Source organism: Pinus tabuliformis, chromosome J (genome assembly GCF_031772625.1).
Source record: "Pinus tabuliformis cultivar Carrire ecotype Pingquan chromosome J, CPIR1, whole genome shotgun sequence".
NCBI classification, from domain to species: domain Eukaryota; kingdom Viridiplantae; phylum Streptophyta; class Pinopsida; order Pinales; family Pinaceae; genus Pinus; species Pinus tabuliformis.
In genome coordinates, this window is record NC_142295.1 from 707,821,841 (window position 1) to 707,893,929 (window position 72,089).

The window sequence follows — 72,089 nt, forward strand, 5'->3', positions numbered from 1 at the left end:
AACACAATAAATCCGCGATACTTTAGAAACCACTTATCTTTATTAAAATATTTTGTCAATACAACCAGATCTACCCTACGCACTCAGCTATAGGGGTCCATGCACATAGTTGCAGACTCTACCAGGCCTCTATGCACACAGCTGCAGAGCCTCTATCTATCCACCAACACCCTTGACCCAGACTTACAAACGCACATAATACTATCTTCACAAACCCATAACCCAAGATCCAAACCAAAGACTTCTCAAAAAATGACTTCTATCCATAGATCCATGCTCTATTTATACATTCCCATGGTCCACGTACCATGGATAGGCCAACTCACTTCCTATTATTTTACATTATTCTCGAGCAGACAACCCTTTGACTTGACTCATTATAATTTGTGCTCCGTGCACTTCATGGAGTCTTTACCATACGTTTTCCCTAAAAATGTGGATTTTGGGTCCCAAAACCGTTACGCGAGGCCTCCGCTACCCAACAGGCCCCCAACACAATCAACGTGACTCGTCCCAAGTCACTTGGCTAGTGCAGCAACCTTTGCGCGATGGTCATGCAAACACTTCTGCGCTTCGCTTGCACTTGCAACAAATTCTTTCGCCATCTTTTGTACTTGTTCTATGCGAGCCAGCGATGCATTAATATCTGCTTCAGTCGCCTATCCGGTTGCATATGCTGCCTACATGTGGGCCACCTTTCGCTCGATGGTGGTGGAAACCGCGAATGCCTCATCAAGCCAAGGTTAGATCCGTTCTTTAATCACTGTCGCTTTCTGTCGAGTGATGTCAACCTATATCTTAAGAGCCTGAGCCTCCCTCATTTTGGCCAAACGTTGCATAATAGAAACCATCTGCACAATCCCCCTAACATTATCATAGGCTTGCTATAGCTCCCTTGCCTCTGTTTCCAATCGTTGTAAGGTTGGATCCTCCTATAGGGATGTGATCACAATAAGTGATTGATCCAACACATCGGAGCACTCCTACATAGAACATGCTATTGTTTCCCATCTGGATTGAATGATGCCTCTCTGCTATTTGGTGACCTCCGGGGGTGTAGAAGGCTGTGCTTTGAGTTTCAGCTTTGCGATCTGCAAGCTGAGAGCCAACTGAATCCTCGCAGCCTCCTCCTTTGCTTCATGGAACCCACTAGCCAACTTGTGGATTCGTATGCCAACAGGCAACTCGGCCGCAATCTCCAACTCAGGGGCACATGAACATGCCTCCCCTACAATCTGTTCCAACTGTTGATTCTATGCGACCACTTCATCCTGTTGGAGGCTCAACTATTCTATATTAATTCTTTGCTCGCTGAGTACCTGTACCGCGCATCCTTCCCAGGCTTGGAGCTCCATTATTGTGTTGTCCTAGAGCTGGTACAAACTTTTGGGTAGGAGGTCAGCCAAATTTAATTCAAGCCCCGTAAGCTGTGAGGCCCATGCCCCAAGTTCCTGCATCTACATATTGAGTGCCCCCAACACAATCTGTTGCCGACATGGCTTCGTCGATTGCTTCCTAGGTGACTTCATGAACTGTGTCCCCTATGTCACCTAGGTCACCCTCGGTCAATGTGGTAAGTTCTACGTCCCATTTAGACGCGTTGGCCTTCTTCCGTGGTTTCGTCCATTCTGTCAGTCGTGGTCGTTTTAAGGGCGAATCCATGGTGGTTGGTGTCGTTCCTTCCATCCCTGTATCCATGGTCGTCTCTGTGGTCGCATTCGGACCGCTTTTGTCCTTTGTTGTCGCAGCCCCTTCTGTGGGTGCCTTACCTGTAGAAGACTACGCTGCCTCCCAAGCCGATCGTAATTCTGCATCGTGCTTTTCGTTCCTCTTTTGTTGTGTCACTAGCCTAGCTTCAGCCTCCTGTTTTTGGATAGTGGTCTCATCGCGCCCCACCACGTCAGGTCCACGCCACTCTGTTGGCCAGGTATCCAATATCGCAAAGACAACCTCATCAATGGCAATGAAGGGAAGCATGGACCACGTCTGGTCTGGGTCCTTGTGCACCTAGATGTATACATGGTGCATGTCTACCTTAAACTCAATGATGTTCTTCACACTATGATATGTCTCGTCGGACAGGCGGGGTTGCTGGTTGATCCATTGTTGGACGTTTGCTTCCATTAGTATCCATAAAATCTTGATGCCCTGGATTTTTGCAGTGTCCCTCATTGCCCAGAGAGACACGTATTTGGCAGCTTCTGGCCAATCCTGGTCCAAGGAAGGGAACTGGTTGTCTTCAGGTAGTTCACTTGTAACCAACATGATGGATAACAACAACCATGCATAGTGGAAGGTCTTACCCTCCTCTTGGACCTCCCTACAGTTGGTCAGGAATTTGTCGTAGAGGAACTGTGCCCAATTGAACCATTCCCCTTCTGCACACTGCTCCGCTAGCATGATGACTATTGCTGGGACCTCGTTGGCGTGGCATTTTTGCATCACTTTCCCTGCCAGCAACTGCGTAGCAATGTGAACCCCTTTGTTTGGAATATTGTCAATAGCATACCCTCGTTGCTTCTTCTCCAATTTGTATATCTTTTTCAAGGTTTCCGTCATCGTCACATTTCCACTCATAGCAACTATTTCCATGGGGTCCCTGCCTTCACAGGGAAGCTATGTGATCCTATGAATAAGTTCGGCCGTGATGGGAATGGGTTTGTCTATCTATAAGTATTTTTCGTGTACCAAACAGAGTAGTTGTCAAATGACCAATATTGTGATGGGGGGCTGTTGAAAATGTGGAATGGATAGGAGACAGAGTAAACTAGCTTCCTCCACCTTTCGCAGCCACTTCTTTGGCTGAAGTGTCATAAAAATTCCCTCCAAGCTTTGCTTCATTAGTTCACTGGTCACCAAATGGGGAAACTTACCAGTATCTGCAAGGTCCTAGTCTTCAAACTTCATAGTCAAGATGTGACCGGTCGCCATTCCTTCGAGCGGAACCTCTTTAGGGAGGGACAGGGTGATGAGTATATTGTCAACATCATCTAGATTTGTAGGGACCTTGGCCTTCCCTTTGCTTGGAGGAACATACTCGGGTTGTCTTACTGGATGGATATCTTCTTCGCCTTCTTCGTCGGGTTCTATTTCTTCAACATAGGTCAGAGGTTCCTCTTCCTCATCGTCACTTTAAATAGTAACATCTTTGCCCTTTTCTTCCATTGTGAGCTTGCTAAATTGTGGATTTTGCGGCGACATCATTACTGGTCCTGGTATCTGGGGGTCCTTCTTGGTCTACGACGTCCTAGGTGATTTAGGGATTTCGGCTAGCTGCGGTGTAGGATTCTGTGGAACCTCCTTGGTGGGGGTTATCGACCTGATTAATGACTCTCGCAGTTCCTTTGGAAATTCTTGAAACCATGGGCTTTCTTTCATCAGTTTTTCATTCATCTTGCTCCTCTCGGTTTGAACCCAAGGCGTCCTATTCTTCGAATGATCAAGCTTTGTTGTGTGCTCGTTTACTTGTTTGTTATATACGATTTCAAATTCAAATTCGGTCGTTTGCCCTATTCATGGCTCATTAATGCGATCATGGCGGTTACCCCTATGCATTAATTGCCCGCCACCTGCTCCTTGGTGTCTTAAATGGGACATCTTATCATGAACAGTAACTGCAATGGTCACCTTCTATCTGTCCTAAGTGACGATGCAGTCCCTCGTAAGCGGATGTGTTTTCTGCTTCCTACTGTCCCTGCGCGCCACGTCTGAATCGTGCAACTTGTCTACAGACTTCTTTAAATTCCTGCGCCCTCTTCCAACTGCATGGAGTGCTGAAACTGGGCCTCCTATGGATAGTCAGGTGGTCAGACGCCGCGTGGAATGCACTGGTTTATCAACCGAACCACACTTCTCGTAGAGAACCCAGTGAGCTCCTCCTCACTTTCTCGCGACCGTGAAATCAGGGGATTGTTTTCTAATCCTTCGATCCCTCAGTAGCCTCTTCCGCTCCGCATTACCCCAGACATCAATGGATTTGCATAACCCATTTCTCACATAACAACATTTTAATCCAAGTATTCAATGATTTGATGTACTTACCTCACTGCCCTTGGATAAAATGCCTTTCCGCTTCGTTGTAACTGACAATGGTTTCTATCGCAAACTTAGTGATGAACCCTCCTATTACCTGATCCAACCAATGATCTACTGCCCTCACGATCTTATCTTCAGATGCTTCTAGCCTGCGCACCAGCTCTAGAGTCCACACTATTGGGTGATCAAGTTTGCACCTTCCCACACTGTCAGCTAGCCTCACAATCCATTCATACAACTCTGTCGAGAAGGATGCAAAAAAGATCTCATGGATTTCCATGTATATGTAGCGATCCAGCCACGTTTCCTCTTATATTTGCGGGTTTTTATTTTCCTGTACCACGAACTCATATAGCTTCTAATCCAACCAATCTTTAAATTCTTTCTTTGTAGGGTTCCAGTGTTGGCTTATTGGGCCCTGACCCAGGTTCGGAAGAGTTATTAGCCAAACAAATCCGGTAGCTACCGACCCTTTCGACAACAGCCCACGGAGCACGAGATAAGGTCTCACCAGAGGTAGCAGGGGAGGGTATTGGAACGAGGTTTTCGCACCCTTGGGATGTATTGATGTGGTCTCGAGGGGTTGCGAACCGTTCGGTGGCCTCGCACCACTCTGGATTATTATCGGGCTTCTGCGAAGATCCGCGTGGGTGTACTTTCTTATAAATGAAATTATTATAGATATAATCTTCTTGTTACTGTCTTCAAGAAAAAATTTAACATAAAACCCAGTGCACGCAATTATAAAAAGATATAAATTCATATAACAGATGCATAAACCAAAACAAAATAGATCCGCGATACTTCAGAAACCACTTAACTTTATTAAAATCTTTCGTCAATACAACCAGATCTGCCCTGCCCACTCAGCTGTAGGGGTCTGCACATACAACTGCAGACTCTACCAAGCCTCTCCGCACACAGCTGTAGAGCCTCTATCTATCCACCAACACCCTTGACCCAGACTTACAGACGCAGATAATACTGTCTTCACAAACCTATAACACCAAGATCCAAACCAAAAACTTCTCAAAAACTGGCTTCTATCCATAGACCCTTGCTCTAATTATACATTCCCATGGTCCGTGGACCATGGACAGGTTGACTCACTTCCTATTATTTTACATTATTCTCGGGCGGACAACCCTTTGACTTGACTCATTATAATTCGCACTCTGTGCACTTCGCGGAGTCTTTACCATACTTTTTCCCAAAAATTGTGGACTTTGGGTCCCAAAACCGTTACGCGGGGCCTTCGCTACCCAAAAAATGGTATATAGTGCTACTTGGGAGGAGCATATTGCACATTTGACATAGGTGATGGAAACATTAAATAAGCACTAGCTGCTAGCAAATCTCAAGAAGTGCAAATTTGCACAACAGTCCTTGGTGTATTTGGGATATGTGATTGGTGGAGGAGAATTAAAGATAGATCCTTCCAAGATGGAGGCCATCATGAAATGGCTAGTGCCTACTAATGTTACTGAGGTTAGGAGTTTCATTGGAGCAACACAGTACCCGAGGAAATTCATAGCCTCGTTTTTAGTGGTAGAACCATTGTTCCATGCCATAAAAAAAAAGTGGAAACAGTATCTAGCGGGGAAAAGGGCAGTAGAAGGCTTTCGATGAGTTAAAGAAGAAGATCAGTGAAGCACCAGTTCTGGCATTACCAAACTTGCAACGTCCCTTTGAAGTGGAGACAGATGTGAGTGGGTATGCTATGGGAGTTGTCTTGATGTAAGGAGGAAGGCCCGTTTTCTACCATTCTGAAGTATTTCATGGAGTAGTTCTTAACTACCCTCCCTACGATAAGGAGCTATATGCCATGGTGCAAGATGTGAGGAAGTGGAAGCACTATCTGATGGGAAAGGAGACAATAATCCACACAGATCACCAGCCATTACAGTACCTATAGGCCCAAAAATATCTACAACAGACCAAGCACTACAAGTGGATGGGGCTTTTACATTAGTTTCATTTGGTGATCAAGTATAAGAAGGGAAGCACAAACAAGTTGGGTGATATGCGTTTAATACCACCCACATCAAATATTATAGCTTTGGGGACTCTCATGCACATGGAGCCATTCATGCATGATACATACAGAGGGCATATTTAGAAGATGAGGGCTTCAAGGGGGTGTATCAACAGTTGCAAATTCAGAGTCATGTGCATGATCAAGACAACACCATTGACTACCATCTACAGGATAGGTTACTCTACAGGCTAGATAAGCAATGTGTTCCTAAAGGTGAGTGTTTACAGCTGATTAGAGAGGCTCACACCTCCAAGGTTGTAGGGAACTTTGGTGTAGGAAAGACTGTGGCTAACTTGTAGAGGTATGTGTATTGGCCCAAGATGTAAGAGAAGGTAGCTAGGTTGATAAGAGGATACATGCTTTGTTGTACCAGAATGCTTAGAAATAGGAAACAAGGTTTGTATCATCCCTTACCTATACCTACTTGTCCTTGGGAAAGAATTTCCATGGAATTTGTGGGAGGTTTACCGACAACCAGGAAGGGACATGACTATCTGTTTGTGGTAGTTGAAAGGTTAACGAAGATGTGTGTTCTGATGCCTTGTAAAAATACCATCAATGGACAAGAGTCAACAAACTTGTTCTTTGGACAAGTTTGGGTGCAGTTTGGGATACCAAGTAACATCATTTCAGATAGGGATACAAGATTTCTTAGTGCATTCTAGACTACATTATGGGAGAAGATGGACACAAGGTTAAAGAGATCTACAACATTCCATCCATAGATAGATGGGCAAACATGTCGAAAATATGGTGATAGGTTAACCCGATAATACAATATAAATCAAAGCAGAATACTATAACCTACTTCTGCTATCAATTTGCGTAAGCTTAAAGATCGAGTTGAACAATATAACCGGGAGAAGAAGAATCAATGGCACAATACACATGAAAATACTTTGGGGAAAACCTTAGCTAGAAACCACACACTATTGTATTATCATACATGGAGGAAATACATAGGAATTATACAAAGCCTTAGCTTTCACAACTAGCTAGCTCTCAATACAATCCTCATAGATGCTCATAGGAAATCTTGGCTTCTCTCCAACTTTCCTCTCTTCCCTCCAAGCTCCTATTTCCTTGCACTGTTCCTTGTGGATGATTAGCCCATTACCAAGTGGGGAAACAAGCCTTCAAAACTGCACAATCCTCAAGGATGAATCCTTGGCTGCATGCATGAGTTTTCCCCATGAGAAAACACATGCAACTGATAGTACACTGTCCTTGAACATTAATCTCAATTGGTCTTTCTCAGAATAGAGATGCATGAATTTTTGATGAGGGAAACTTCAGTTAACTGGAGTAGCACTAGTTGAATGCACTTATGCATCAACTGATTGTTAACTCACTATTAGTTCCTCAAACAGTTTGGAACTAATTTAACTGGACTTAACTCAGTAAACTGAGTTAAATAATTACAATTCAAATATAACTCAATCTTATCTCCTTAATTTAAGGGATAACTCTTGCATGACTTCAGAAATACTTCTAACTTGAATTTCTCCAACTAATTAATTTAAAAAAAATTAATTAATTATTTCCAATTAGCTATTAATACTAAATTCAATTTTAATTCACAATTTCATTGAAGGACAAATTAAAGTGGAATATTCTTGTTTCCATATTTCAACACTCCCTTTCAATAGGAAAGGGATTATCTGCCACCCTGATCCTGTCTCTATGGAACTCGAATTTACACTTTGACAATGCCTTTTTCAAAATGGCAGCATCTTGCTCCTCTGTTGAAATATACTGCAGCAACATGATCCTCCTCACTACACAGTCTCTGAGATGATGATACCGGATGTCGATGTGCTTGGACCTATATGAAATACTAGATTCTCAGAGATTTTGATACAACTCTAATTATCACAATAGATCACAGTTGGATCCATCCTCTAATCAAACAAACCAACTAGGATTTTCCGCATCCAGATGGCTTCACATGCTGCCTGACTTGCAACCATGTATTCTGCCTTTGCCGAGCTGAGTGAAACCAACCTCTGTTTCCTGCTATACCAAGAAACTGCCGCTGACCCAAGGTTGAAAATCCCTCTTGATGTGCTCTTCCGATCTCATGGACTCCCTGCCCAATCTGCATCAGTGAAGCCCTATGGCTTCACTCCCTCTTTCCGTATATACCATAATCTATATTGACATGTGCCTCTGAGGTATCTCAATACATGGTTTGCCGCCTTCCAAAACATCCTGGTAGGCTGAACCATCGCTTGACTCAAGTGGTTCACCGCATAACACAAATCTGGTCATGTGTTCACTAAGTACATGAGTGAACCCACAAGATGCCTGTACACAGTAGCCTCTACCACTTCTCTTGAAGTATCAACCTCCTTCCTCCAATTACCTACTAGAGGAGTCTGCATGGGCTTGCACTTCTCCATGTGGAATCTCTTGAGTATCTCGTTGGCATACTTGCCCTGAGACACAAACAACTCCCCATCCTTCTACCACACTTCCATGCCAAGGAAGTAATGCATGATACCCATGTCTTTCATCACGACCAACTAATCATCACCAATTAATATGAGATCATCAACATAAAGTACGATGATCAACAACTTACCTTTCACCATGATGTGGTACATGTTCACATCCGCTTCACTCTTTTTTAAGCCCAACCCGGTAAATTAGTTGTCTATCCTGGTGTACCAAGCACGAGGTGCTTGATTCAACCCGTACAATGCTCTCTTGAATCAGCACACATGCGACTCACGATCGAAGGTCTCAAAACCTTCCGATTGGTTTATGTACACCTCTTCCTCAGTCTGGCCATTGAGGAATGCAGTCTTCACATCCATCTGATGGATCTTCCAACCCATCTATTCTGATAGTGCTAACATAGATCTAATAGATGAGTACCTTGCGACAGGAGCAAAAGTCTCGTCATAGTCAATCCCCTTGACCTGTGAAAAGACATGGGCAAAAAATCTTGCCTTATGCTTCTCCACACTACCATTAGCAAATTGCTTTACCTTGTAAAGCTAATGGGAACTGACAATTGACTTGTTCTCCGGTCTTAGAACCATGTCCCAAACACTATTACAAACTATGGAGTCATACTCCTCCACCATAACATCAACCCAAATCAGCTGTTGCACTACTTCCTCAAAGGACGATGGCTCGATATCAACACATTCCCCAGCCAGGGCCATGTATTCAGTGTACCTCTCAGGTGACCTCCTCTATTTGCGCTGAGAATATGGTGCTCCCACATTCTCTCTCGCATCCTCCAATAATTTTTCAGCTTCTCTTGTGCACTTCTGTCCATATTTGGAGGACTCTGCTTGAGTGGATGTCTCCACTCCTGGAACCTCTGCATGCAACTGCTCCACATTAGTCTGAGTCTCCTCCTCCTTTGGAACCAACAGTTCCTCCAGAACCTGTAGTTGGAGCTCCCTCTCAAGGGAAACTTCTATGGCCTTCTACTCATCAAACTTGAGATCTTTGTGAACCATTGTCCTCTGATTGGAAGGCAAGTACACCCGATAGTTGTGAGGTATATTAGTGTACCCCACAAATATCCCCAACTTTGCTATCGACTCAAGCTTCTTCCATTAATCGTTTGTCACATGGCAATATACTGATGAGCCAAATATCCTGAAGTGACCCACATCTGGTCTCTTACCAAAGAAAGCTTCCTCTGGTGTCTTCATCCCAAGTGTGCGATGTAGGCTTCTATTCTGAAAGTAGACCACTGTGTTGCATGCCTCACCCCACAAGTGAAGTGGTAGGCCTTGGTCATGCAACATTTCCTGTGTTGCCCCTACAATAGTTCTGTTCTTCCTCTCGGCCACCCCATTTTGCTGTGGGTTATGAGGTGCCGAAAACTCTCGTTTAATTCCTTCCGCTGCACAGAAGTCCTTAATATCTTGAGAGACATATTCTCCATTATTGTCGCTTCTCAAGGCCTTGATCTTCTTCCCTGACTCTTTCTCGACCAAAGATTTGAACTCACAAAACTTTGTGAAAGTTTGGTCCTTCTTCTGCATGAAATAAATCCAGAATTTATGAGAAGGAAAATCACATAATACCTTTGCTTCATTGTGGATGTTGTCAATAATGGTCCACACAAATTAGTATGAACTTGCCCTAAGATAGCCTCTGCTCGACTGTCTTGATCATGAAAGGATGACTTGGTGTACTTTCCCAAGGTACAACCTTTGCATGTGTCAACTTGCTCAAGTTTACCTTTGGGAAGTCCTGTAGATATCTACTATGTTATCTTCAAAGTCCCATGATGCAAATGGCCCAACCATCTGTGCCACAACTCACTAATGTCTTGGCTTTGTACCAATTCTGCTTTCGTACTCAATGCTGCATAATCATTTACCTCTAGTTTATGGAGATTCTTCACCCGAATCTCTATCCTCTTGGTCTAACCCGTGGCTATGTGTCTTAGGAATGCCTTTCCTTTACTGAAGACAACATCGTAGCCTTTGTCATCCAACATCGTGACTGATACCAAGTTATTCTTCAGTCCAATCACATACATCACATTTTTTAAGGTGAGAGGAGCTCCATGCTCCCTCTGAAAATCAACCATGCCCACTCCTAAAAAACTATACCTTCCGTCATCACCCATATCTATACGCATCTTGAGGTCTTTCTCCTCCAAGGCACTGAATAAATTTTTATCACCGGTCATGTGGAATGAGGCTCCACTATCAAGATACCAGACACAACCCATTATCGATGACACCATGCATGCGATGAGGGTAAAGTCCATTTCGAACTGAGAGGCTAATGCCTCACCATCCGATCCTTTCGAGGATCCCTTCTTGGACTTCTTTGATGGGAAATTAGTCGCATAATGTCCCATCTTGTGACAATTAAAGCATCTTACTTTAGACATGTCACCCTTCTTCTCTTCATGAGAAGAATTCGATTTGAAATGGGAAGCCTTTCCATTCCCTTTCATTGCCTTACTTGCTAAGGCTATATTTTCTTCATCATCATTCTTGGATGAAGAACCATCTCGTGTGCTCCTCCTGATCTCCTCCCGCATAAGATCTGACCACAGTCGTTCCTAATCCGACAATTTCTCCCTTCCATTCACAGAGTCCTGGTATCTATTCTAACTCTTTGGAAGGCCAAGGAGAGTGAGGCTCACCATATCATCATTAGCAGTAGTTATTCCCACACTACCAAGCTTATATCTGCAGGTGGTGAGCATGTTCAGATATGTGGAAATAGTATCGCCCTTCTCCATCTTGATTCTTTGAAGCTTATCCTTGAGCGCTAATTTCCTCTGGTCGCTACTATTTTGGTAGAGGTCCTTTAATGTCTTCCACATTGAAAATGGAGTATTTTTCCCATGGAGACTCGAGACAATATGGTCTTGAACTTCCTCAAGGATGCTCCATCTCGCCTTCACCACACACTTTTTCCACTCAGCCAACTCTTGTGCATTAATTGAAGCTGGCTTTGGGAGTTATTGATCAATGAATTCCTTCAAGCCATTGTCTTCCAATACAAATTCCATTCTATCTTTCCATGCTATGTAATTTGAGCTACCTTCCAAGGCATACTCGAGTCTCAAGCCATAGAATTCCATTGGCAAACCTTGAAGTATGATATGAATTTGATTTGCACCTGTAACCCCAAACTTCAAACTTTGAATTCTCTTCTTAGTATACTGTTCACAGCTCCGATACCATGTAGAAAATATGGTGATATGTTAACCCAATAATGCAATATAAATCAAAGCAGAATACTATAACCTACTTCTACTATCAATTTTCGGAAGCTTAAAGATCGAGCTGAACAATATAACCAGAAGAAGAATAATCAATGGCACAATACACATGAAAATAATTTGGGGAAAGCCTCAGCTAAAACCCCACACTATGTTATTATCATACATAGTGGAAATACATAGGAATTGTACAAAGCCTTAGCTCTCACAACTAGCCACCTCTCAGTACAATCCTCATAGATGCTCACAAGAAATATTGGCTTCTCTCCATCCTTCCTCTCTGCCCTCCAAGCTCCTATTTCCTTGCACTGTTCCTTGTGGATGATTAGCCCATTACCAAGTGGGAAAACGAGCCTTCAAAACTGCGCAATCCTCAAGGATGAATCCTTGACTGCATGCATGAGTTTTCTCCATGATAAAACACAAGAAACTGATAGTACATTGTCCTTGAACATTAATCTCAACTGGGTCTTTCTCAGAATAGAGATGCATGAGTTTCTGATGAGGGAATCTTCAGTTAACTGGAGTAGCACTTGTTGATTGCCTTAATGCATCAACTAATTTTTAACTCACTATTAGTTCCTTAGACAGTTTGGAACTAATTTAACAAGACTTAACTCAGTAAACTGAGTTAACTAATTACAACTCAAATATAACTCAATCTTATCTCCTTAATTTAAGGGATAACTCTTGCATCATTTCAGAAAGATTTCTAACTTGAATTTCTCCAACTAATTAATTTAAAATAAATTAATTATTTCCAAGTAGCTGTTAAGACTAAATTCGATTTTAATTCACAATTTCATTCAAGGACAAATTAAATTGGAATATTCTTGTTGTCATATTTCAACAAGACAAAAGTAGTCAATAGGACTTTGGTGCAGCTTTTGAGGGGTTACAACTAGAAGCATCCAATGACCTGGGATGAAAATATGGTAATATATAACATTCTTATAACAAAGTAGTCCACACTTCTACATGAAAGTCCCCATTTGAAACTTGTTTTGGATATTTTCCACCTTCACCTTTAGATATTGCATATGGGCAATAAGGAGTGAAGGAAGAACTTACAGGGGATGCTTTGAGGGGCTGAAAATTTTATAGAGAAGATCAAGTAGATCCATCTACATGTACAGGAAACATTGTAGAAGGCTAGTCATGATCAGCACATAACAAAGAAATAATTCAAGGTGGGAGACATAGTATGGCTACAGTTGAACAAGGAGTGGTTGTAGGGGCCTGGTAAGAAAATCAAGGCTCTAAGGTATGATCCCTTTGAGATATTGGAAAAGGTGGGTGATAATGCCTATCGGCTTAGTTTACCACCATATATCTGCATTTACTCAGTTTTAAATGTAGAGTATTTGAAACTCTATGAGCTTTCCTTGCTAGATCAGGAAGAGGAACAAGTCCTACCTTCTGTGGAGGATTTGGCACCAGACACACAGGAAAAGTTGATAGAAGATACAATTTTGCAGAAGAGGTCCAGAACTACAAGACAAGCACAACAATACCTATGGGAGATTGGGTTGAAGGGAAAACTTCTAGGAGAAGCTAAATGGTACACCAAAGAGAAAGTGGAGGAAAAATTTCCTCACATCATTTAGTAAAAGCTTTTGGGGACCAAAAGCCTCCCAAAATGGGGAGGTGTGATCCAAATTGGATGATTATATTGTTTTTCATCCATATCGATGCATTTGGAGTGGAAAAAGTGGAGTAATCAGCTCATGGGACCATTTTTACTAGTGAGGAAACCTTCCAGGAATGTTTTGAGGCATCAAATGACATTTTTTGGGGGTCAAATTTTTCCACAATAGTTCAACACATATTAATGCTATTCTACATAGAGAGATCTTTCCAATGGCACAAAAATTGCGTCAATCAAAGTCAGTATGCAAACGTTATGTTACTTGGAAGTTGACCTTCCTATTTTCACACCTATAGTTCCGGAGGATGCCACGTCAGCCCCCATTATTTATGGAAATGGCGCTAGCCACTTGTTTGTGATGTTAAGGACTCTAGAAGAGTCTATTTTGTAACTGTATTTAAGAGTTGATGTAATCAAAATTAACCACTAATAGGCTATCAGGTTGTGTTGTAACCAGGACACTAGGAGGAAATGCCATTCCATTTCTTTCAAGAGAATTTTGTTCCATAGTTGAGCAGAGATAGATAGGATAGACAGGAGGTAGAGCACACAGAGAGGATATGTGCATTGTAGCAAGCCACGGGCCAAAAACATTACTTCTTTATATCTGCAGCCATATTTCCAGGTAGAGAAAGAGAGCAAAGCGGCCTCACCTTCTAGCTGGGTTTTCTCTCGAAAGGGTTTCCTAGAGAGCATATCTTGTGTACTATGTGTGTGTGAGCTTATTTTTTCATTCTTTACTTTTTTGCTTGATTTATTTTTACATGCATGCACTAATTACATTTAATTTTATAGATCTAGAAGTTAAATAAAACTGTAATAGTTTAGAATCTCATATTTTTAATACAATATTATCAAATCTGTTGTTATAAACTGTCCATTTGAATATCCACAATAGTTTATGGATCAAGAATGGCAGTGTCATTGCAACTTCCCCTAGGTTATTCCATAGTCTGTTCTCCATTTATGGGATATTAGGAACAGTAGGAGTTATAGTTGATGTAGAGGCTGAGGGAGATTGGAAAGTTGAAGAAGTTTCCCTTGTAGTACTACTGATTACAATAACACTAGTTGATTGTGAATGGAAGGAGCTGACAAAGGATGATAAGAATAAGGTAAAGGAGAATGAGAAGAAGCATGATCGACAAAAGGAGTATGAGGTGGGGAAGATGATGTAATCCCACTAGCTGAAGATTCAATATCTGGAGTATTTTTATTTTTTTGATGAGTGGGCAATGGAAATTCAAAAGGCTTTCTTTTGAGTTTATCACTCTAAGATCTAGTTTCCAAAAGATTGAAGAGATGAAGTAACACTTCCTTCAGATAAATCGGTCTGAGTAGGTTTTTCTCCAGAAATTGAAATTCCTTCGAATCTATTAACTAAAGTCTGCACTTCAGGGGACTCTGTAGGTGATTCTGTAGAAGTTTGATCGATTCGCTATTGAAGTGAGCTAGGATATTTAGTGACTGGTTCAACAACCTCATATCTAGTACTAGGAGATTTAGAATGAGACCTTGAAGTTGGTGGGGACTTTGAGGGAGACTAACTCTTAGAATGACTTTTGGTTTTAGGATGAAACTTTTGTTGCCATTCATAGTCTGATGGCCCTCCTTTTAGCACCAAAAATGTTGATGGTATCTTTTGACTGCATCAACATTGGATGAAACCACCCGATCGAGACCTTAGAACATATACTTTTCCATTTGGGATGATGGCTCTGACTAGAATTATGGGACCAATTTCCCTTTATAAATTTATATGAAATAGATTGAATAAAATTATAATGTTCTAATATAAATAAAACTGAAATAAATATTAATAACCTATTATCTAACCCAGGTATGTTGCTAATATATGTGATTATACAGATTTCATAACTGACATGACAATATAGATCATTCTGCAACTATGAAGTTAATGCAGAGAAATATAACTAATTTAATTAAATTAGTTTATTAATTTGTCACATATATTGAGATCTCGTTGTTCATACATATAATTTATGATTTCAATCAAACATATCAATAGTGACAATGAACGATTACTTCAACACATATATTATGAACGAAAATCAGAACTCCATTCTACTCTAAGCAAAAGAATAACAAAAGGATAATAGTACTCGATATATCATTTCTCTGCTCATGATAGAAATGGCGATGGTTCAATTATATATTAAGAAAAACCTGAGTTACAATAGTGCAACTTAAGCCTTCTTTTCAAAAATTCAGAACCCCTTTCTCATGTCTTCTAGAGGGGATTTATAGTTTCATGATAAAATAAAAATATAGAAAATACAACAACAACCTCAGGCGGTTTCAACAAAAGTAACCAAAATGAACCAAAAGGGGCATATTTAGAATATGTTACAACAAATAATCTAAGCTTGGGAGGAAGACTGTCCTCTGATTCACTATTGTAGCTCATAGATATCAATCATATTCTTCAACTCGGGTGGAGACTTGGGTTATATTCGCATTTGGCTAGTGAAGATTGCATCCCTCAACACTAACAACATATGTGTGGTGGTATTTGATAAACATTAGAGCATAAGCCATTGACTGTGTGGTTTGACCAAAAACTGTTAATGACTCTCCAAGTTGGTTTTGGTCAGCTGATCGATGATCTCTGATATCTTCTTGGAGGATCCTTGCCACATTTTAGTAAGCAATTTGATATCGGGTAATGCTCCTCTAGTACAACTTGATATGATATTAGCTCGAAGAAAATTATTGTTGACCGCTTCAATAATATTATTTGAAATATCCCTTACATGATAAATTGCTACTTCTTCCTACTTAATATGAATTTTCCACCCTCTGAAGATAATCTCTTTATGGGATTCTTCAATATTGGGAATATTGGCTAATATTCCCTCTGTAATTTCTTGCCATGTCAAGAAACCAACAATTTTCTCCTCTATATCTTCAAAATATTTTTTCATATTAGATAGTTGGTCAACTAGGGAGCTAGTTGTCCTGCAGTGGTCACGAATGATGTCTAACTTTTGACAAAAGACAATCTATTGTTGGGCTTGTTATCACTCCAAAATTTCCTAGGGTTGTCCAATGTGTTTAAAGAAATAATGGAGGTAACCACAAACCTACTTTTGAGCTCAGGATCTAGCCTTCCTAATGCTCAGAGAGGGGTCTCTCTTAATGATTTAACTTTGTTGAGTTAATTTATTTTAGGCTAGTTATGTAAGCTTTATTTGGTTTCGACTTGATTTGTTGGTGGCATTACTAACTTAGATGGATAGAAGACAGTCTATTTTCCATTGGGCTATGGAGTCAATGTGTCAAGAAAACATGACTGAATCAAGTTCTAAAGGAAGTTTCCACAGGGCAAGGTAGCTGAGAAAATTTAGATATTTTAGGCTAAAGGGTGAAGTGGTTTTCAATCGAGATCAAGGAGCAGTTAAGGATTCCTTAAACCAGATAATGAGGGAAATGAAAGAGGTCAATCGAAACTAGGGAGCAATGAAGAATTCCCTACTCTAGATATCAGAAGAAAACATCAAAATGAATAACAGTTCAGAACAGAGTGTAATTAAACATATTCTGCAATAATATTCCTGTTATAACATTTAAATTTGGAAAACATACAAGTTTATGGAATACTTAAGAAAATAACAGTTTGAACAATTGAAAGATACTTCACTAAAGTTGCCCAACACATGAATCCTGTAATGCAATGCCTTTATTACTTGTCCAATATGTTGACATGAAAATAGTACAATAAACCCTCAGGTTAAGATGAGTTCCACTATAGAAATGTTAAGAAATCCACACTCAATACTTCAAATTTTGAAGTATTTATACAAAAACTATTACAAAATATCCTAAAACTGATTTAGGAATTATTCAAGGAAAATGAAATATCTTCATGCAAGAAGATAGAGACAACTATCTAACTAATGCAAGTTGTCCTGTTTATTTGGCTTTGTTGTTTACTTTCACTGATATTTTGCTGCTTTATCTCTTTTGTTGTTTTTCTTTATGCTAGTTGTTCCTTTACTCTACCTTTGAATTTTAACCCTATCTTTCATCTGGTACTCTTTAACTTAACCGATCTGTTACTTTTTATTGTTTTACCTTCACTGCTCTATTTTCACTGTTTTACCTTTCATTTTCACAGTAAATCATTCAACTTTTCCCAAGACTCTGCATCTGGTAATTTGATCTTTACCATTCTTCTGAAGATTTCATCAGTTTCTGTGTACTTTGCAAAAGTAGGCTTGTTTATAAAGAGTGGTTTTACCTCATGCTGCAGGTAAAAGAGGTTCTCAAAAGTCTGATAAAGCACTTTTCCTGTAGGAATTCCTTTCATGGAGGAATTGCTGGTTTGTTCTTTGGCTACTTCTCTAATTTCCTTGTCATAATTTTCATGTTTCATCAACCTTTCATTAATCACCAATGGATGAGGCAGACCTTTCTGCCTCAAAACATCAAATTTGGCCATGAACTTGGCTATTGCTAGCTCCATTGTTTGGCATTTCTCTTCAAGCTATATCATCAAATTCCTTTTGGTGATTACTTTCTTTACTTCAAGTATGGTTTCTGTTTTGTCAGTTATTCCAAGCTCTTGCAATTCATACTTGTTTTTTCAATTAAGGAACTTGATTATTCTTGAGGCTTCTTCTGGCTTATTTCCAAGTTTGGCTCTTACCCTTTGAATTGCCTCACCAACTTCTTTGATCAAATTATTCTTCTCAAATATGACTTGGATGGATGGCCAAATATCATTAATAGAGTTAATGATATTGGCCCACAGCTGCTGCTTTGCTTGGGCAAGTGGTTCTTTCAATGCCAATTCTTTCTCTAACTTTTGTATTCTCTCAGTCAATCTATTTGACTTATGTGTTTCATTTTTATGCATGATTTGTGCCAACTTCTTTTCATCTTCTAGATTTTTTATTTGATATTTAAGTATATTTATTTCATTTGTTTGGATGGACATATCCTGCATAACTTTGATTAATTTACTTGCTTCATCACTAGGAGGAGTTGTTGCTATAGATGATTCTGTAATTGATGTAGTGGAATGTGTTGTAGCTACTAAAACTGTTGTGGCCGCTGAAGCTGCTAAAGTAGAAGGAAATACTATAGTAACTGTAGGAATAGTAGTGAGAGTAACTGCTTCCATGCTGGCCTTTTTCTCCTATACTAACTTATCCATCTCATTTTCCATTTCTGTTAATTGAGTAGTTAACTGAAGAATGAAGTTTATCATCTCATCTTTTTGGTTTTGATTCTCTAGAACTTCCTTGGTCTATGGATGTTTAGTAGGAGGCAATTTTAGCTACTTCTTCAATGCAGCAATGTTTGCATTCTTTTTCTTAATGAGTTCTTCTGCACCTTTGACATTGTTTGGATCATATCCCACTTCAATAACCAAATATTCAAGGGATATAATTCTGTTACCTTTAGTTTGTGAGGATGCCTTCTCTAGTTTTAACTGTGCTTTGATATTCTCTACAGAATTCTATAGTTTTTGTACACTCATAGCTTTGTCAGTCATAGTTGAGCATAGCATTTCTCCAGCTTGCTTATGAAATTCTATTTGGACTATAGGATGAACATAATTGGTAGGAACCTCATAATCTATCTTTTTATAATCTACTGATGACTTAGGATGTTGTACTGTGGGCTGCAAAAAGGTCATCTGCATTTTTCATGTCTTATAATCAAATGCAGAAAGTAATCTGTTATGACTACCAAGAGTCTGCTTCAAGTACTATGAATATATTTAAGCATTTGTTTCTTCATTTTTGGACTTAATATATTTGGATCTTTCTTTGGTGTCTATTTCTCTATCCATTGGTTCACTTGAAGAAGAGACTTAAACACTATGTTTCTTTTGGATGATCTGAGCACTAGAAGTTAAAGGTTGGTGAGTTTCCTCTAAAACTAGTGGAAGTGCATTTTCTTTAATCACAGTGTCTGTATCAATGATCTCAATTGTATCAACTACTTCTTCTTGCTCATTTATTGGATTCAACTTTTTTCTTTTTCTATACATAATTTCAATTTTTTTATCTATTGTATCTTTGTTTGAGCAAGAACCTTCTTCTCTAGTCCTTTGTGCATTTTTTTCATGTAGGGTTGGAGTATGTAGAATGGCACTAGTATCCACCTGCTCCTCCATATCTAGCAAGGTGTTTTGCAACCACTCTAACTGGTTGACATATCTTTCAATCTCTAGCTTGGACTCATGCATAAAAGGGCTCAATTTAAACTTGAGTGTCAGTTTGCTTATGAAACCCAAAGGATCATACTGCCATTTGAAACTCTCACTGAACTTCATTTCTTATAAACATCTTTCTGCTTCCTCTCCAGCCTCCCTATAATTGTAGATAAAAGGACCAAGCTGATTCTTGATTTTAAACTGTGTTTTCTTCTTGGTTGATAGAAAATTAACATTATTTGAATTTATGATCTACCTGATATATTCTAGAGCAAATATCCTCATGGGGAGATATTTGGGCAGCTTATATGGAGTGAGTTGACATCCATATACCCTAATTTCAGTGTAGTTCTGGTATAAATACCAATCTCCTATTCTAATGTGTTTTGACAACTGTAAAACTTTCTTTATTTCATCATTGACCCTGGGTTGATTGCTACTGCTTAGCATGTTAACAACTGGGTGAACAAATGAATCAATGAAATCCTTGTAGTTGAAAACAATGGAATAGTTTTGGATTAAGGGTGTCCAAAAGATAACAAATCTAGGATTGCTCTTAGTGTCTAGTTTTTGGATGTTAACTGTAAACCTTTTTGATTGGAAATATAGAAACATATGGAACAATATTGAAGATTATTTTAATACTCTTTCATCTAGAAATCTGATCAATTGATCATGGATTCTGTCTGCTAAGAACTGGGAAAAATTGAAAACTGTAGTTGGAGGCTTGCCTGAGCAAAAAATAGAAAGGAAACTAAGTATAGGTTCATCTACATGTTCATCAGTGGTGTATCCTAGAATACAAGACAACATAGTTACAATCTGTCTAGTTCTCTCAGAGAAAATGGTGGCAGAATATGGAGGGTTGTCTGTAGGAACTTGAGCTTTTTCTATGAGGAAAGTCTGCAAAATTTGGATCTCTTGGGAAGGTCCAATTTTAGGTACAGATCAATTAGGTTTTCAATAGAAAATGGGGCTTCATTAGGCTTTGGTTGGATCCACAACATTTCATTATTGATCCTGCAGTGGTTGTGAACAAAATTTACTGGTTAGGAGAGGCTATGGCTCTTTGACTTGGGATATAGCAGAGTTGGCATAGGTGGATGATTTTAGGGAACTGGTATACTTGTGGGAACAAGTATTTGGGTAAATTTGACTCCCATAGATGAATATCATCATTTTGGTTGAAGAATTTTTCTTTGCTCCAACAGTGGAGTTTTAACAGATTGCTAGGAGAGGCTTTGTCTTTGATCTGGAAATATTTATCAGCCAATGGGAGGTGGTCAATATCTAGGTGAGGAGTTTGCAGGGGTTTTGCATTCAGAATGCTTGACGAAGCCATAGATTTGTTTATTTAATTCAATTTATTGTTATCTGGCTTAACAAGTAGGCTTAGGACCTCTGAAAAGATGAATACAGTTTACCAAAAAGGGTTTTGGACGCAACAGTGGCTTTCTTTATGTCGGCAAGGCTTTTAAATTGGTTGAATTGGTTAATCTATTAGAAATGTTGTGCAAAGCTTAATTACAGGCTATTTGGCACTTCAGGAATACCTGGAAAATGAAGCTTTGGTATGTAGAAGGGTTCTCTAGGGGCAACAAAGGATCTATGAGGCTTCTATGGTCTTTATACTGATTCAAATAAGAGTCGGCAGCGTCTTCTTGTAGTAAGAGTTTGAATTTTGGTGGTAAATGGCTTAAAATAGTTTAACAGATATTCTAGGCTTTAGAATAGTGTTGGGGCAAAGTGACTACCTATCATTTGATTTGTCAACCCAGGGGTTTCGTAAACTTGTGAAGCATGCGTGCACTATATGTGCTAGAAATTGTCTTTCAGTTCAAATCAATCTAACTACAAAATAATGGAAACCAATTCATCTAATATATGAAATCAAATAATGAAAATGAAATTCAACTAACTTGTGAAATAAAAACAACTAATGTATGCTTAGTTACTCCAACATTCAATTATGAAGTGTTACCTTCTTGAGATGATGTGTAAGCAACTATTTATACTTTAACTTCTAATGTCCTAGAAAAGCAAGTAAAGTGTGCAGAAAATAACTCAGTAATTGCATGTATCAAATATTCAACCATTCGATTTTGAAATATGATTAAATCAATTTCTTAGAATGATCTTTAGGAATATCAGTTAATGCAATTAATGAGGATCTTACAAGCAAATATAAACGAACTAAAAAGTAAAGCTCAATGATTGCATAGGTTGAACATTCAATCACCCAATTTGAAGTCACCTTCTTGGCCTGATCCTTTATTCAATTATACAATGAATTTATGTTTTGATATAAGAAAGTAAATAAATGAACATGAAAGGAAACTAAATAACTATGAGCCCTTGCCTCAAACTTAATCCAATTAGAAAATATATAAATCTTCCTTATTGAAATGTTTTTAGAAAAGAAAAGATTACACAGTCATTCTAAAACTAATACTAAGAAAGAAAATGAACTTTAATCTATAAAAGCAATTAAATCTCACAATCATTATATGACCATTCAAATGGTGTATGAGAATGGCAAGTGAAGAAGCTCCATATGCAAGCAAAACTAAATCTTCAAATCTCCAAGTAAAAGCTCCAAATTCTCTATTAAAAACATGAGCATTTCTCCAACTTTACACATGCCTTCAAAGGAAAAGGCTCTCCTATTTATACAAAAATATAAGAAGCTACCCTATTTAATGAGGATCCACTAAAATCTCATATAGTTACAGCCAAATAGTTCATAATGAGACACATATTCCCTAGGTGTCTCATAGAGTTCTAATCCAAATAAGAAATGATGAGACACCTCATAGAGTTAAAATCCAAATAGGACACATATCCTTCTTTGACCTTTATCCAAATCCCCTTTGAAGGGAATTCGAATTTGAGATTTGGAGGGCACATAAGTGTGCTTTGGAAGCTTCCAAATAACCCACACATGTCATGAAACTCTAGCCACATATATAGATACATGAAACCATGTTAATTTCCTAGTTTTTAATCATAAATTCACTTTAAACACATAAATTAAATAAATTTGATAAATAAGGATCCTAACCCATATATTTATAAAAATGGTGGCTAATGAAAGATTATATGGTTATGGAGTTGTGACATGTGAGTGAAATGGTGGCGATAAAGGTGAAATTGAATGTCATTTTAAAGACATTTTGGAAGTGCAACATACCCCCCAACTAGAGTAATTGCATGTCCTCATGCAAATATTGCATTAATTCCTTTGATATGCTCACAACGTCTTTACTTTTGAATGAGCTTGGATTATATCATATGTCCTTAAACGTTGCATTTGACAATTTTATTTATTTTTGCAAAGTATTCCTTGTCAGACATTGAATTGCAACATGTTTGGTTGGTTCTTGTGTTTCAACCAAATTCTAACTGGTATTGATTCTTGTGTTTCAATACCTTGTTTCTTTTTGTTGCAGCAAGATTCATTGAACATATTTAAGAATGCATCTTTAAAATCAACCATATAGTGTGCTCATATTTTAGGCATTAGTTGCAAATCATATAACTTTTTGAACCATAATGCAATCATAATTAATTAGGACAAGTATGCTAGTATGAAATGAAAATGTGATGGTGTATGATATATGAATATGAAATGATGTCCCTTCCCCCCAACTAAAGATATGAAAATGTGAAAGAGGAAGTGAGGAATTTCCAAAAGTTGCAATTTTAGTATTTTAAGGAATTGTATGACTAAAAATTAGAAAACCACATACCTTCACTTACCTTCAATGTGTATGAGTTATGGAAATTGAAGAGTGTGGATGCTTCTAGATCATGGAATGAAATGTAGAATTCGTCTGATTCTTGGTTACATAAATGGTGTATGAGGTTGTGAAGTGGATTCTTTATTTTTTATGCTAATTCTATTGTATCTGCTGCAAAATGCTGAAATGATATAGTCTTCAATTTCTATAAAATCAATGGTACAACACTAGTCATGCGAATAAATGTGTCAATGTCGAGCATGAAGAGAGGTCATTGGATTACTGATCATTGATGAATGTCATTAACTAATGCAAGGCAAACTCGTCATTAATGTCAATGAGTGCCAAGGTACCTAAGCACATCTTGTGAAGGGCGAATAAATGAGCCGATGTCGAGCCACTTGCAAGATCCAATGAGAAAGGGGCATTGATGTATTCCCATGATTGTTGGAGAGAAAGCCTGTCATTAAGGCATACAAGCCTCAGGGTACTAATGAGGACTCTAGCCTTGGACCTAGATAATGTGTTGATGTTGATAGGCCAAGGCTTGTTAGAAGGAAGGCCTTAAGGAATCCTCCATCATCTAACATGAGCATGAAAAAATGATTTTGAAGGACTATGGATGGAAAATTTTGTATTGGATCAAGGTTTATTTAATGGAAAGGAAAATGAAAAGTGAATGGAAAGTAAAAGGACATATCAGCATGTAAGCGAGCTGAATGTCTTTATGAAAATGGGTTATGAGTTAGTGAAAGCAAGGCAAGAAAATATAGTTTCTATGAATAAAAATGAGCTGTGAAGGAAAATGAGATGAGAATTTTTATTGACTGATTAAGTGAAATGCAATGTGACTGCAAAGGAAATGAGATGAAGGTTTTATTGACTGAATCAGTATGGATGCAATGAAAACACTAGAATTTGAAAGGCTTGCAACTGCTGGATTTGATATGCATTAGCATGTGCTCATGCATTGATGTTTCATCTCTATTGCTGCTCTAATCATTTTCTTGTGAAATAAATGTGGTCTTTGAGAGACACTATTTGCTTATGGTCATCTGTTCTTCCTCCTGGAGCCTGCAAAAAACTAGTACTTCTTCTTAAATGGATTGTAAGGTTATCAAAATAGAGAGGTGATCAATTTATCTGTTAATGACATTTACATAAAAATAAGAAAAGAATCGGTACTATTAAACAAGTTCATGAAAGAAAACCAGAAGAGTTTATACCGTGTCGAAAGTAGTGCCTCAAGTTACCTATTGTTTCCTTTAAGCACACTACAACAAAACCAGCGATTTGCGCCAGATTTTAGTGCATTTTTTTTGTAATTGTGATGAGCAACCTGGCGCTAAATCTGGCTCTATTGTACAATTTTTAAAGCGTCCTTTTTTGCACCTGATTTTGCATCCTTTTTCACGCTAGATTTTGCATCATTTTTTACACCAAACTATGCATCATTTTTTGCGTCAAATTTTGAACCAAGATTTGCATCTTATTTTATGACAGGTTTTGCTTCTAGTTTTGTGTCATTTTTTGCATCTATTTTTCATTCTCTTTTGCTTCCTATTTTGTGTCATTCTTTGCTTCCATTTTTGCACCATCATTTGCATCAAGTTTACACTGTATTTTGAATCCAATTTAACGTCTTTTTATGCATCCATTTTGTGTCAGTTTTTGCATCTAGTCTTACGCCAGGTTTTGTATCTAGTCTTACACTAGTTTTTGCTTCTATTTTTGCACCAGCTTTGGTGCCTATCTTTGCACCATGTGTTGAATTTGATTTAGCACCAAATTTTGCATCCATTTTTGTGCCCATTTTTGCATCTTTTTTTGGACCATTTTTTACATCCACATTTACGTTTGATTTGTCTCCATTTTTGCCATCTCATTTTGCACCATATTTTGCGTCATTTGTTTCATCCAATTTTGCATCATTTTTAACACCATCTCTTGCCTCTAATGTTACATCATTTTGAGCATCCAAATTTGCATTTATATTTGCATCTTATGTTGAGTCATGTGTTGTGTCCACCTTTGCATCTTATTTTGTGTCTAATGGTACATTCAATTTAGAGCCATTTTTTACGTCTACTTTTGTATTTGTTTTTGCACCAAGTTTTGCATCCAATTTTAAGCTATTTTATGCCCCTTTTTGCACCATTTTTTTGTGTCTACTTGTGTCCAATGTTGCACCATTATTTACACCGACTTTTTCATCCAATTTTGCATTTTTTTGGTGTCTAGTTTTACATCGTTTTCACCATCCAAATTTGCATCTTTTTTTGCCTCATTTTGTGTCCACATTTGCATATAATTTTGTGTCTGAGTTCGAGCCTAAATTTGCATGTGATTAGGAATCATTTTTTACATCCAATATGGCATCCTTGGTTTCACCTTTTTTCAGCCCCATTTTGCATCTTGTTTTATGTCTTTTCTTACATCTTTTTTTTTTCCTTTTTTGCACCCAAGTTTGCATCCCAAATTTACACCATTATTTGCATCATCATTTGGCATATTAATTTGTAACGTTTTTTGCTTCTTTTTAATGCTCAACTTTGCATCTTATTTTACATCTAGTTGTTGTCTTTTTTTGCATCTAATTTGGTGCCCATTTATGTGTCCTTGTTTTTGCCCAATTTGATATCCTTTTGTATGCCATGTTTTGTTCCCTTCTTTGTGTCAACTATTGCACAATTTTTCACTTCTAATTTAAAACACTTTGTATGTCAATTGTTTGCATTTTGTATTAATTTCTAGTTTAACATCCAATTTTACTTTCAATTTTGCATCCATGGTTACATCCGCATTTGACTTCTTATATAGAGTATATTTTTCTTTACATATATGACCCCCTTTATAGATTCATAGTGAAATATATGATAGTTTCTAAATATCATTAAAGCAGATATCACAATTCAAAATCATTTGTAAAGAAATTTAAGAGAAATTGACAACATCCATCCAAAAAAATAACAATGTGTCATTAACAATTTTCAAAACATGTATAAAATAGCAACATAATACTAATAAAATCAGTATTATTTTTAATCAAAACAAGTAAAATTCAAATATGATTAACAAATCAAAATATTTCATGAATATCGTTATTCTACAATAAATTAACAACTTACATAAATCAAACTCATCGTATGATTACAAAAACAAAATGTCTCATTGATATAGGGTAAATTCACAACACCCATCTAAACATAACAATGTCATTCTACACAATAATTTCTTCATAAAAAACAATGCATGTGCATGCCTAGCTACCACCAAGATCATCCTCATGATCATCTTGACCATCCTCATTACTCTGATCCACATCATCACCAACACCGCAACTATCATCATCATCTCCTCCTTCACCACCATCATCCTCATCCTCATCCTCATCATCTCCTGATATATGTTGAACATAATTTGGATCATCGTCTTGGCAATCATTACCTATAGCATTCTGACAAAAAAAATCAATATTACATGTTAGTATTAATTACATAACACAACACATGTTTTTGTTATACAATGTTAACCATAAAATGAGGTAAGATATAATATCTAATAGTACTAAGAAATAAAATGAAAATATGGTTTAAAAGTATATTGGACATCCAACTAAGATTACATACCATAGAGTCCATCCAAACAACAAATTCAACCCATCTCTTTTGCTGCAGCACCTCCTTTTCCAAATGATTTGGAGGTCTTCCATATTTTAGTTCCTATCAATCAGTAAATAGGGAGAAATTAGATAACAATGACTTTCTTCTAGTACAAAATTTATTAAAAAAATATCACATGTTTAATATACTTACAAAGGTTGTTATCAATGCTTTTAAACCTTTCTGGCCACTACGATGAGTGACTTTTGTCTTGGTTAACCTCGCCTTGGATGCCTTGTCCTTAAACATAAACCAATTCAATTTATTTTCACACAAATACTTATAAGTATTAATACATTCTAAATAATGTTTAATGAAAAATTCAATACCTGAATTTTTATTTCATATATCTTATTTATAACATTTTAATGATTACAATAATACTCTTGTTACCAGATACTGTCAGAAGAAATCTTACAAGACCGCTACCTAAGAACATTGGACAGTTGAATGCATTAGTTAACATGTTTGAAGAATTCTATCTTCAAATCTAGATCCATCTCATGTGATTCCCGTATGTGGTATAAATTGTCTTGAAGGTACCTGCATCATTCGACACAAAGCTATTCAGCACAATCGTTAACAAAAAACATCACAACTGCACAATATGAACGGTGCATCAAAATTGGCATTCACATGTCTAAGGTCTTTTTGGCATATCTGGTGTGGGTATAAAAGGTTTCCATTAAATCTCGTAAGCCTTTTTAACTATTATAAATAAACCACTAAAGTAAAACAAACAAATCAGTTATAAGAACTGAAAAAAAAAGCTTGAAAAAAAATTAACATTTTCTAAAAGGCAAACACTAGAACACACTTCCAAATACTTTTCCTAAAATACTTCTTCAACCTGGCATCAAATTTGAAGGGCATGGTCATATTTCAATATGAAGTCATACTATATTTTCAACCCTTCTATGTTGGCAAGTTAAAACTAATGTTCCACCAAGACTCTGGGATAGGGAGATGCATCTCTGGGGTGATGCACAGGGGGGGCGTGTGAGAGTACCCTCAAATTATATATATATATATATATGTATATATATATATATATATGTATATATATATATATATATATGTATATATATATATATATATGTATATATATATATATATATATGTATATATATATATATATATGTATATATATATCTATATATATATCTATATATATATATATATATATATATATATATATATATATATATATATATATATATATATATATATATATATATATATATATATATATTCAATAATGAAAGCATAAATACATTGATCCGTACATGATTGAATTAAATAATGAAATACAGTTATCCATACTCATCATTCATACTAATACATACATCATTCATTCATACACCACGAGATTCAATAATGAACTAGATTGATCCATATTCATCATTCATTATTCAACATTCTAGAATCTAAATTGATTTAAAAATTAAATTCATCATTCATCATTCTAGATTCTAAATTGATTTAAAATTTAAATTCGTGATTCTAGAATCTAATTAGTACTAACCAAAATAGACTATAGTAGATACTTAAGCCTGAAGATTGGAATAGTAAATTGATATAACTCAAACTCAAAAAAAAGTAAAGAGTGAAAGTCAAAGAATCAGTCTAAGGTCATCCATATCTAAAGTCAAGACTCGAAAGTTAAAACTGACGATTAAAAATGGCCAATGAGCATTTTAGGAGTGCCATGGAGGAGGAGGTGCAACAGTTAACTGGTAAGTCAAATAGTGCTGCGCAGCAAGCTGAGTAGACATAAGCTTGGTAACTCGAATGAGTGAGTTAGAGATTGCAAATTAGTTTAGGTTTTGATATTTGTTATGTGTTGTTCTTTTTAATTTTAATTTTTTTTATGGTTGTTTTATAATTTTTTTTAATTTCTATATTACAACAGTTACTAGAAAAAAAATTAAGCAGAACATGGGAAGGGGCAGAATTTAAAAACTATTCTAATCCATCAAAACAATCTGCTGCTCAATCTAATATTATCGGGTTAATCCTAATCATCAAGTTTAGCATCTAATGCTTATCACTATGTAGCAAAGTTGCCAGACTTGGTTGGGCTGGGACTTGGCAAGACTCAACGACTCAGCACAGACCCAGCAAAGAGAAAAAAACTCAAAACATGGTAAATTTTGAGCACAAACCAATCCATATAAGTTATAAAACCACAATCTATGCAGAATTTCAAAAGATTATCTCATAAAATACGATGACACAACATTTGACACTCGATATTTGTATGCAAAATAGTGAACTGAAATTCCACGATCAAATTCACAAATAGTACTCCATTCAGCTACATAACTCATAGTTTCATAACATAATTAGATAATCAAGGTAGACAATGTCTCCAAGTCCAATCTCAAGCCTCATTCATGACTACAAAGATGCCAAGAATAAGCCCTCAAGGAGTTAGCCAAAATCTCTAGACTGAAGCAATAATTGTGGTGCAAACGTATTTGGTGTTTCCATTAGAGATAATGAAACACTAAAGAGACCCTGAGTCTCTTCATCAAGCCTGTAGGATGACATCCCATCCTACAGGCCTACTAGTATAAACTTTAAAAAAAATGCAAGTTGATAAACTAAACAGTAAAACCTGAATGTGTAATTGCCCACTTACCTGAACTTTGAATGCTGAGAGGGTGAGACGACTTTACTCAGCAGCTAGTGATCATTGATGATGCTAAAGCCTCCTTCAATTTCCCTCATAAATGATGATGAACTCAACCCGCTCACAGTGACAGCACACAACACTCTTCTAAGGAAGAAATGGCTCTTAAAAATATATGGAATGATAAAGAATAAGGGGAGAAATGTCTTTATAAAGACTTCCTGCCCTCTCAAACACTTCATTTCCCTCCTAAAAATCACAAGTGTGGGGTATTTTTGGTCACTGTCATTGGGTCAGCTAAGCCTGGGTCAGACTCCCGAATCTAGCAAGTCTGGCAAGACTCCGCTAAGCCAAAGGGGAGCCTGCCAGGGGAGTCGCTGGGGAATACTCGGTCCAGAGCTGACTTGGCAAGACTCAGCCAGACTCAGGAGACTGGGAAGAGTATGAAGCACTGCTATGTAGCCAAAGGATATATGCATTTTATGGTACTTGTCTACAACTAGATAAGCAAAATTGTTGGGCAATCCAAATAGAAGTCTTCTACATTTGCATAAATCTACAGGACATAACAAAGAGGACTGAACCATCTATCCAAAATGAACCAAGTAAAATACAAAACTTTGAGTCGACTCAGCCAATGCAACAATTTCATTATTTTGTAGATTCTTTTACTTTTACATAAAAAAAACTAGTTTGCATTGTTGTTTTTTTTTCTATGTGGTTCATGAACCCCGGAGATCGGTGACCGCTACATCCCCAAAATATTTGTACCAGGCAGATCCATCTGAAGTGACCACTTACTGCCTGCGCAACCACGGAGCCTAGCCTCGAGAGTGTTGACAGCATCGAACCCATGCCCTCTCAATAACAAAGCTGCTTTATTGACAAGACTCGACCAATTGAGCTAACCCTAGGGGCTTAGTTTGTATTGCTGTTACAGTAAGAAACAAAAATATTTATCACTTTCTGTGATTATATTACCAATTTTTTGCAACCAAAATATTGATGATGGTGCACAAAGCATTTTTTGTAAACTATGAAGTTAAGTTTAGTTGTGCAAAAGTTTGTAAAGAGCCTCTCAGAAGCCAATCCCTGCGAGCTGGAATCAACCAGGGCATTATCAAACTCATTCCTATGGCAAAAGACCTAGTGCTAAACACCACCTGGAGACCCATAACTCTTTTAAACACCTTTTAAAAAATCTTGGCCAAGGCATCTGCCTTGTGCATCAAGCATATTCTTCCAAAGAGCATTCGCCTAGAACAAACAAGGTCTATTTGTGGGCAATATATCCTTGACAATTTCAATGCAGTCTTTAAAGGCATAGAATGTGCCCATCATACTAGCCTCAATGGCTTGTTTGTCAAAATAGACTTTGAGAAAACTTATGACCGGGTGAAGTGGTCCTTCATTCAGCAACAAGTGACAGCAAGGAGGCAATCAATCAGCAGCTCCACTGAAGGTTGAGCTGAGGAAGATAGCTCTTAATTGCCCAAAGCAGAACATGGCCCCCCTCAAAAGGGGTGCTTTTGGGCTTGGTGCTCTTGATTAAATGGTAGTTCCAAACCCTTATATATAATAGAGCCCAATGGAAACATCGCAATTCGCTCATTCCTGAAATCCTAAAAATTGTTATGTCTGATGCATTTTGAGTGGAATCTGAAATTTACTTTCTCCATATGAAATAAAATGAGGTCAGAACCACTCTCAAACATCCTAAGTCAATTAATAGGGCCCTAGGGTTGAATGTTGAGCTTTCCCACTCATAAATTATTGTTTCAAGCAAAATTAAGGGGGAGCACCTAGCCCTTTTTTAGGGGAGCTGCCCAGAAGCACCCCTTTTGGGGAAACACATCCCCACAGTAGGGAAACGTTTCCCCTGCGTCTCCCTGTGTCTCCCTAAAAGGGGGCGTGGGGAAACGTGTCCCTAACTTTCTAGGAAGCTAGGAGGATCATGTTGTTGACAAATAAAAGCAAGGAGATCTAGATGTGGTGTAAAAGGTAACCATTGCCTTTTTGCATGTGCTTCCTAAGAGAGGACTACAACTCATCAATGCAGATCCCAAAGAGAGTTTATGAGAGGTGACAGGAATGCTTGAACCCAATGGTGCTCCTAATGAAGTCCGAGAAGTTGTGAAGAGTGAAATTGACCAAGTATCAACTCATATAGTCTCATGATGGTGACTAGAAGGGTCTCTTAAATACTAATGTCACAAAGCCTTTGGAATAGGGTTCTCTCAAAAGTTCACAAAGAAACATAAGAATTTCAAACAGCAATGTCAAGACCCAAGTCTCCTTAAATAATTGCCTGTAGAGTGATGATGCAGTCAACAGGCTAGTATGTTTCACTAAATCTTGCCCTGTCCTTTGGCCTTGAGGTGCCTCTTATCTACGTCAATTTGCCTCTGCTGTCCTTCAGGGGCCTCCTCTATAGTTCAATGTATAACCACATATGAAGTACCATGCCATTGATCCTGGCGAAAGTGTGTTCAACCATGACAGTTTTGTAATTGTTGTGGTTTGAAGTAATCCCTGATATGGCGGAACCAAGATAGAAACAACATGATTAAACATATCAACAATGTGAAATTTGAGAGAGTGAATACCATGTTTGAGGAACTCAGACTGAAATCTCATCAGCGGCCTTGGTGCTGCCAATGAATTTGATGACTCCTGATGTCACCATGGGAAAACATATGCCAAGAAGAGGGAGGAGAAGCAATGTGGACTGGGGGCTCCCCAAGGACACCATAAAGAGAGGAAGCATGTGAGAACAAGCATTGGTGATCCAAGTTCGTTAGGAAAAGGACATCTGAGAAGGCTTTTGGTGAACAAAAAGGGCTTGGAGAAAAAATACTTTTGATCTCATGTTAAGTTGCAAATTAGAGGGCAACTTAAGCAATGGAAGAACAGGAAAGAGAAGAGGCTTAGCTACATGCCTATCGTACATTCTATGCTTAGAATTATATATCAGTTATAGACTATCCATTTAGTTTTGTACCTGTCATTTGCTGTTTATCTCCTGCTGCACCATGAGCTTCTACTGGCATGCAAGGGCAACAATACTGCTGATTATTAGCATTCCTGGCATTTGCAGGTTGCAAAAAAGTGGATGTACAATCTGTTGAAATGGGTGCATACATGTTGCTAAAGTGTGTATCTGTGCCCAGTTAGGAACTTGGCGCACATAGTAGGAATTCAGTGACCAAATTTTATAGAAGTTTTGTGGGAGGCTGGCAGGGGCGCTGCCGCTTGAACCCTGTGGATGGTCTCGGGCAAGTGGACATAGACACTGGAAGTGCGAGTTTGTCAAGATGGAGGATCCTGGTACAGAGGTTGGGTGGTTCTTGACCTGTGTGATGCTGGTTGTGCTCAGATCAACTTTGTACTGGGAATAGAGAACATTCATGATCTTGATTGCTTTGACACATCTGCCTACTCCAATGGTACTTTTCTAAATTTTTATGTGCCTTGCAAAATTGCAGCTTCTCATTTTTTGTGCATGTCAGTGCATGAATTGCCCCAAGTTCACCTTTCCCTGTCCTTCAACTTAAATCTGAACTGGAAAGTTGGTTGTAATTCCGTGGAGGCATTGATTCAGTGGGAGTTATTTTGACGGTATGGACTTTTGTTTTGAGACCGTGTGGAGTAAATAAACTTTATGTTAAACATTTTTTATTATTTTCTGTTGAATTCGCTGGTGTTGCTCCTGGAAAATTTGGAAGATGCCAATCCGGTCATAATATGTTGTGCACAGGGGATTCTTTTGTTTTGATTTTAGTCTCCATGTAAATGCTTCAATCATTTCAAAACATTTCCCAAGTCAATTTTGTTATTGTCTTGCATATCTCAACAAACGTGTTCCCACTGATTGGCACTAAGACTTGTGTTCTTTTTGCAGGTTTGTTCCATATAGGCTTTGGCCAATCTTAAGAAGGGTTGGGTGGTTCCCTGTGTATTTCCATGGCATTTGAATGCCAGAAGGGATGGCAGGTATCTTCTGGTTCAGCTAATGATGCTTGGAATGAAGAGATGGTGTCCTGCCCGGAGCTTCCCAGTCCTCATTCCTTACGAGTAAATGAAGTAGAGATTCAAACTAAGACTAGCAGCAAAGCAGAGAGATCAACTTATGCATTAACAGATATTGATCACAATGGCCATTGCTCATTTCTTGAACTTCCTCCTGTACTAATATCGGAGATCCTCAATCATCTCAATGCAAGAGAACTCAGCATTGTTTCCTGTGTATGTGTTCTTTTCCGGAGGATTTCCTCAGATAGCCATGGATGGAAGGAATTCTATTGTGAGAGATGGGGGCTTCCTGCACATCGAAAACCTTCTGAAACATCTGCCATACCACCAGAAAAATCATGGAGAGAGCTCTACCTTGAGAGAGAAGCTCGTAGCAAGGCTTTTCTAGGCCGATTTAAAATAGATGTTTTCCATGGCCATACTGAACCCATACGGTCTGTTTGTCTTCTGGCATTTGCAAATCTCATTTTTACTGCAGGATATGATACAATGATCAGAATGTGGAACATGGAGGAAGGTTTTCTGATTGAACAGTCACGGCCACTTCGTAGCACTATACGAGCCATAGCAGCAGATATGGAGATGTTGGTTGTGGGTGGAACTGAGGCTTTTGTGAGAGGTTGGCGAGCAATTCCTGAGCTCCCTCATTTGTTTGACATTTCGGGAATTACAGGTCAGAACACTGAATTTTGCCTTCGTGGACATGTTGGACCCATTACATGCCTGGGTCTTGACTCTGCCAGAATTTATAGTGGCTCTTGGGATATGAGCATTCGTGTCTGGGATCGAGCTTCTTTGAAGTGTCTGAAGATTTTCAAGCATGGAGATTGGGTGTGGTCACTGGTTGTGAGAGGCCCTCAACTTATGAGCGCTGCAGGCAGTGACATTTACACATGGGATATTGAAACAGGACACCAGATGAGGGTGAGGCTAAATGTCCATGTTGGCAATGCATACTCTTTGGTATGCAGTCGATCTGGCCATTTGCTGTTTACTGGAGGTGAGGATGGAGCTATTCATATGTTTGAGGACCGATCTCCCCGTCATCACACTAGTCATTCTGATGATGATGTTATAGTTAATGATAAACCAGTTGCTTCATGGGTTCCTCATTCCTGCCCAGTTTATTCACTTGCATTTGAGGATCCATGGCTTGTCTCTGCATCTGGGGATGGCAAGCTTGCCATGATGGATGTCAGGAAGCTGCTAAAGTCAAGCAGTAATTTCAAGTCTGAAAAAGCTGCTAATAGTCGTCAGTGGAAGAACACTGCAATTGTAACATTGCAAAATGTGGAGCCACCTCAACGGTTGCTGCATGGTTTCTATCAAAACTTGTATTCTGTAGACATTGGTGCTGAGAGAATTGTATGTGGAGGTGAGGAGGGAGTTCTGCGGATGTGGGACTTCACCCAGGCTTTGGAGATTGAACGCAGAGTGCAGGCCTCAAGGAATGTGCGTTTGGAGAATAGGTCAAGGAGGAAAAAGGCAAATGCAGAAAATGATAGCAAAGCTAAGCAGGTGGATCCTTGCTCCATTGCAGCTAAAAGCTGTGAGAGACATGGCGGGGGAAACAGGGTTTGGAAAAGGCGCAATGAGACTGGCAAAGTCCAGGCTTAGATTCAGTTTAAAAGCTACTTGGGGGCAATTTACCCTTTATTAGCTTAGGCTTAGATTAATTATGAAAGCTATTCGGGGTTCTTTGCCCTTAGTTTGCTGAAAGAATAGGCTTCTAATTTTCACAATGTCCAGTTAAATGTTACATTCAGGTTAGAATATTGCATTTAATCTCTGGCAGATTATCCGAAAGCTCTTATCATAAAGTATGTGTGGTTTGGAGTGAGGAGACCACAAGATTTTATCTATCAGTTCCTTCTAATTGAGGAAGTGTTACTCAATAATCATGGAGGCTACAACACATTCCAGCCACAAAGCTGGAAAGAGCACAATAAAAATAAAAGCAAACATTGAATCTTATCACTGTTGTGGATTTTGTCCTTAGAATGACATGAGACATTCGAAATATGATGCCCAATCTGATATGTTGGCTCTTCTAGCATGGATGCAAAGAGAAAGCAATTACAGTACTTGATCTGTTTTTTATAATATAAGACTATATTTTTCTAAGAAAACAAAGGTATACAAAAAATCCCACATGCATTACATATCGAATATCATTCCTTCGGGAAATCCCTAAAAGCCAAGTGTATGTGGAGACTAATATCAAAAGAGGACCTCTGGAATCAGATTCACATTCAGAGATATATTGAGCCCAATTCAGCAGAAGACTGGATTGGAAACCCAAACAAGTCAATCAACAATGCATCCATATTATTGAAAGTACTGACTATAACATTCCCTTTAATAGGCCGATCGCTGGCATGGAAGGTTTGCAATGAGGCTAAGGCGAAGATCAGTATAGACCCATGGATAAGCAGTGGAGCTGAGTACAAGCTGCCAGAAGCAGTGATAAACTCTCTTCAATCTAGACCAGGCAGCTGGACCAGGAAATTCCTCCATTTGCCAGCAGGATTGGAATAGCGCTGAACAGAGAGACGACTCAAAGGCCAAGAAAATATTCAATCAAAAGGATTTATAAACAAATCAAAAGTGTGCCATGCCTATATAAAAGACTCTGATGATGAACATGTCTGGTCTAAAATCCAGCCTTGGGGATTTACACTCCAAAGTTAGGATAAGAATCGTGTACCCTGGACAGACCAGAATGCACACTCTCATGGTGGAAGCGCATCTAGATAAGAACCTTTCAAAAGTTCATTATTTACATGCAATTGGCAATCTTAAATAGAGCACCCACATAGGAAGTTCTTAAGAGAAGAAATGGATCAAGTCCAAGCAAATGTATCATGTGTAAAAGAGTTGAAAATAACATAGACCACTTACTGATATTCTGTCCTTAATAAAGGAAATCTGGATGGTTTGACAAGGATAAAGGACTGTGGACAAGGAGGTTATGCTGAAGAGTGCTCTAAAAAGTGGTAGCAAAACTCAATCCTCAAAGGCCTTCCTCTAATAGTATCATGGGGAATCTAGAAAGATAGAAATGTTGAAATCTTTGAAGACAGGTATATAACTCTTTCAATGTGCCTTCCAAGGTCAGTCAATCTTCTCAAACTTCAAAGCTTTTTCATCAACCCCAACACAGAAAAAGTTGATTCGTGCTCCTATGGATAAATCTGAACATGGGGATTACTTTGATGGAGCTAGTCAAGGTACCCCCAAAAAAAGGGAAGCCATACGTGTTCTCTATCTCAATAACTCTCATTGTATCAGATTTAACACAGATTTAGGTGAGGATCAAATAACTACACCGAGCTTATTTCCCTAACAATACTCTAAAAGCTAGCAGCCCACAGTGGCATTTAAAAAAATACCAGTGTTTGTTGGCTCATTGTTGTTAGATAGTGTACCCCAGATCATATTCTACTAGGTTGGAGCACACATAGCAGATCTGGGCACCTTATATTACAGCAGCATTACACAAATCCATGCAGCATTAAATTCCAAACAGCGTAATGATCTGTTGGTGAGAATGCAGCAATAAATAGACAGTAGGAGCACATCACAAATTTTACTATTCCAGCAATAAGGGCACACACACGCATGTATGGACCAGCCATAAAAAGAATAAGATAATTTTATCATTATACTTCAGGTTAAAGATAAAGTGCTAAAGCTAGATGAGTCAGTTCTGTTTTATTTTTCAGTCTTTCTGAATTCATTTTTTATCAGTTAGATAGAGCACAGATCCAGATCTAAGTAATATATCTATTTTTATAAACCCTAGGTGTCACTTATAAGAAAGAGTGAGAGTATGGATCTGTAATAGGGTTAGTTTCAGTTCTTACACAAAATCCTTTCTAGCAGATTTTTATTCAGCAGTATTGGAATAGTAGTAACAGCTGTTTTTGACATTGATCTGTGTGTTCCAATGTATGTATTCCAACTGTGTTTGTAGATTTTAGTGAGATTCAGATTGCAGTTTTGATTAGCCTTTAAATTTAGACAGTGTTAGTTTCCACTAGAAGAAGAATCTGTTTACAATGAGTTAGACAAAAATTCATAATGGTATCAGAGAAAGGTTTGTTGAAACATTCTAAAAATCCTTGAATAGATAGTAGGACTGCTACCTATGAAAGGGAGCTGTCAGGAGGCTCCAGGGATCAGATGCTGTGATCCATGCTTGAGAAAAGCACAGTGAAGTTTCAAGTTGTCGGGTTCTTTGTTAGGCTGTTGATCTGTCTTAACTTTCGTTTAGGCGATATTCCAATGCAGTAGTATGGCTACAGTCAATCTCAAATACATGGACAGATTGGAAGGTCCCTCTTAACTTCATCCCAGGGAAGTCTCAGGTAACCAGCCTGCATCCATCTTAACTACAGATCTTCCAAGAATTTGGCGGGATCAAATTTCTTTTCACTCTAAAAGAGGTTTGCACCTCAATAGATTTGATCCCTCTCGACACTCGATAGATCTGGAGTTAAGATGGATCTAGAGTGAGAAATTATTCTTACATAAGAATACCATTAGCAAAACCATGGGTTGTCAAAACCACAAACAATAAATTGACTATTTTACCTCAAGTTTATTTTAATTATTAATTTTATTTTTTATTTTATTTTTTTTAATTTTATTTCATTTCCATTTTATGCAATTTGACTGAGTCAAAATGTTTACATATCAAGACACGACATTACAACATCTCTTCCATACCAGGTTGGTGAGCGCCTCTAGGCACAAAGATATTGTTGGAGTAGGATTTGTCTAACTTCATTGAGAAACTGGTTGTAGAGCCTCCCAAACATGTGTAATTAGTAAATCATAAAAAGAATATGGCCAAGGTCAAGTAAGTCATACTTGAATCTATGAAGGATCATTAGATCCCTCACATCACCAAAAATACCACAATAAAGTACATGTTTGATGCTCTAGTCACTCTATTAGAGTGAGAACAACAAACAGAAGACATTCCTAAGAAATAAGCTTAATCCCTGCAAATGAGTAAAAGGATATTGTAGTTTCCTACTTAATGAATATTATTGATCTCCATGATCAGCTTGCAGCAATTGAGAGGAGGTGAAGGGTGAAAAGCTAGTACTCATTGCATTAAATATGTCCTGTTCTTTTTGGAAACTTTTTGGCTATGACATCTAGGCCAAAAAAAAGTTAAAACTTCCCATTTTGAAGAGGCTATGGAATGACTTCAACTAGAAGGAGCAGAATGTTGTCCCCATTAGTAAGACGAAGAAGGGCAACAAGAAAAGAGGAACTAAGAAGGGTTAAAAAGGGAAGAAAGAGAAGCCAGGTTCTTGTAACCAGGGAAGGAAGGACTTGAGCCACATCAAGTGCTTCAAGTGTCAAATGTTTGGGCACTTCGCTTCCAATGTCATCAAAAGAAGGGGAAGGGAAAGCAACTTGTAAAGAGTACAAAAGCATCAGCTCAAGTGGATGAGCTTTCATCCAATCTCGAGATACACTTCTCAATGGTCTCATGCCTGTCATCTGACATCATGTCTGATGTGGACTGGTATGTGGACAGTGGAGCCTGCAAACATACAACCTCTAACAAGAGTACCTTTAGTAGAACTTGGTGATGATGCCACATATCCAGTTGCAAGAGTGGGATCCATCAAGTGATATCCTTAAGCTTACTAAGTTAATGATGTTTTGTATGTACCTAGCTTAACTAAAAATCTCTTTCCAATTTCAGTGATGATAGATCCTACATATATGGCTAACTTTGAAGATCAACAAGTCCTCGTCCTAAATTGCAAGGGAATCCTATAAGAACTTTAGGGTATGATAGTGAAAACATGTGTGAGCTTTGACGAAAGAGACTAGGTCACTTGCACTAGTGAATGTTGCCAATCTTGAAAAACATGGTGTGGGCATTGCCAATCTTCAAGGCTGAGAAGAAAGGAGTGTGCAAAGGTTGTGCACTTGGCCAGCATGTAAAGGATGTTTTCCTGGAAGTAAACATAGGTCAAGAGGGGTTTCTGACCTAATCAACTCAAATGTATGTGGGCCCATCTCTTCAACTTCCTTATCAAGTAACATTTACTATGAATATTTTATTGATGATTCTTCTAGGAAGTCCTAGACTTAATTCACAAAAACCAAAGGAGTTTGATACCTTTTGCATGAAATCAAGAATCAAGAAAATGTTGATAGTTCCCTACAAACCTCAGTAGTTTGGGGCCTTGATTCATGATCTAGTTCTGCTCATGTGTCTCTGTGTATAAACATGTCTCATCATTGTCTATATTTTGAATAGGTATCCTCACAGAATTTTGAAGGATAAGACTGGAGGAATTCAGAAGCCTCAAGTAACACATCTTTGAGTTTTTCAGTTGTCCTATCTACATTCATATTCCAGATGGGAAAAGGACCAAGTTGGAACCTTCTAGTTTGAAGGGCATTTTTGTAGGTTAGAGTGAAACCTCAAAATCTTATAGAATATACATTCCATCTCAACATAAAGTAGTTGTGAGCAGAGATACCAAGTTTGAAGAAAATGCATGGTCCTCTAAGTCTCAAGAACCTCCAATAGTGACCATGGAGGCAAAAGAGCTTGGTATCCCAAAAACAGATCTGGAGAAATCAAAAAGATCATGAAACGTACACTTAGATCAGCAAGCTTTTGGAAGTGCAAGGGGTGCCTCTTTACCTTCAAGTTCAGCTAGAAAGCCTAGATGGCTAATCTAGACATTAAAAGAGGCAACAGAGTAAGTTGGTGCTCCAACTACTTCCCTTCAAATAAGCCACCCTCCTAAAAAGTTCACTAGTTATGTTGCAGTGATATCTTTCATTATTGAAACAAAACCTTCTAGTAACGGCAGTAAGGAAGCAAGTACTGCAAAATGCCATGATGGAGGAATACATCTCCTCCTAAAGAATGATGGGTAGGAGATAGTGCCTAGACTAGTGGAGAAGTCAGTATTTGACTCTAGTTTTTCTTACAACAATCATACATGGTTAAGCATGCACCAGATAGCAGCATATAAAACTGCAAAGCTCAGTTTGTGGCTAGACGGTTCTCCCATTAAAAAGGAGTTGACTATGAGGAGACTTTTGCTCTTGTTACTAAATATACCTCTATCAGATTTACTATGTCTTTCACAACAATCTTCCATTGGATTTTATATCAAATTTATGTAAAGACAACATTTCTTAATAGGTTGATTAAGGAGTTATATGAATAAACCAACCAAGAGGCTTTTAGGTGAATAGGCTTGAGACCCATGTTTACAAGTTGAAGTAGGCCCTTTATGAGTTGAAACAGGCACCATTTGCATGGCACTCCAAGATCGATGAGTAACTTTCAGATTTGGGTTTCACTGAGACAAATGCAGATTCTAATTTTTACAATTTGGTAGATCATTCTAATCTGCTTGTTTTAGTCCCATATGTAGACAATCTTACACTCACAGGAAGTTAAAAGGAATCCACAAACTGGTGCAGGGCAAAATTGGCAAGAGAATTTGTCATGACTTGAAGCACTACTTGCTGGCTCTAGGGGTGTAGCAAAGTGCAGGTGAAGTGTTCCTTGGACAGAAAAAGTATGTAATTGAAATTCTTAGAAGATTTCAAATGATGGACTGCAAACCCATGGCTACTCCAGTGTATGCAATTGAAATTCTGATGAGATTTCAAATGATGTACTGCAAACCCATGGCTACTCCCCTGTGGTAGTAAATCCATTGTACTTTGCTGATTCTAATTCGGGTTTGATGAACATCTGTATACAGGGAATTGATAGGTTTCCTCATGTACTTAGTTAACACAAGGCCTAACATTTGTTTTGCAGTCAACACTTTCAGTACATGGTGCAGCCTAGGCAATTTCATCAGGTTGCCACAAAACACAAGTTCTAATACTTGGAAGGGGGCAGTACATTTTTCACTGAGATATGTTAGTGATGCAGCTTTTTATTCAATGATAATGGAATAGCATTAACAAGGGTTCTCGACAGTGATCTACATGTTCTGTGCATGTTTTCTAACTGTGTCCGTTTATAGGCTCAAACGACATCAGATTACAGATTTATTAAAGCCTTTAAATTCAGACTGTGCTACTTTCCTGTAGGAGAAGAATCTGTTAAACAAGTGTTACTAAATTCATCAGTTGTTAGTAATTAATTGGATGAATGGCAGTAGTAGAAGATGAAATCAAACGTTCTGTCCGTTTTTATTTCAGAGTGCTTTGAACATGTCTACAAAGAATTAAATGGTGAAGCAGACACCTTGAGGAAGGAAGGACTACAGTTGGCTGAGGGTTCAAGGTTATGAAGTGAAATCAAGGATTGTCATATCTTACACGAACATATTTCTGCATCCTCGAATGGGGATTCTTATGACAGTCAGTATTCTGAAGATGATCCAAGTGCCTCAAAAGAAGAATTCTGAATTTTAGAGAAGTTACAGGACCCTTCAATCAATATCAATGCCTTCTTCAGGCTTAGCAAAGAATGTATATTTTCGTTCTGATATTTCTCGAAGCTTAAAGCATTTACAGAATGTATCTCTTTATACTCGGATGAAATAAAAGATTAGAAAAATTGAGGGAAAATATATCAATATCAATCGATATGTAAGCCAATAAATGCGCCAAAAAAAACACAGATTGAAAAAATATGCCTGTTGTGAGTCTGTGAAAGCAAATATAAGCAGCACCTCTTCTAGAAAATGTGAAGCGGAAATACAAAACAAAAAAGACATCGTGATAAGAGAATATGGGTTGAGAGGGACAAAAGAAATCAAGGCTTAGACTCACCTCTATCCGATTGCATATGAGGATCTGAACCAGCCGCATAGGTTATCCAAAAATGCACCTTTGTCCGTGCACCGATCAAGTCAATCCGCCGCCTGGAAAGAAAAATAGCACAATGCAAATATTTGCAAATGCGTCTACCTGAAAAGGGGGCACGGCGTAAGAGGCCCTCCTGAAACCCCTCGGAGAAGGATATATCTGCGGACCTGAAACCCTACATCCGATATAACAACCCATTTTAAGATATAAATGTTTTAAAAAGTTAAAGAGCATTGTCGCCGACCCTGAAACCCTACATCGTATATAGAACTAGCATTTGCACAAACCGGTGCAACGTCATAGAAGTAGTGGGATATGGAAGTAGGTTTGTGCAACGTCATAGAAGTAGTGGGATATGGAAGTAAGTAAAAGCAATATTTTAGTAAAATGTTAAATATGTGTTGTATGAATTAATAATTTTATTATATAATTAATAAAAGAATTAATAGAGAAGGGTTATTATTTTAAAATTTAGGATATAATTATAAAAAAAAAATTGAGAGGAAATATTAGTTTTAAGATCAAAAAAATTAATTAAAAAGAGCGATAAATTTTAGGTTTAATTCTAAAGCCTCAATGCGAAAGGATTATATTAGAACATCCTAAAAAGTCTTTTAAGAAAAATGGCGATTAAAACCTTTTCCAAATAAATTTTAAAGGTTTAAAGCATAAATATAATAAAAGCCGGCATATATATGTAAATATTAATAAAGAGGTCGACCCCATAAAACTACCACGTTGCATATTGGGATCTCGCGAGTGGCGTTTTTGTTTTATTGTCCATGACCAAACTTCCGAAGCCTCTAACTTGCGACTTTATTTACACCATATCCATTCAATTTAATTATTTACACCATAACCATTGCAACTTTTAATGTCCATGACCAGACACACGTCTTTAAAACTTGTGATATGAAAGGCGTGACATGGCAACTGTGATACTATATTAAGGTGTGCTATGATGGAGCAGTCGAGTCTGCAACACGTATTGCAATCGGAGGTTTCAAAGTGACAAGGCTTCAAAAGTTGAGATATGGCGGATGCGATATTAATGGCCAAATGTGGAGAATTAATGGTTTTCGATAGAATAAACGCATTCATTATTACTAATGGTTTCTTGAGATTTCGCTCATAAAAGTCTTGGATTATTATGTAATCGGTTATTTGCTAAGTTATTCGCTCTTAATGTTAGTTACTCTCACCCTTGTGTTTCTCTTGACAAGTCAGTCCCAACAAGCATAATTCAACAAAAATGTCTTGGTCGACCAAACCCATGAAGAAACCTGTTGTTCAACAACAATCAGTTGCTCTTCCCCCTGAGTTTGCAGAATTGCTTGCATTATTTACCGATACCACATGCACCTCAAACACCGGAACATCTACCTGGGAGGCCACATATCAACTTTTCGAAGATGAAGAGCCGAGAGTCACAGAAAGAGTAGTCATAGCCGAAGATTCATACCCGGTTTCTGATACTACATATAGTGATCTGGCCAATTCATTCCTCCACAGAATTGTTGCTCAGCTGAACATCCTTCCTTACATGGATATGATCACATGTGTTGTTGACCATCTAAACATCGCTGACAGAAACTTTATGACCAAGAGGAACACAATCATCGGCTCTTTCACCAACAAAGATTCGACTCGAATGTACCAGTTGTCGGCAGCTCAGAAGAAATATGATATGACTTCATTGAGAAATTCATGAAGGAAAATCAGGATCAATCTGAAGTCATCAAAGGATGGAGAAGAGATGCTAGCAAGCACAAGCGAGAAAATAAGGGTATGCATTCTATAGCTTCTCTTGTCGGTCCATATTGTTATGTTGCCACTATGATATGTAGATTATTTGGTTATGTCAATACCCAAAATTTTTCAGACCAGTGGGTACCCTTGATTGATGCAGCTATGTTATGGACTGGGGGACTGTTCTATCTAATAATTTAAGTATCCAAATCCTAGATTATAGGAAGAACTGTAGTTTTTTTATTCTAGAAAACATTGTTCCCCCATTTTACATGAGTGCCTATGTAATGGATGTTATTTTATTTACTTCGGATTTCCCATCCATGGGATGTAAATGGACCATACAGGACCCTATGTCTATCCACGTTTATCATAGTATTCTCTGGGAGTCAAAATATAGGAAAAAGAGCATCATTCCTTTGTTAATTCTCATACAGAATACAAATTAGATGCATGGTGTGAAGGAAAATGAAATTTACAGGTTTGTGGTTGAAATTTATTGGTGTATCTATACGTGTATCTATAAGTTGTATTTTCATAGTCCAGGGGTTGGGAATACACAATTCCCATCCACTTGAGCTCAATTTTATCTCGCAAAACTTCATTGGGATCTACCTAAACACATATGCAAACATAGGTGAAAATGCCTTTCAAAAGTCTTTCCCTGTCTACTTTGACGAATCTTCCAATAAAATTGCCCACTTTTTCTAAGAGATCTAGATGGGTAAAGTGAATGGGAAAACTGGGAATCTTACCCATACTAGAGTAGTCATCGGCAACATAGTGAGAGGATTGAAGTTGGGAAACCATGGCTTCACTAGAAGACCAACTCATCCCCAAAACCATGGACCTTGGTTAAGGATTTTTTTCTTATCCTCAAGACATTTGAAGATCACCACAAAAAAACATGGGTCTACATCCACCCAAACCGACGTTCATCCAATCCTATCATAATCGAACAGAAAAACTCTACTTTTTCAATAGAAAATGGGGAATAAAAGTATCACCCAAGGATAATGACCATCGCATCAAGCGCTCAATCATAGGGGAGGAGCAATAATTTGACAATCACACGTCCTTGATTTCTATTGATTTAACTCTGAACGCTCACGTAATATTCTCTTGCTTGGCGAATTAAACACCACTGCATGGAATGGACGAGGATTGAGCCGAACCCTGGATGAAGCCCACTTCATTCTCATCTAAAAACAAAACTATATATACGTCAAAGCTATTACAATAGATTCTGACTGTCAACACCTCGAGGTTCTGTTTATATGTGGCTACCTTTTATGGTTACTATTGAATGTGTGATTGGCAATAGTAATGGCAACTTAGGGCTGCCAAATTTCCTTCGATTCCCTCACTACATCCTAACGCAAATAGTTGTTCAATGCCTTGGTTGTCTTTCAAAACTGGTAGGCAGCGTCTTCTTTGATATTTCTCGATGGTTTTAATTCCACTACAATCACAACTTTCATTTACATAAACTTCGTGTTTTCGCACGAGCGACGATTGTTCAAGGTGAAATGTCACTTGGATGGTTTCAATGTTGTTGACCCATCATAACTAACTAACGGATATGCCCATTACAATTTTATACCACCCCATTATCAATATCAATTATGCATGGGAACCAATTAAAGCAACTTTTCACATTAATTTTATATGAGCATGAGAACATGTGTTAACAAGCAGCCCATAAAGCCTCATTTTGAATGCCATAGTCACTTAGAAGGAATTCCTCTTGTAGTAGCATCCTCCCTACTAAACTTTGCTAGTGCTAACATTAGAACCACCATTACAACAAGATATCTTTCTAGTGTTGACAACACCATTATAGTAAGATACCTCAAGAGAGACAGAAAATTTAAAAAGTATGATAGTAATACGTATCCAGAAGATGGTATTGAAACTAGTAATTGTTCACGAATCCATAAGATTGTAAGGTCATTCTCATTATCATAATCATTGTCATCATCATCACCATCATCCTTGTCATTGTTATTGCCATCATTACATTATCATCATAATCACCATTCATGCCATCATCATCATCATTATGGACATTGTTTGCAATTGTTCATAATTGTAGATGTTGTAAGAAATATCATCAACCCAAAAAATGTGATCAGTGCTAGAAAAGGGTTGTTTAGGACACATTGATATACGTAAGAGAAATAACAACTCTATTTTTGACAGATGATCGATGATGATCATCATCACCACCATTATCATCGTCATTGTCATTTTTATCATCCCCATCATCATCATTAATGTAATTTCTATCGACATTGTTGTAATCATGCATCATCATCATTCATGCCATTATTGTTTTTGATGATGACCTAGATGAAAATGATGATCATGACACCAAAGATAATGCTTATGATTATGACAATGACAACATCTAAAATTGGGAAGATTCGCCAACATCATTAGCATCGTCATCATCATAATCATTGCCATTATCATCATTGTCATTGTAACCACTATCATCTTTATCATCATAATCACAATTCATGTCACCGCCATCATCTTCATTTTCATCATTGTCAATATTATTGACATTGTCATCAATTGTTCATAATTGTCAATGCCATAAGGAATATCATCAATGTAGAAAATATGATGAGTGTTGGAAAAGGGATGCGAAAGCGAACATAGAAATGGGGGCAACAATAGAAGTAAAATTGGATGAAAAGTGGATACAACATAAGTAGATGCACAACAACATGAAAAACCTGACACAAAAGTGGATGCAAAAGTAGATGCAGTTGTCAATGCAAACTTGGATGCAAACATGAAGGCAAAAGTGGAAGCAAACATGGGTCCAATGGTAGGTGTAAAACTTGGCACAAATTGTGGTGAAACAAATGTGGATGCAACAACGGAAACAAAAGTATATGCGAAAATGGATTAAACAAAAGTGGATGCAATAGGGGATGCAAACGTGGAAGCAAATGTGGTTGCAATGGTAGGCGCAAGATATGGTGCAACAAAAGTGGATGTAACAATAGACAAAAATATGCAAAATAAGATGCAAAAATGGATGTAAAAGTGGAAGCAAACATTGATGCAACAGGCAAAACAAAATTGGATGCAAAAAATGGATATAATGTAAGTAGATGCAAAAGTAGATACAAAACGAAATGCAAAACCCAATGCATAAACCTGACATAAAAGTGGATGCAGAAATAGATGCAATATTTGATGCAAAAGAGGATGTGAACATGGATGCAAAATTGGAAGCAAACGTGGATACAACAGTGAGTGCAAAACATGGTGCAAATTGTGGCATAACAAAAGTGAATGTAATGATAGATGCAAAAAAAGAATCAAAGTATGATGCAAATGAAGATGTAAAAAGGGATGCAAAAAGTGAAATTTAAAATGGGTGCAACAGTGGATGCAAAATTGTGTGCAAAAGTGGATGCAATAGAAGTCGATGCAAAAGTAGATGCAAAACGAGACACAAAACCCGATGCAAATCCCGGTCCAAAATTGGATACAAAAAGGGATGCAAAAATAGATGCAGTAGTTGATGAAAACCTAGATGCAAATGAGGATGCAAACGTGGATGCAAAATTATAATCAAAAGTGGGTGCAAAAGGAGGTGCCAAACTAGGCACTAATTGTGGCACAAAAATATTAGATGCAATAGTGGGTACAATAATAGATGCAAAAGAGGATGTAAATATGGATGCCAAACAAGAGGGAAAAGTGGATGCAACAAAAGTAGATGCAACATTTTATGCAAAACTAGACACAAAACACGATGTAAAACTTGGCGCAAAAGGGATGCACAAATGGATGAAAAAATGGATGCAAAAAATGATTTAAAAAAGGATGCAAAAGTTGATGCAAGTGTAGGTGCAAAAAGTGGATGCAAATGAGCATGCAAAAGTATGACAAACAAAATTAGGTGCCAAACTTGATGCAAAACCTGGAACAAAACCTGGTGTAAAGGATGACACAAAACTTGGCATAAAATTTGGTGCAAAACTTGGTGCAAAACCTATTGCAATACCTGGTGCTAAACTTGGTGTAAGATTTGGTGCAAAACTTGATGCAAATTTTGTGTCAAGTTTTGCACCATATTTGATAAATGGATGCAAATAGCACCAAAAATGGGCTCTAGATGCAAAAAAAGAAGTAAAAAGGGACGATAATCGTTGGTTTTGTTGTAGTGGCAATTTCTTCATTCTTTATTGTTTCAAAATCTAATAATAGCTTCCTCATTTTGTAGATCTTGTTGAGATCTTTCTTACGATGCTTGAATAAAAAATGAGAAAGTTAGACTATTTTGAAATTTTTATGAAACTATGAAAATTGTCATGTAAAATGTGGCATGGGAACATGATGCTATAGTGAAAGATGATGTAAGCAAATGAAATGGCATGTTGATCATGAATTTATAGTTAGAATTCATTGTTTGACAAATAAATCATTGAGTTAAATGCATAGCTGCAGAATTGTTTTCCAGCTGCAAAATGTGCACAGTTTTTGTAGCTAAAATCCTAAACAAACAACCCAAGTCAGTAAATAACCAAAAATGAATTCAAAGAGCAAGAAACAATGTTGTGGTTTACTAATGCCTCTTTCAAATAATATATATATATATATATATATATATATATATATATATATATATATATATATAGATCTATATCTTCTTTATCAAAAAGAAATTATAATAAAGAAAATGTTTTTTGTTTTTTTGTTTTGTTTTTGTTTTTGTTTTTAATCATGATACACATAGGGAATGCGACACATATGTGTCTAAAATCAACTTTATTAAATCAGATTGGACTCTTAGACCTCATGCCATGTGGAGTAGAGTTTGTTATTCACTTGGATTCTTTTAAAATCAAATTTATTAGATCTAAATGGACTCTTAGACCACATGCCATGTGGAGCAGAGTTTTTTTATTCACTTGGATTTTTCTACTTTCAACTTGCTATGTTAAAACAGTTCAAAACAAATCGTTTTTCCCTCACGCACTCTGCAAAATGGAGTTCTGAGGAACCCTGAATTTCTCCCAAATGGTTAGGAATCTTAGGAAATAGTTTCTGGGTTATTAAATTCATCCCATTCCCGAAAAAACCCGTGTCCCCATGTTTTGAGATTCACCTTGGTTTGCTTAGATTTTTTTTTTTAAATCGGGTTTCAAGACAGTTTATGCTTTCTCGCAATTATATTTTCTGCAAAAATCAATTTCGGATTTCTCCTAAATGGTTGCAAAATTCAGGGAATCATTCACAAGTTACCTAATTTCCCCTATTCCAGAGAAAACCCATGTCTCAGGTTTTTTCAGATTCGCCCTGGTTTGCTTAGAAAATTTGCTTCAAAATCAGGTGTCTATGCTGCTACGTTTTCTAGAAATGTTCCCATGATTTTTGATTTGCAGGTTTTGAAGGTTGGGCTTGTGGCTGCATGGATATCTTCTAGGAAATAAAAAGAGAAGATCTAACTCTTGCATTACAAAGGTAAGGATTTTTTCACATGGATTTGCAAGTCTTACAGTAGCTAAATAATTTTTATGATATAATAACAAAACAATTTCTTTTTTCTGATCCTCCAGGTCACATGAAGTGTAGAAGGAGAGCACACTTGAGAGATTTATTTTGTTAGCATAGTCAAGATTTTATCAATCGATTCTTTTGTAAATTTTGCAAAAATAAAATTAAAAGACTTGATCTCATACCTTAAATTATCGTTCGTGATCTTCACTTACGCTCCTTGTTCTCAACCATTTGTTTTATTGCAAATTTTTCCTACAAAGGGTTAGTATATGGGTGGTTCTTACTGCACCATAAAATATCAAATTTATCCTAAAAACTATAAAAAATTATTTTTATTTTTCCTATCTATCTAAAAACTATATTTTTATTTTTATTTTTTAAGTATATTCATGCTTCCAATGAAGCCATTTACGGATTAAATTTTTTGAAATGCTCATATCCCAACTTGAAAAATATACCTGATTGTTTGTAAGGATATGTGAAATCGACTTGATCTTTCGATTTTCCACAAGGATCTCTTGAAGAATTGATGAATATTGTGGCGTAATTGCTTCTTGATACCATTCCTCAATGTAGTCTTTGGGTTGCATTCTAGATCCTTTGTCCATAAATGGTTAGTAAAAACAAAAACAAATAAAATACACTCTAAAATAGAAGTTAGTTCCTATGCACACTTCCCTGGTAGCTGAGCCAAAATGTTGGGGTAAAGTGATTGCCTATCATTTAATTTGTCAACCGGGGGGTTTCGTAAACTTGTGAAGCATGCGTGCATTGTATGTGCTAGAAATTGTCTTTCAGTTTAGATCAATCTAACTACAAAATAATGGAAACAAATTCGTCTAATCTATGAAATCAAATAATGAAAATGAAATTCAACTAAGTTGTGAAATAAAAACAACTAATGTATGCTTAGTTACTCCAACATTCAATTATGAAGTGTTACCTTCTTGAGATGATGTGTAAGCAACTATTTATACTTTAACTTTAAATGTCCTAGAAAAGCAAGTAAAGTGTGCAGAAAATAACTCAGTAATTGCATGTATCAAATATTCAACCATTCAATATTGAAATATGATCAAATCAATTTCTTAGAATGATCTTTAAGAATATCAGTTAATGCAATTAAATGAGGATCTTAAAAGAAAATATAAAAGAACTAAAAAGTAAAGCTCAATGATTGCATAGGTTGAACATTCAATCACCCAATTTGAAGTCACCTTCTTGGCCTGATCCTTTATTCAATTATACAATGAATTGATGGTTTGATCTAAAAAACTAAATAACAGAACATGAAAGGAAACTAAATAACTATGAGCCCTTGCCTCAAACTTAATCCAATTAGAAAATACATAAAGCTTCCTTATTGAAATGTTTTTAGAAAAGCAAAGATTACACAATCATTCTAAAACTAATATTAAGAAAGAAAATGAACTTTAATCTATAAAAGCAATTAAATCTCACAATTATTAGATGACTATTCCAATGGTGTATGAGGATGACAAGTGAAGAAGCTCCATATGTAAGCAAAACTAAATCTTCAAAGCTCCAAGTATAAGTTCCAAATTCTCTATTGAAAACATGAGCATTTCTCCAACTTTAGACATGCCTTCAAAGGAAAAGGCTCTCCTATCTATACAAAAATATAAGAAGCTACCCTATCTAATGGGGATCTACTAAAATCTCATATAGTTACAACCAAATAGCTCATAATGTGACACATATCCCCTACGTGTATCATAGAGTTCTAATCCAAATAAGAAATGATGAGACACCTCATAGAGTTACAATCCAAATAGGACACATATCCTTCTTTGACCTTTATCCAAATCTCCTTTGAAGGGAATTCGAATTTGAGCATTGGAGGCCACATAAGGGTGCTTTGGAAGCTTCCAAATAACCCACACATGTCATGAAACTCTAGCCACATATATAGATACATGAAACCATGTTAATTACCTAGTTTTTAATCATAAATTCACTTTAAACACGTAAAATAAATAACTATGGTAAATAAGGATCCTAACCCATATATTTATGAAAATAGTGGCTAATGAAAGATTATATGGTTATGGAGTTGCGACATGTGAGTGAAATGGTGGTGATAAAGGTGAAAGTGGATGTCATTTTAAAGACATTTTGGAGGCCCAACAAATAGGTTGGTAGAAGTTCTTTTCACAATCCTTAACAGAATAGTGGTGAAAAGATTGGAAAGGCCGGCTTCTTTCGTTATTAACCAACAGTGGTTAATATTTGGGTGTGGGGTTAAATTTAAATAGCACGGAAGTTTCATATGACGCAAGGAGGCAGTATTATGGTTTATCGCACCGCTTTAAAGTGGTAGGGTGGTATTATTTTGGAGGACGTGATATAACATGGGGCTGCCACGTAGCAAAAAGGCGGGTGAGGAAAACAACTAATCTCGCATGCTTTTGGGATGTTAAAAGTCAGACGTCAGAGCATGCGATATGGGATGTGCGCTGTTGGATTTGGAGGTGGGTGATCGGAGGGTTATTGTGTGGCAGAGTTGTGAGGGATGAGTGGGGGTGTGGGGTTGGTTTAATTAATAAGGTGGAGATTTAAAACTAAGTTTTAATTAACTTAAATATATGGAGGGGCAGAGGTTAATTAAGCGGGGTTAATGAAATGATATGTGGGAAAAAAATACTTGGGATATGAGTTAAAAGGGTATCGGGGAGGGATTTTCAATGGGGCCCGATACATTACTTAAAATTAGGATAAGGGGTTTTAGTGGGTTTTAAAGGAAATGTGTAGGGGAGGGTGCAAAATAAAGGGAAAAGGGTTATTTTACAAGGGAAAATGAGATGAAATAAGGGAAAAGGTAAAATGAAGGGGAAGGGATATTTTTACAAGGGGTAAATGAGTTTGGAAGGAAGTTAGTAATATGAAATAAACCAATTGATTATTTCCATGCCTTGTGAAAACTGCTTCTGTCTACCTATCATTTACCCTAACATTTTTCTTCATTTACTGGGTGAATTTGAGCTGGTTGACCCTTTATTTCTTTTTCTTTTGTAAGAAAACTATCTAATTCTAACCTTATGACTTTCCAGTGGCTTAGATTAAACTATTGAGCTCATTATTATTCTCTACCTAACTACTGATCTGCTAAGATTAAACAATTTGGCTAGATCTTTATTCTCTATCTATCAGCATGAAATTTAAAACATGAATGAATCAAGATTAAACTATTTGACCATCATGGATTGTGGCATTTTTTACTAGTTGCACATAATCTTATTTTGCAAAGTAAAGTAAAAGTATTGGTATTTGAATTTGCATCACTTTTAGAATCTATTTTTTATCTCTTTTTGGTGGGGTTCATATTTTATCTTCTTTTTTGATCCTTTTCTTTTAGTCCTTTGATTTTTCTTTTAGGACTTACCCTCTTTACATTTTTTATTTTTAATATGGGAAAAAATTTTGCAGAAAGAAAAAGTATGTACAATATTACAAGACTAATCATAGTCAATTCAAAATTATGAATCGTATTATTATAGGACCCTAATAAGGCTAAAAGAGCGTTAATTCTCTAGCCTCCTTAAATTCGACCAATTCTGGATTGGCACTCAAATGTTCAATCCTTCTCTATAGCTCTTGAATTTATAAGTCTCAGGCCTGTATATCAGCATCATACTGAACTCTGATAGAGTCGAACCTGTTTTGAAGCTCTGTGACTTTCCCCTACTAACGTTTCGTGACCTTTTGATTTATAGTCTCCATGCTTTGTTCTAATAGAGAGATTATTTGTTCCTTCTTCTTAAGCAACTGTTATACCTATGTAGCTTTGTCAATAGTAGCTAAAGTATAGACACCTGTAAATTGGGTCAGCCTACCCAATTCATCTGTAGGAATTGCTAAAGATCCTTTCCACAATATCTCAAAAGATGCATATCTAGGAACTAGAGCCTCGAACTGGTCAAGTTTTATTTTCTTTCTCTCCTTCTTAACCACAACTTTGTGTTAAGGGCTGTAAAATATGTCCAATGGAGGGATCTATTATATTCTCAAAACAACCTTGGAAGATGGGAAAACTAGTATGATTTCTACATCTTTATCCTCTAAATAATTTTCATGAACCTTTGTTGTTATCGGAGTCTGTTCAAGGCTCTTGGAAGTGTCTTGTTCCTTCACTTGTAGAGGAGTTTTAGCAATGTGAGTTTCGTCCGCATTAGGATTAAGAGCTTGATTGTATTGTTCCCAAATTTCTTCTAGCCTAGCATCAGGCACAAAACCCTTTGCTTGAGAATAAGAAGAGGCATTTGTTTCTCTTGATTGAGAAGCACCAACAGATTGTGTAGAACCAACAATTACAATAGCATTAGGAATAGTCCTCTCCTGAGGAATCTGTAATGAATCCATTGGAAGTTTTGCTAGCCTAGAGACCCTATACTAAGTGAATTGAATCATTTCCTCTGGAGTTAATTATTCCTCTTCTTTGTGTATAACTATTGAATAAGAAGAATATCCCTAAAACAAATCATCAAACTTGTTAGGTTCATGGGAAAATTTTCTGATATTGGATGCAACTATAATACTTTTGACAATTTGATGTGCATTGTACTGTGCATTGGGTATAGTAGGAAAATTGAGATCCTAAATGACATTTATTTCAATCACTGCATGCTTGTAGTTATCTAATGCATATATACTAAACTGGAATGGAAAGAGAAGACACATATTTTTATTGGATTCCTTCAAAACTTTAGAAATGCCATTTCCCATAGTTTGATAGGCTATCTCTTTAGCAAGAAGTTTTTCAGGAATGAACATAGGTAACACATGAGGACTAGGTAGACTCCCATAAACTCTGATATAGGTGAATGACTCTTCACTAAACCAATCTCCTACTCAGAGCAGGTTAGTTTCAACTTCTAGGGACATCCAGGGAACCCTTTTATCAAAGATAATTTGATATATTGGTAACATGACCCCATGAAAAATTTTATACAAATGTGGTAGATATGAATAGGGTTTGGGTCTTCTAGAGTCCACTTCCAACCCATAGATCAAAATTCCATGGTAAAACACATGGCATCCATGATATAAGCAATCATGTAGAAAGGCGACATTGTGTTCTCAGAAACCTTTCATTTAATTCTAAAGAACAAGATATGGGCAGCTAATTTATCTTAGAGTATAGTAGCCCAATCACAAATATAACCCTTTGAAGCCCCATCTATAAGCGGTACCCATTGGTCAATAAATTTTTGTGTATTAGGTCGTGCATAAAGCCTACACATCATAGAAACTATCTAAGATTAAGGAACATCAAGGGAATCTATAGCATATTTACCGCTTTCCTTCGACTTGTGCTTGTTTGAATACCTTCTCCATCATTTAATCAGTTTTGATGCATGTTCATGTTCTTTCATAAATTCTCAATGTATTTCTTGTCATATTTACACTCTGCCTCTGATAGATGGTACATCCTCCTTAAGTCTTTACCGAAAAAATATATGATTATTGTTTGCTTACTTGTAACAATTCTCCTATTATAAATGCTCAAATTATCTAGGACCCACCGAAGCATATCGGTATAGGGGAGAATTTTAGGTCTGGCTGCAATCCTTTGCAAGGAATTCGCCAAATTGTTGTAGGTTATGTTTGAGACATGAGTAGAATCCTTAGCAGTTGTTGTCCTTTGAGTAACCCTGGGTCCTTTATCTTCAAATAGTTTATATATTTATTTCGATGAGGAATATCCAAAGTCTTTAGAAAAAACTATATTAGAGAACATCCCTGGCGTAGCATTATTTTCTTCAATGCTTTCAATTAGAGGAGTGGCAGATTGTTTTTGTGTTGTGGTTTTCTTCTTACCCTTGCTAGCTTTTCAAATTTCTTCAATGTTACGATAATCAGAGCTAGCTTGTAGAAAAAAACATAGGGATGAGAAAAAAAATTACTCACAGAGGACTTCGCGCAAATGATGAAACTTTACAACAACAATCTTTTCTTTAAAGAAAATATTCATAAAATCGAAGTGAAATGCATGCAAGCATTTATAATTTCGAAAACAATAACTCTCCACTCTCAAACATTAAGTGCGCGAGCATGAAATCACGTGGGCTTTCAAAATCAACATATTGGAGAAACATATTGGAGGACTGAATTAGAAAGTTATGATAATCCGAACTTCCAATGTACAAGGATCCTGATAAAATAACGGTCATGATAGATATCAGTCAAAATGCTACGATGAAAAGAGGCGCGAAGCATATCGGGGTAGTTATATCGGACGTGGCATATCAGATGAATTATATTAGGGCCTTTAGGAAAAGGATTATGATAAAAGAGTTTCGATAAAGAGCTATAATGGAAATATCGGAAGTATCGGAGGTGAGAGATATCAGAAGTGGAAGGTATCATAGGTGTGGGATATCGGAGGTGTCACATGATATAACTTATGATAATGAATGTGTTGATATAATAAATGAAAGTTGTGGGGCCAACGATAATTATTATATTCATTTATATAAAGGAATGCAAGACTTATAATAAACCTTGGTAAAATCCTTTTAATATGATTCTATTAATAAAGCCAATATCGGGGAAAAAGACATCGGGGAGGAGTTTTATTGTAACATTCTTTGAAAGGAAGTTACGATATAATAGAACTCCGATGAAAGTGCTCCGATATGACTTTGAATTTTGAGTGGGACTTATCAGGGTTTATGTTTACCATAATTTTTAAAAGGCGCAACTTCGATATATAGGTTCCAATAAAGGAAAGTCTTCAAGCCTATCAAATTTTATAACCAATTAAAATATGTCCCAAATTTTGATAAAATCAAAGATTTTTATTTTAAGAAAAAGAAGGGTCCCCATTATTTATGAATAACTAAGTATAAATAAATGGGGGATTGCTGAATGCTACAATCGAAAGAAAGGGATTCACAAAACTATAACTCTAGCATAATTACTTAGGACCAAACCATGCTTATGTTGGAAATGTTTTCTTCTCTAACGTAATCTGGAATTCATTTCTTGTGGGTGAACAATCTAACCTATATAGTTGATCATTGATTGTTATTGAGAGTCTTAACAATGTACTTTGTGGTTGTTCTAATTTGAGTTATCGAAACCAAAGGTCCATAACATCCTTGTTTTAGATCTATTTAGATACATCTAGCAAAGGTTGACTCAAATTTGTGTTATTTTTTCTTGTCTCTTAGTCCCATTTATGTGGGTCCTTTTCCATAAAAGCCTGGGTTTGAAAATTCCATAATTACTCACATGCATTCTATAGGATTAGTCCTTTATTGCTCGTATTTTTATGTGTTTATGTGTTCATCAATTCAATGTTTACGTTGTACCTATGCTTTATCATTCCTTTAAAATATTTCACAACTTTAATTATATTATTTTGTGGCAGGTTTATCTGCATGGAAAAGCACATGTGATAGTCAGAAGTAAATAATTAAATTTGTTTTATTTACATTTAATGTGAAACTTTGATTATTTCCTTATATAATTGAAATAATAACTTTTCTATTGTTTAAATATGTATTTTGAGCCTTGTTACCGCTCAAACTAATAGGGGGCATAAAGGGGATTCCTAATGAGGACAACTGCTAGGCCAAGGGCAACAAATGGAGATGCCACTGTCACCTAAGCTAAGACTCCCTACGCTTTATGAACTTTCTTCGATGGGAGGAGACCCGGTATATGGAAGTCACTTCTAAAGGATGAATCAACAAATGGATGTGAGGTGACCATAGTGATCCTTTTCCTAGAAGGGGGGTAAATATGTAGCTTACTTTCCCTTCATGCAGGGTACACATATTTATAAGATAAGGAGATGAGGACTTGAGGGTTAGGTCGGAGGAATATTCCTTGTAAAGGAGTTTCCCAATCCTAAAATCCTTATTGAACTTGACTTCCCGAATGGTTCTTGAAGGATTGACCTTTTAAAGGTATGGGACCACATGAGACCAAGTGGACCCAACCTAGGTTAAGGAGAGAGAATCTAGCAACCAATGATGTTCTTAACCCACACAAGGAAGGGGAAAGGATCAAAGAAAAAATTTCTAATTAAAAGTGTCAAATCCATCCTATGAGGTGTTATCCTAGGGAATACTAGGGTAAAGTTTCATCTTAGAGCTAGGGCTTGGGTTATCTCACAATTCCACCGTCGAAATAGCTTCAAAATTAGAGGAGGCCTTGAGGACACACCAGTGCAGTGGAGGCTAGGAGATCGAACTTTTTCCTGGGCTATTTTGTTGTGAAAGTGATGCCCTAGGTGACCCATTGTGGCTAGAACTTGAAGTGAGAGGGAAAGGTAGAGAAAAATGTTCTTTGAGTGATCACCTATCGGTGAACTAGTGCCTAATCCCTTGTGGAGAATGGATTCTGGGACAATGATGAGAAAGGAACTTATATTTCGGTCAAGAAGGCCTTAAGGATTACTTCGTTTCGCCTTTAGGGTAAGAAGAAGAGACCTCAAAGCTTTTATACTTTTCTTGGAAAAAAGAGATGGCTTATCAAAATAAATTCATTGGCGGAATTATTCCTAGGAGATTTCGTTCATATACATGACCCGAATATTGAGAGATGCAATATAGAAACAATAATTCCATAATTTTACAATTATGGAATGCAACAGTTAGCCTAGTATAACAAAAATCCCATTCAATGCACATGACAAAAGTAAAATAAGAATAGCATTAAATGTGTGTACTTACATGTAATAGAACATATCCAACCATCAACAATTTGACCATAAAGAAGCTCTAAGATAAAATACTCCAATCCAAACATGAAAATTCATCCATGCAGCAATTCATGATCCCAGAAAAAGTGCGCAATCCAAAGTGATGTTGATCAAATGAACTCATATCACTTTTATTTATACACTAATTAGGAGTTCAACTTAGTCTCTTAGGCCTACATAAGCCCCAAAAATGTGCTAATAACCTATTTTTTGGTGACAAGCCCAACAAACTAGCTCATAAATGAAATAATAAGCCTCTCAAGAGGTCAAATGATAAACAATGCATGTCATAGGGCCCTCTAAGAGGCTTGATGAGGTCCATAGATGCCATAATTAAGAATAGGACCCTCAAAAGTGATGGACAAGGGGGTGGCCCCTTGTTCTCCAAATAATAAACCTGTGGTGCTCCCACTGGGTTCAGGGGCATGATAATAACTTCATGGGTCTCCAAATGAGACGAAGATGCATGTAGACTATTTGTATGGTATATGTGATGCCACATCTTCTTGCAAGTATTGGGTCAGTTTCCAAGTGAATGGTACATCTGTGGGGCTGACTGGGAAAAGATGAACTACATGCATCTTCCTCATCCAGTAGGTGGATCTCGATTCAGTCTCTAAACATCTCTAGGGATCCATGGAGTGTTTCCTACTGATGTGGAGGCTTATGGCTCTCAACACACACCCTATAGGAGCCAATGTAGCCCTTTGGAGGGTTAGGACCTCGTATAGGGAGACCAAACCCAATATGGAAACCACCTGCAATCCTGCATAAGATCCAATGCATCCCCTAGGCTTCCAGTATAACTAATCATCAAAGAAATCGAGTAAAAGGGCTTACAAACCATGGAACATAAGTGGGGACTTCATAATGGCATGCCCTTCCATAATGGTCTTTGGCATGTGATAATGTCTCCAAACTCCAAATGGGTTAGCCAAGCATCCCATTAGGTGGTTTATACTTTTAAAGGGGATAATATGTCTAAGTTACATCCTTTAAAAGGTGGTGGCATGTGATAAAGAGGTGAATGTAATAGGGAATGAGAAGGGGAAGCCTTGGGCCACATTTTTGGGTACAAGGCTAGCTAATAAAGGGGAAGTCCTCACTTAGGTATATAATGTATAGGAGGGAGAAATTGTGGTACCTGAGGTTCCCCAACCTTGATTTTTACACCCTTCCTTATATTCCTTTTGCCTTTTTATGATTTTTCTTTAATTAACTGCTTGAGGCTCAAGGGTAAGAGCATGATGAGTGACACATAGTAGTGGATACCCAATTTTAAGGTAGGGTGGTACATTGCCCACTAGGGGTTGGGGCAATCATGGATTCCTATATGATGAAAGGGTCTAATAGATCCTATAGGAACCAGGGTGATGGCCATGATGATGGGGTAGAGCTCATGTATTGGCTTTTATCCACATGCTAAATGTGTTTGTCCTGACCATATTTTGCATTTTGTGGTACATTTTCTTGTTGAATGTGGCAAATTGTTCTTTTACTTTTCTTTTTAACTGCATCAAACTCGGGAGAATCATTCCATGCCTAACCCAAGGTGTGGTTAAAGGAAAGGGGAGAGATATCCCTATGTGGATCCAGTGGAGGAATGTGGACCCAAGTGGAAGAAATGATAAATGGGGTAATAATGAGTGGAAATGGGGGAATATATACTAATGAGGGAGCAGGACCACACAACCAAAATTGGGTTTCCTGTGAAATACCATCTCTAAAGTCAAATGGTTATTAAAATAGATGCCACGAGACTAGAATCGAAGGTTAATATCCAAAAGGGGGTGTTACATAGTATTTTGTCACGCCTCCTGCACTTCCTTGAGACATACCCTGAAGTGATCGAAACATGATTATTATACAATATACTCATCCATGTATACAACTTAGATCCATCCTTTAACACTGCTTGGAAAATATCTCGAGCTTTCCCTAAAGAAATGGCTCATGAAACCCTAAAATGAGAGTCATCGCCCTTATGAATCTCAAAACCACGATGATCGCCTATTGCACCTTGTTAAGCTAGCAATGGCATCACTCTTTTCTCTCTCATAATCACGATGGTCTCAAAAAGGAAGTTTTCCCAAAGAGGATGAGAAGCTTCGTGATTTAGAAGCTTCCAAAGTGGCGAGCTAGAGGTGGTTTCACATAGATGAGGTTGAATCCTCCTGATTTGACCTCTTGGTCTCATCCCTATGAGCTACCTCCTTAAGATGTGGGCCAAATTGTATCTTTGGAGGAGTCTTGACTTCCTCTCCTAGTGTATAAATTCCCCCTCTACCATTCCCAAATGGTTGATCTATGTCCATTTGCACCCCCATGCTGAGCTTGTGCTTGGAGGCTATTCATTAGACTTGGAGGAGCGTTGGAGATTTTCTTGGCGTGGACTTGGGTTACCACTCAAGGAGAGCCTTTCAACATCAAGGCTATGGTTGTAAGCTTCCCATTTATTCTTTTAATAATAATACAATTGTTGGTCCATCTTCCCAAAATATATCTATTCATGTATGTATTGGTTTGGCATTCCTTGATCAACTAAATAGGTTATTATTGGATTTTCTATTTGTTTTGGTATGCTTTTTTGTTTCTTGGTCACTTGTGTAGGTATATAAGTGTTGGAAGAAGTAAGAACAAGTCTGTGACACAAGCGGTTCAAGGATCTCAACAAAGGAAATCAGATTAGCATCAGAGCAAGGTAGGCCTTCTTCTTGTTCTACTTTTCAATTATAATCTAGAAGATGTCTAGTTGATTGTCCCTTCAGTTGCTAGAACCACCCATCGGGCTAGAGGGATCGTCTCTGTCTGTAGAGAGACATTATTGTTTAGCTCCAAACCCAGACTTTCTAGTCTGAGTTGTCCCGATCTGACTGACACCATATCCATCATCAGTCCCAACCTTATCGGATCATCAATGATAGATTGTATCAGGTCGGTGTGGAATCTGTCCTTCACATATGTCTCACCCTTGAAGAGGCTGAGCGAGTCCTAAATGATTGCCAATATATTTCCTGTGGTGGTCATATGTCTAGATAAGCCACTTCTCAAAGGATCCTTTGTGCCAGTTATTTCCGGCCTTCTATATTCAAAGATTGCATTCTAGCTGTCCAAAAATGCCATGAATGATAGATTTTCAATTGCAAGCAGCGTGCCCTACCCACACCCCTACACCTAGTAATTACTGTTGGCCCATTTGCCAAATGGGGCATTGATTTCATGACATGTAACCCTCACTCAGTTGGGGGGCTTGATTATATCATCGTCATCGTCAACTATTTTATGAAATGGGCCGAGGCGATGCCTACACACAATGTTGACGGTATTACTACCATGCAGTTCCTTTTTAACCACATTATAACATACTTTTGTGTCCCTCAAGCTATCATGTCTGACCATAGATCACATTTTCGTCAACACATGATGGCAGAGCTAACTGCTTAGTTGGGCCTTCGACATGATAGCTCAACTCTGTATTATCCACATGCCAATGGCCAGGTTGAAGCAATAAATAAGGTTTTGATTACTATGCTTCAGTGTACCATTGGGAAGCACAAAAAAGATTGGCATTTAATGCTATTCTCAGCTCTTTTCGCTTACCAAACTTTTGCTAAGACGACCACTGGATTCACTCTGTTCCAGCTGGTGTATGGTTTAGAGGTGAATCTTCCAATCAAATGCGAAATCCCTTCGCTTAAGCTAGCTATCGAACTTATTTCGAATACCTCACTTGAAGAGGAGTGGATATTGTATCTTGAGAGACTTAAAGAGACTCGTCGCATTGCTGCGATGATCATTGAAGCTCAAAAGAAACAAGGCAAAGCTCATTTTACCCAAACCGTTTCTCCCCGCACTTTTGCTGAAGGCAACTTGGTCCTTCTTTATGATCAAGCCAATGATAAATTGGGGGCAGAAAACTTCAAACCTGTGTGGCATGGGTCCTACATTGCCAAGCATGTCTTACAGAAAGGTGCCTATGAGCTATGTCCTTATGAGGGAAATGCATTGTCACAGCCCCGTAATGGGATGTATCTCAAAAAGTATTATGCATGAGATTTGTTTGATAACTTTTGTACATTAGTGTGTTAATTAATTAGTGTGCGTTTTAGTGTGTTTGTTTGCTTTGCAGACATATGTTTTTTTGCTTACCCTATGTTCCACTTAGTTTGTCGATGTCATTAGGTCATTACATTAGTTTTACTGATGATGCTTGTCATAGCACACAGAACCTATCTTCCGCAACATGGGTACTGTATGACCTTAATAGTGAGATGATTAACTTACAAGGTATCTGTCTTAGTCGAACAACCAATAATTTTGCTGAGTATAGCGCAATTATTGAACTCTTGTCAGAAGCAATGGCTCTTAGCATTAGGGATTTCGTTGTCAAGTTGGACTCACAACTCGTTGTGTTATAATTAAACAATCATTATTCAGTAAGAAATCCAAAAATATTGCGTATGTATCTACATGTTAGATTGATGGAAATAATTTTTTATTACATTACATATCAACATATTCCATGAAATTTAAATACATTAACTTATGCATTAGAAAATTTTGTTCTTGATAGACATTTTCATCATTTGTAAAACTAAATCATGTTATGAACACATAAGTAGAAATAAAACATATATGTATGTGTATATATATATATATATATATATATATATATATATATATATATATATATATATATATATATCAGAGTGTTTACATCAAAATGTCAAAAAATAGAGTGTTCTGAGACACTTGGCTTTGAAATCCTACAAAATGTGTAAAAGACTAGGTAAACTATCAAATGTCATGGTGCTCGTGATAGCACAAGATTGCTCTGATCACTCGGCCTAGAAACTGATGTAGTCTCGCAGAGACTCCCACAATATGTCTTTGCCAATGCAGTGGAACATCATCGATAGTGGCATAATTTGGAACCCCTTGAGTGATTGAATCTAAATTTCACTCCATCTCTGCTAAGGGGTTAGCCCCTTCCTCGTAGTTGCACCCACTATCGGATGGGAAGCTTGCCGGGTTATTGACGACATGCCTGGTGATCTCTCTGGTCCCACATCTACACATTTATCATAAGTTTAGTCTTAGTTCACACTTTTATGAAAATCTTAAAACTTGAAAAATTTAAAAACAAATTTTTTACCTACGTTGGTCCATTGTTCCCCTGGTGGCAGAAGTAGATCTGGATCCCCTCTGAAATCTATACTGGCATAAGCGTAGTCATCCATGATAAGCAACTAGAATTTAAACCAAGCGAAGAAATATGGTGGATAATGCATATGTTGACCCGTGCCTCATTGAGGCATGAGCTGGCTCCATCTCACGAGCCTCGGATCTTGGGGGGCAGGATGTGGTACTTCTGCCCATTGATACTAGAAGAGAAGTATTCGCTCCAAGAATAAGGTCACCAGTATAGAACCGAACTCGAATTTCTTCAAGTGTTCATGCTTCCCCTTGGTCAGTTGGCACTTCATATTTGTCAAAAGGCCTCCACACCAGTTGAAGATGGTGGGGGTCAAACATGTGATAGCATACTAAAACTGAGACTTGGAAGCCTCATGCAAAGCTTGGGTGCCAGCTACATGCGACATGGTGAACAAAATTGTTCTCAAAACGAGGTTGGTGGTGATTGTTGCAATCTTCACCTTACCTTCGTTGGTTATCTCGGCACTAGGACAATATCTATGGACTAGAATCCTCATCCTCTCACCTCCTTGACGAGATCCAAGGAGTTGAACTGCTTCTCCTTGACGGGATAATCCCGTGATGAAATAGATGTCCATCTCCTCTAGTTCTAGTTCTTTCCCTTTGATGATGTAGATTGATCTTCAATCTACATCCCAAAGGCTGATTAGATAGGGTAGCAACTCCATCTGAGCCCTCAACCCTATGGTCCAGAAGAATTTTAGTAGGCCACAATCCCTCATAGCATTTATGCATGCCAGATCCTGAGATGCTTGGAAATCCTCGGCCTCATGGCCTCTTTCTTTCCACTCCAAGACCATATTCTCCTACAAAACAACATTTAAACACTTATTAATGCTTTTTACATGGATAAAAATCAACATTTTTTGCTTTAAAGAGAGTTTTTAACTTCAAAAAATCGCTCTCGGTGCCATTGCACCTGTTTTTCAAAATAGTGGGAAGACATCATGTGAGCCTTTGGTATCAAGCGTGACCATCATGGGTCTGATGACCATACCTGCAATGGTCGTTAACGACCTAAAATTTTTAAATCCTCCTTTCTGGTATAAAATTCACCATTAAAATTGCATAAAAAAGTAATGAAATGCAAGAGCAGAGATGAGCCTCTTACCTGTCGCAGATGGATCGTGAAATGGTACCTTGGATCTCCTACATTAGCCACCAGAAAATCAATAGAATTAGGGCACAAAATAACTTTCGTAGCTTAGTTTGGTAAAATGGTAATAAATGAAATTACTTTTACCTATTTATAACTTTCGAAAGTGATGGGTGTGTTTCTTGTGCAGTTACAAGTGTCTTCAATGTGAACAATGATCATTATTGACTGATTCTAGGAGTTTTATTTTATCTCTTTTTTAGACTCATTAATAAATGAAAAAGGAACCCCCCTGGAGTCATCTTTCATCGCTTTTCTGAATCTCGAAAATTGAAAATTTTTACGAGTAGTTGTCATTTCAAACTCGTTAAAGTAAATGAATCGATGTCACCTCAGTATACCTTTACTCCTTTTTCGGGCTAAGACTGACTATTTACGAAAAAAGTACACCTTGATCGACATGGTCAAGAGGTTCCCTCAGATATTGTTTTCTACTTTTTCGGGTTCGAGGGACAAATTACTAAAAGGTACATGATGGAGTTTTATTTTTTTGTTTCTTTTTCAAACTCTCTAAACATGAAAAAGATACCAAGTTATTCTTATGTCAGACTCATTAAAACTTTGCAACAAAAGACTTGTCACCATGATGAGACTGAGCTTCTCCTTCCTACGGATCGTAAAACTTACTAGGAGGGATTCATTCAAAGAATGAACTTACATAACAAGCATATTCTATCCCCTTCAATATTGTGATAAAACTAATTGGGGTAATTGCTAGAAATAGCGGGGAAAAATGAAGACGAGACATCCTCTATATAGGCAGCATGTTGCTCTTGAACATGACACTCTTCTGCTCTTGTGTTAGGTTTGGGATATCCCCACTCAATATCTTCTCCTCTCAGGTTTGGATGATCCATTTTGCCTCTCATTTGACTATTCCACACTGTCATCATGACCTTTAGTCCCATGTTGAGTCAAATGCTGCCACACTCTGGAGTCATGTCGCCAATATGTTCAAGCGAAGTCCAATCTGTAGTTATTTACATATACATTATTTGAGTCATTGCTATAGTACTGAATATCATACCATTTTATTCCTTGTTTCGTGTTGAATATGGGGGATTCATCATTGCCCTCCTTCAATGCGTCACTTCCTATCAACTTCATCTCGCTATCCAGGAAGATGACTTAGGAACTCCATTTCAGTACCTTAGAGCTCGCATGCCCTAATGGCCAGTTCTTCGCATCCGATGACAGCTTTTCATTATTGGCTTTGGATTGGGTGATTCCATGAGTGTTTGACCTCAACTTCATTATCACATTAACGGATTGTATTGTTGTACCTTGAGAACCATTTTCATTATTTGTGGTTTCTCTTGTACCTGTTAATGGTCCACATCATTGGCCAGTAATCAGGTGGTTTTCTAGCATGTTTGACTTCAACACGTTTATTCGCATGCTGGGATTCGTACATTGATCAGGTCGGGATGGAGCGCAAGACCCTGAGTCTTGTCTGTTATGGCTCAGGCTGCATGGAGTTTTATGTTATTCATGATTGTACACATGTTTCTACTATACGGATGGTTGTGACCATACTGTGAGACTTTATATTCATGATGATCCTTTTTATCTAGATGGCTACACCCATACCATGGATCTTTTATCTAGTGTTCATCATCCGGATGGCTGCATCCATGTCGTGGATTCATGTCTTGATCTCAAATATGTATATGTATATGTGTCCTTGATTTTTAGGTCTCTTGATAGTCCGTGTCCTCGTCCTTGCCAAAAGATTGTAAAGCATCTCAACCATCAATCCTCGTTCTGCCTTCATGCTTTAGGGGGCATTTGTTACACAGTGTTTTGTCAAGCCTCCTGCACTTCCCTATGACATACCCTAAAGTTCCCAAAACATGATCATTATATAGTATACTCATCCATGTATATAGCTCAGATCCCTCCTTTAACTTTCCTCAGAAAATATCTTGAGCTTTCCCTGAAGAAATGGCTCATGAAACCCTAAAATGAGAGTCATCGCCCTTATGAAGCTCAAAACTGCAATGATCGCCTATTGCACCTTGTTAAGCCAGCAATGACATCACTATGTTCTCTCCCATACTTTCGATGGTCTCAAAAAGGAAGTTTTCCCAAAGAGGATGAGAAGTTTCGTGATCTAGAAGTTTCCAGAGCGACAAGTTGGAGGTGGTTTCACATAGATGAGGTCGAATCCTCCTAATTTGACCTCTTGGTCTCATCCTTATGAGCTACCTCCTTATGATGTGGGCCTAATCATATCTTTGGAGGAGGCCTAGCTCCCTCTCCCAGCTTATAAATTTCCCCTCTACCATTTCCAAATGGTTGATCTATGTTCATTTGCACCCCCATGCTGAGCTTGTGCTTAGAGGTTATTCATTAGACTTGGAGAAGGATTGTTGGAGAGTTTCTTGGCTTGGACTTGGATTACCACTCAAGGAGATCCTTTCAACCTCAAGGCTATGGTTATAAGCTTCCCCTTTATTCTTTAAATAATAATATAACTGCTGGTTCATCTTCCTGATGAGCCTCATAAATGGGTAATTATATGGGCTCATTTTACCTCCTAACCTAGTCAAGTCAACCATTCTCTTAGCTTATTGTATGATTTTCTGATTATATATATGCTTATCGAGTGAGTTGAGTTAGTTATGATGCCATGTGGTCTAACGTGTGTTTAATGTATATTATTGATGAATTTTGAGGTCAAAGTCAAGGATCCAATGGAAAAATGGCAACAATAACTTGGAGTGTACAAAGGAGAGGACCTATAGGAGGGAATACCCCTCATTTATTACTCATTACTTCAAATTCCCCTTCATTAATCTTAGAGTACCAGTAGCCAAATCATGCACTAGAAGGCAACCGAGCAAGTGGAGGATGACTGATGATTATCTCGAGTTTTGGGAGCCAAGCCTCCCCGATTTTAAGGAAGCTATTGTTAGTTTCATTTGTATAAGTAGAGAGGCCTAGGGCCTCACTAGGGTCATATTTTTGTTGGATTTTTGCTTATGTAAGCTCTGCTCAACTTCGCGCTTATTATTTTGTGACAGTTTCATGATATCTTGCTATTGCTTTGGAAATAAAGATGGAATCCTTTTTGAGTTAGCACTGAGTTACCTCAGAGGGTTGAAGCTCTTAGGTTAGGGCCCAATCCAAGTAGCCAATCTCCTCTTTACTTGTATTTGTATGTTTTATTTCCGTTTGAAGATTAGGTTGTTGTTAGATGTATTTCTTTTATGGTTGAGAATAGGTTGCTTTTGATGATTCATTGGTTTTATTCCATTTGTTCTCTCTATACAAGGTTAAGTAGTCATAAAAAGAAGATTAATAAGGCTATAAATAGTGCCTTGGCCTCTCTTCCTCCCTTTGGTACCATGATTTGAGGCAAAGACCCTCTTGTTTCCCCAAAAACACAGATTTTCCTCACTCATAGGAATTCTAGTGTTTACAGCTTTTTAGTAGGCTAATAGTCTAGCTTTGCTTTGCTTCAAATCTTCTTCATCATGCTCAATTCTTTATTTGCAATAGTCTTCTTTCATGCTTTCCTATCTTGCAGCATTTCTCAACATTTCCTTTCATAGCTCATAGTTTGGAGTACTTTGATGCAAAACTTTGTTTTTCTAGATGCACTTATTTCATTACTTGCTTGATCTTATTGGTTGACTGTCAGTTCCTTTGCAACATATATATTCTAGCAATAGGCCAGCCTATCAGCCATCCCATCCTCCATTTGATCCATGCCCTACAGGTCACCCAAGTCTCACCTCAATTCTGCCTTAGTTTCTTGCATTTTCCATAAAACTTCTTCCTCTCTCCTTGAGAAAATCCAATCATCTTTCTCTCTCCTGGTGGTTCATGGTAGACCATAGGTGCCCTAACACCTCATTCAAACCCTCATAAACCTCTTTCACCCATTCTCACACCCTCAAAACAGTGAAAACTGCTCTCGGCCTCCTCCTGTAGGCCTCCTGTAGAACGTTGTTTTTTCTCTTGTAGATTTCTTGTGTCCTCCTGTAGATTTTCCTGTAGGCTTTATTTCGAAGGATGAGTGTGGGAAAAGCCTCTAGAAGGACACCTGAGACCTCCTAGGACCCATCCACACTATCCTACATCATCTCAAGTCCCAAAACCACCCTTTAACACCACCTATTCACTGCCACATTCACACACAATAAATTACATGCATGCCAAATTCACGTAAAACTACATAAAAATCCAAAAATATGTCTTTTGCTTATTTACTTTTAGAAATAGAATAGTTAGATGTTGTTTACTTCCTTGAATAGGTAATGGCATTCCTTTCATGGTTTTAATAGCGCTTTCTGCAAAAGTAGAATTAGTTGGTTAATTAGGGTTCACTAGTTTTGCTTTACATTTCAGTCTTTCTCCTTTTTGCAATTAGAATAGCATCTATACTTCTTTCCTTTCATCACATATAGAGCTTCATAGATGTTGGCTCGAGCTCCTAGTGATCTTGTGCTGGCTGACCAAGTGACAACCTGCAGTAAGAACTAGTACCTGTGCATACAACGTTGATGCTTCCAAGTTTGTTACAAACTACCGAGTTGATAAGAGTAAAGTAGGCAGCCTAGGAGTTGCAGCATTATTGCTGCAATACTGGTGCTCACCACTTTTTTTGCGCCGTTTCCGGGGAAGCATGAGAGTATTTTGTGATTACTGCTTTCTTTTATTTTCTATTGCAACATTCTGCTAATAGTTTATTTCAAGAAAAGTAGACTAGTCCTTTCTTTTCCTTTAGTTCTGCATTTCCTTGCTTTCCTTTTCAATTCTAGAAATTTCCTTTCAGCAAGAGTAGACTAGTCATTCTTTTCCTTCAGTTCTACCTTTCCTTGATTTCCTCTTCAATTCTACAAGTTTCATTTCAGCAAGTTCATTTCAGTTAGTTGCAATTTTTTTTGTTCAATCAATTTTAGTTTTGCAGGTACTTTCAATGTGGGGAAAAGAAACAAAAACCAACCAAAAATATTTCCTTTCATGCCTCGTAGGAATAAAGATAACTCAACAAAAGTTTTGCCCAACACCCCCACTACTTCACACAGTCAGCCTTCTCTCTTCTTCGGTGGTTGCGATCAAGAGAAACCCTTAGGTGAACAATAAGACATATTTGAAGAACCTATAGGGGAAGAAGAAGAAAACATTCCTTTGGAGCCAATGGCTGAACACATAAATGCTAGGGTGAATGGAGAGAGAATAGAGGGTACCTTTCCCATTTGGGAGACCAATGGGGACACCAAAATGAAGAATATAAGCCCTTCCACCATACCTCATTTCCATGGTCTGACTACAGAATATCCTGACACCTTTTTGTTCGAGTTTGTTGTTATCTGTCGAACCTATGACTATGAAAAAGATGAGCAAAAGTTGAAATTGTTCCCTTCTACTGTCAAGGATGCAGCACTATGCTGGTTCATGGGATTACCTGGCAATAGCATCACAACTTGGGATCAGATGCAACAAGCCTTTAACAACAAGTATGGAGACTAGTGTAGGTCAAAAAATATTAAAGAAGAAATTTTTCGAATGACTATAGGAAGTGATGAGTCCCTGGAAGACTATGAAGAGAGGTTCCAGCTCAATTACAAAAGGGCTAGGTGTACACTTGACCCTGAGTCTCTGAAGCTGGTCCTGCTCAAGGGAATTCGGGAAGATATTTTAGATACCCTCCATCTACTAGCCGGGGGAGACATCTACCAACTGTCCTATGAGGACATAAAGACTATTTTTAGAAACCATTCTAGAGCAATCAAAAATAAAGGTAGGGGGAGTCAACCCATAGCCAGTACCTCTTCCTCTAACTCATCCATTAAAGGAGAAATTGGAAACATGCTGGAAGACTTCAAGAGTGAGATGTTGCAGACTCTTGCCATGCAAATGGATACCTTACATATCAAAAGGAAACAAGAGGAAGTAGAGAGGGTTTTGGCCATTTTTTTCCCTAGATGCACCAGGAGGAATCCTAGGAATGAATGCCCATCAAACTCTATAGAGATTTGTTCAATCTGCGAAGAAAATCATGCTATAGATAAGGGCCCTTCCTTACCCGGACTTAAAGATGTATATCAAGGGGCTGAGGGAGTCACTGAACAACTCTATTACATAAACCAAAGGAGGCCGCATGGACTTAGACCATACCATTAGGGGATGCAAGGGCCATTTCAGGCATACTACAACCCCAACCAAGTCACCTCCATACCTTCTTTGGGCCACCATGCTCATCCTTCCTCGTCCACGCCTCCTCCTTGGTCCTTCACATCTCAATATCAAGACCAACCATCCACCCATTCATTTCAATCCTATGCTCAACCACAACCTTAGTGGAATGCACCTCATCAGGGGTGGAGGCCCCAGTACAACTCGCTGCCCGCTCTTTTCCCTCCACCACCTGCCCAACCACAACCTTTACCTCCTGCTCCACCAAGCAACCCCAAATTCTTGCCTAGCCAAATCTGAACCTGGACAACAGACAGGCTCAGCATGTGTATAGTGGGGAACCATCATGCCCAACTTATGTTGTGGAGATTCAAGACATTAACTTGCGATCTGGGAAATTTCTCACAGATAGCCAGCCTCTACCCAAGGAGGTTGAGGAGGATAAATAGGAAAGTGAACCTAAATTAATTCCACCCTTTCCTGAGAGATTATCCGTGACAGTCCAGCCTACCCCAGAAGAAACTGAACTCCTGGAAGAATTGAAACATTTATGTGTGAAGATACCACTTCTCCAAGCCATAAAAGATGTGCCTATCTACAATAGGTTGATCAAAGAGAAGTGCTTTAGGCATCTAGGAAGGCACGCAAGAGAGAGATGCCCCAACCATCAATGTCATAGTGCAGCTGTCTGACCTGATGTTAGGGTAGGTAATCTGTCCAAAATATCTTGACCCTAGAAGCCCAGTAGTTGATGTCCACATCAATGGCACCATGATCCCACAAACCTTGATTAATATTGGAGCTACCATTAATGTGATGACAAAGGACACAATGCTCAAACTCAACCTTGAGGGCTCCTTGAGGAAGACCATGATTGTGTTACAGCTAGCAGACCGCTCCACCGTGACCCCTGAGGGGATTGTGGAAGATGTGATGGTCTCCATTGGTTCTTAGGAGTACCTTGTTGATTTCTTAGTTCTCTAGCCAAAGGCAAAGCTCATTAGGTATCCTCTCATTCTAGGAAAACCCTGGTTGGCTACCACT

General features: G+C 37.7%; 2 protein-coding genes across 3 annotated transcripts; one reads left to right on the top strand and one right to left on the bottom strand.

Moving 5' to 3' along the window:
• Window positions 1-26,611: 26,611 nt before the first annotated feature.
• LOC149228750 (uncharacterized) lies at window positions 26,612-42,713 on the bottom strand. 2 transcript variants are annotated; one of them, XM_089375725.1, is made up of 5 exons: window positions 42,484-42,707; window positions 27,445-27,569; window positions 27,180-27,266; window positions 26,994-27,086; window positions 26,612-26,821 (listed from the first exon to the last, which is right to left on the bottom strand). In XM_089375725.1, the coding sequence occupies exons 2-5, from the start codon at window positions 27,490-27,492 to the stop codon at window positions 26,627-26,629; spliced, it is 423 nt and encodes a 140-aa protein (XP_089231851.1). In that variant the 5' UTR covers window positions 27,493-27,569; window positions 42,484-42,707; the 3' UTR covers window positions 26,612-26,626. The 2 variants fall into 2 exon arrangements, with proteins under 2 accessions (XP_089231851.1, XP_089231852.1); XM_089375726.1 differs by lacking the exon at window positions 27,445-27,569 and having other exon boundaries at window positions 42,484-42,713.
• LOC149228751 (F-box/WD-40 repeat-containing protein At5g21040-like) lies at window positions 32,525-35,558 on the top strand. Its single transcript, XM_089378355.1, has 2 exons — window positions 32,525-33,107; window positions 33,563-35,558. The coding sequence occupies exon 2, from the start codon at window positions 33,625-33,627 to the stop codon at window positions 35,308-35,310; it is 1,686 nt and encodes a 561-aa protein (XP_089234481.1). The 5' UTR covers window positions 32,525-33,107; window positions 33,563-33,624; the 3' UTR covers window positions 35,311-35,558.
• Window positions 42,714-72,089: the final 29,376 nt, after the last annotated feature.

What these genes read in the sequence shown, in the direction of transcription:
- LOC149228751 (XM_089378355.1), top strand. Translation starts at nt 33,625, where the DNA reads ATGGCATTTGAATGCCAGAAGGGATGGCAGGTATCTTCTGGTTCAGCT.
- LOC149228750 (XM_089375725.1), bottom strand. Translation starts at nt 27,492, where the DNA reads ATGTTAACTAATGCATTCAACTGTCCAATGTTCTTAGGTAGCGGTCTT. An exon ending in TGTTCTTAGGTAGCGGTCTT is followed by an intron (nt 27,267 to 27,444) that starts GTAAGATTTCTT and finishes TTTATGTTTAAG; the next exon opens with GACAAGGCATCCAAGGCGAG. An exon ending in TTGTTTGGATGGACTCTATG is followed by an intron (nt 26,822 to 26,993) that starts GTATGTAATCTT and finishes TTTTTTTGTCAG; the next exon opens with AATGCTATAGGTAATGATTG.